Raw genomic sequence first — 72,089 nt, 5'->3', positions numbered from 1 at the left:
ACTTCGAACTTCATTGGATGTCATCTGAGTAAGAAACCCATCAAGAACTTTTGAACCCTTCAAAAGCTGTCCAACTCGACTGTTGGCGCTGTGACTGCGAAATGGAAACGCGAAGGAACAACCACAGCTAAACGAAACCAAGCCGACCGCATCTTCCAACAGACAGGGACCCTCGAGCATTGCAGAGGGCGGTTGTAGAACGCCCAGGAAATCAACGGAAGAAATCACTCGTCAGTTCCAAAGTGCTGCTAGCAGTCCAGAGAGCACGATGACTTTGTTTAGGGAGTTAAGACGGTTGGGGTAAAATGATCGAGCAGACCCTCATAACTCACATATTTCTGTACTCAATGCTAAGCGACACTTCAGGTGGTGCAAAGAGCGATACCACTAGACAGTAAGTCTCGCTATACTCTGCGGCAATGCGATGGAAAGGTGTGAGTTTTGTGAATGCCTGGGGAACATTATTTGCCATCATGTGTAGTGCCAACAGTGCCAGGCAGTGTTACAGTATGGGGGTATTTCTCGAAGTTTAGTGTGATCCCCTTATTGCGCTCAAGGGAACACTGAACGTGGGAAAATATGAAGACAATTCCGCAGCATTGAGTACTACGTACAACAGAGGAATATGTGGTATCGATCATCGCAGGTCGACCGCACTTTGACATACGAGCGGCACTGTACCCTGTTCATCATAAGAATATACCTGATGTAAACATTACGTCATGTATTCTTCCGCGTTTGCTTGAATCTCATTGGACTTCGTTTTATGTGGAACGGAAGCCATGCTGTGTCCAGTACAATCAAGAACGATCATAAAGATACGATTATAGACGGAACGTTGATGCGAGAAACTGCTTTGCCGGCGAATATAATTTGGATAGCACTGGGCACCCAGCTGGTATAGTTAACCTGAAGTGGTGTGAGCAGCTCCAGTTCAGACGCAAAAAAAGACGAGTAGAGAAACAATATAGCTTCTAATGTCATTTAATTTATCGAGAGAATGAAATAACATTCGGCAAAACTCCAGCGCTACCACACGCTTCTTAGATGACCAGACGGAAAGCATTAGATGCTCTCGTTCTCACCTAACGTAGTATTCCAGTCTCACATAAGAATGACCCACGGTAATTTTTTTAAATGAGCTATGTATGATGCAAAAGCGTGCTGGAGGGATTTCACCGTACTGTTGAATACTGAAGCCACTGAAGGCATTAATGACAGTCAGTCGTCTGTAATCTCTTAGCTCCTTCCTTCAAATGGTTCAAATGGCTCTGAGCACTATGGGATTTAACATCTGAGGTCATCAGTCCCCTAGAACTTAGAACTAATTAAACCTAACTAACCTAAGGACATCACACACATCCATGCACGAGGCAGGATTCGAACCTGCAACCGTAGCAGTCGCGTGGTTCCGGACTGAAGCGTCTACAACCGCACGGCCACCGCACCCGGCCTAGTCCCTTCCTTATTCGAATCCAAGAAATACATGCTATGCTGATAACGAGCCGGACGACAACAGAATCCACGAAGCTACCCAGGCGCCTCATTTTCTCCTCTTCTATTATGACGTGCCGTTCTATAAACCGCCAACGTTCGGCAGTGACATACGAAAAAGCTGTGTGCGTTAGTTCCAGTGCGTCTGGCAGCTTAACGATCTTCTTATTTCTCGGGCCAAATCCCTCAACTTGGCTCCAGATCAGTTCTGTTGGGTTCATATTGCAATGGCAAAGTGGCAAATGTAAAAATGCAGCATTTGTATGATGTGTTAGATGGTGTGAAAATGATTGTTTTCATGTTTCTACAACACTAATCACTCTGGTTCGTCTGAGACTACATTTGCGGTATAAAACAATGGACATAGCCAAATAAAGAGTATTTGGTTTTTCATTTTTGCCCCAAAAAATTAAACTGTTATGTTTCCTTAATTTATGCAATTTTCACAAATCATCGATGGTTAATAATTTATATTTAAAATGAAAACATGAATTTCGCGTGCACTATGTAATTAGAAACAAGAATACGTGCATTATTCATAAAAAAATGACGATGAATTTTACAATGACTTGATGTATTTCAAATTCAATGATAAAATGGCTTGGGCAGTAATTTATGAACTGGACTAGGTTATTGAGCTAGTAGGCTACCGATTCCGCTATTTTTTTAAAATGTTTATATAGATTTATTCATGGACAGGTATCTCAAAACTTTTACCCTGCTTTTAAGATGGATGTATGAATGGTACAAAATTTTCTCATTTCCATTTATTGTTCAGGAATTCTTGTTTTTCGTCTTCAAGGTGTTGCTTCAGTTCGTATATAGATTCTCCTCCTTCGTTGAAGATATAGTTTATAAAACAACATATAAACCATGTGAGTGTTCTTGTATTGGATGCTGGAAACGCTTTTCCATCCATATACATTATTTTCTGGGTGTTTATTTCGTTAACAGTGGTTGACAGCAAATTTACTGATTTGAACTTCATCCATTTCCATAAACCTGCCATTCTGGAGAAACCTACCGTTCGGTGCATACCAGCGTCAACTATTCCACAGTACGGATGACTAGCTAGGTTCATTCTTTGGCTGTCAGGAACAAATCATTTATAAACATGTGAGCTGCTGAATGCAAGCTTGAACTTAAGGATGTGTCTGCAAAATTTGACCAGACCGTCTTTCAGTTTAAGTTCTTGAGTTTCATTGGTTTGTGTGTACTTGCATCTCAACTGTATCAAATACAATCCCTCGGGAAACTACAAAGCCTTTTTTTTTTATTTATGGAAAAGATTAAGAACAACCTATTTCTCAGCACTTCTTAACAGTCTTCCACACGCGTGTCTCACTACAGAACAAGAAGCAGACTCAGCGATTTGCATACTGCGTATTAACGGCGCGACAATCAGAGCAAAATAATACACAGACTGTGAAAGTACACGATTTTTTATATAAAAACTACATAGCTAAATCGTGAATAAGTTAAACGTTGATGGTTGTAAATACATTAGAATACCTTAAAGTTTCATTTAACATAACATAGTAACAACATCAGTAAATACTGATGTTGACGAAGCTACGGCTTCTCTCCAGTCATCGTGTCTGTGTTTGTTTGCATCAGGTTTATTCTTTATGTTGAACAGAGTGAAGTCACTACCGCGCTGCTTCCCACAACCGCCGCCGCGGCCAAGTGGCGCTGCTTCAACGCTGTTAATGCCACCGCCAATAATCTGCTAGGGACCCCACGGCTTCTCTCGCCCTCATTTGTTACTTGTTCTTGTACTGGCTATTTAGTGTTCTCGTGTATTTGTTGGCCATGGCTTACGGACTTAGTAATGATCGTTCATAAGTTGCGCTCCGTACTTCCGACAATCGCACAGGACGAGATATAACAAAACCCTTTGGAGACAATGATGATATCGGCATGACAATGCATCATGTTATCTGTGCATCTGTGAGATAATGGTTTGTGGACAACAACATTCCTTAAATAGACTAGCCCGTCCAGAGCCCCAACATAAGCCCAATTAAACACGTTAGCGATGAGTTGGAATGTCGACTTCACTCCAGCCCCAACTGTCCAACATCATTGCCTTCTCTGCTTTCTCTTCTTGTGGAAGAATGGGCTGCCATTCGTCCACAGACATTCATACAACTTATTGAAAGTATGTCCAGCAGAATTCAACTCGACATAAAGGCGAAGGGTGGACATTAATACGTTTCTGGATACTTTTGATCATATAGCGTATTTTTAAAGTTACCCTTTTTCCCATTTTGTGACTGACATCTTCAATATAATATTGTCTTTTTTTTTAATCAATTTCAGTAGTCATTTGGTATCGCTACAGCAACATTTCGCGTCTTGGCTTTCAGAATCTGCTATTAGTGAACTTACCTGAAAAGGATGAGGTCAGCTCGATTTTGTTTAATTTTTTTAACAAGGCAGTTCGGTCAGAGCATGGCACAAACCCCATAACAGATCCTAGCAGGTTCTCTGATACTGCTCGCCAACCAACACTGTAGACAATGTAGTGGGTCAACGTTTACTCTCTAGAACAAATGTGTTACTGGTGCCAGAAAGACTGACTTCCTGTCAAATGACGATACTGGCTCCACTAGACACATGATCATCATGCGCAATGCCGACGCCGATCACGAGTTGTGATGAAGCATTCATACTTCGGCTGAGGCTGTTGTGAACATAATTTGCCAGAGATTTACCACTGTTCATGTGCCCTGACAGACTAGTGTACCATTAGTAGTACGATTGTCGGAGGCGATACTGCCACGTTCGAATTACTGGAACGTCGGTATTGCAGTCCAGGTGAGACTATTGAAAGTAGTGAACTCAAGAAGGCAATGGCTTCAGATCGAGGGAAACGACAAATTACTTCTGTGATCACAAGTTATTACTCGAAGTTAAGTTGAATATATAATAACAATGGTGTTAGAAACACAACCGCTTATAATGCTTCTTGTTTTCATACAATAAACTTCAGAAATCTGGCACCTGAAAAAAGGCAAACGAGGTTGGTAAAAAATTCACATAGCATCAAATTCGATGTAGTGCGATTAAAGGAATGCGGCAAAAGGTGAACAGCAAATTAAATTAAAATCCAGTTATGCGTTTTACTACAAAGGGACCTGGCGTGGATGATATTCAGGTGTAGGATTTTTCATAAATAAGAAAATTGGCAACAATGTTACAGATATTGAATAAATCTCGACATAAAAGATAATGTGTTGTATTTTATCTAAGTTAAATAACCTTACATCGCAATTTCACGTAAATAATTCGTTTCGTTTTAGTACTAAGTCAAACATTATCAACTGTCATCTTTGCAAACCGAGATACTAACAACCGAGATACTAACAACTGTAGTCTTTTGGAACCGAGATACTCTGTAAATGCCATGGAGATAAAAAGTAGAGAGGTGTCATTTCGCCACAAACCCAACCCGACATCCGCCACCTTATGTAGCCAAAAACGTTATTTTCCCTGCATTTATGCCTCCATGGTTTACCGCGGTGAAACTTCCCCGCGATGTCAATCTCATGCGCCCGTGCCCTGTTTTAACCGCATTTTAACCGCTAGCGATATCTATCGATTTTAGAGGTCGTATCCCAAATAGCATCTGGTGCTTTAGTTGTGTGAAGGCGTAGTTGTTTTATCAAAAATGCCAGCTTGCGTCGTTTACGGGTGCACTAATCGGTCCGATCGTAACTCAAGTTTAAAGGGACCACACTTCATTCGTAAGCAATATTTTCTTTTGTATACATGAATTATGGTTGCACTGTTTACTTTTATTCATTCCTGTGCTTTCGAGTGCCTTCCAAAACGCAAACACTCCGACATACGAGCCATAATGTATCAACGAACTCGTTCCCGCAAAACACACGCCGGTTCGGGCAGCACCTCATGCCCTAAATGCCTCCCACCAATATTTATTCATTGTTCACATTTCCCCACCCCATAAAAAAGATTCTGGCTAGAACAGCTGGAGACAGCGGTCATGTGTATGTGAGTTTTGTGTGTATGATTGTATGAATGTGTACATGTGCTTTCCTTCCTTTCTGAAGAAGACTTTGTCTAAAAACTTGTGAACACTCTTTCCATCGTGCTTGCCTGCTGCTCGGCATGTAAGTAGCAATCTATCCGCTTCACAGTGTAGTTATTCACCGGTGTCGTTTGTTGTAAATAACCCACTGCACTTCAACACGAACAATGATGTACATAATTACAGTAGCAGAAGAAAAAAATTACACTCATAACGTCACATTAAGGTCTTCCTTTGCGCAAACAGGGGTTCACAATGCTGGAATCAAAAGTTTTGGTCATTTAACCAACCAAAATTTCCACACTTACCCAGTCACATAAAATGCCTGACAGACTGCAAAGTAAAATTTGAAACTAAACTGAAAACATTCGTCTTTGACAATTCCTCCTATTTCGCAGAAGACTGTCTATTACTGTGATGTGTAAATGGTGATGGGTAAGAATTACTGATATCTATCTGCCTTTAATTAAAAACAAAAATCTAATAAATGATCAGAAAAGAGGTAAATTTACAGAAAAAATAATATAAAATGACTCATTCCACATTACTATGATTTATGATGAATCTGAAACATGGAATATGGAAGTAACTAAACATTGTTATAACACAAAGAAAGGTATAGGCTTATATTCGAAGACCTCAAAATGAAATTCATAAGTAAACTGAAGCACATGATCAAAGTAGACGTACATTCCAGTTGTTCCTGAAAAACTGAGAGAACTGCTGGCGAGAAATACTGCGGGAAAATAAGTAAATAGACTACCGTTGGAAAGGTAGGCCTACATGTTACACAAATTACGCTAACGTCACTAAAAAACTGACTTACATACGTGTTAAAGCTAAAATATATTTTATGGGGTCTAAGCGTTTGAGACCATTCCCTCAATCACATTTATAGTATTACAATGCTGGAACATGTTTCGCAAATTATATTGTTTTTTACCCTGTAAATTGCTATTAATGGTCACACACGGAATGACGCATTACAGGGAAAATTTTAAACCGAAAAGATGTGTAAACTATAGTGAAACTAATGCACCGACAATCTAATAAAACAAGAACCCTATTCTATATGAAGGTACACCTCTGTATTGTTCTGTTTCTTTGACATTTCAAAAATCTTTCACTTTGTAGACATGAAGAAGATACGATAGCATCTTCCGTCATTGCACACATTTATGGGCTAGAAATTAACACCTAGGTAAGTTTTTTTGCAAATGTAAATATTAAAAATGATGTGCATACGGGTTGAAAGCCGAAAATGTAACGAACAAGAAGCAGTACCAGTAGGCAAACAAGCATTGGCTTCTGAGTTCCAGCTTCATTTGCTATCGATACAAATGCAGTAAAAGTGAAATTGAAAGGATTGCGAAAGCATGCTTTGTACATCACTTCTTTCTCTTCTTGCTTATTAGAAATACATCAGTAGAAAATAAGTTACATTAATGAGGCCAAATGTGACGTATTAGTGCAGCAAATGCGCATTTAAGAAGGAAAAGCTTTTGAAATCGCCTTCCTGACACTATACTATTCATGTAATAACTATACTTTCTAGTATTTAAAACAACTGTCGCGTGCATACAACAGAAATAAAGAACAAGAAGCAAACGTAGACAGAAGTCTGCTAATGTCTCGCGTTTTTAAGATGGCGGAAGGCCCCACCCATTCTGGCTTCTAAACAACATACAGCATAAGCCTGTAGTGCCACATTCCTTCTTTTTTTTACCTCCATGATAGATGCACTAGTTTGAAATCTTTGATCCTACAAAAATTTCACAGTCACACATATTTGACTCAGTACATGACGATAGTGTAACAGACGAAAACTGGTTTGCAAAAAAAATAATAAATACTCTATAATATTGCACCAATTTCATGTGTGTTTTCGTTCATAAAATAAAACATGTTTTAAAAACATACAAAAGAAATTCCATGTCAAAGTTTCACATCTGTAAACCAATGTGAAGATGTTATGATGAGAAGCCATAAGATGTCGGTAAATGACATCAAATCGCTCTAGGAGATGATAATGAGATATGTTAACGTGAAGGTAGGAAAGTTGGAAAAAATTATTTACAGACAACAAAGATCGAATGACGTTTTAAAATGCTCATACGTTGATGTCTAATTGGCGAGTGCATATCAGGGATGCTAATTTAATTTCGAAACAGCCATTCCGTCACTATTCATATGCTCGACATGCACTCTCGTCACACTATGCCCGAAACGTTTTTTTTTTTTCACCACGATGATGGTGTCTGAACAAAATATCATTTAGGAAGAGCATGACAGACTTAAACAGAATCTACAGAGAATAATTATGGACTCCCCTCAATAATTTACAAGATTTGCCTAAAATTATCACCGTCTGCACAGAAAGAACACTAGCTATTGGTCAACAAAAGGCGCAAGAAGGCTTTCGAAGTGGATACGGCACAATGGATCATTTGGACGTGGTGAGCGAAGGCATGGAATAGAACAATGAGTGAGAATTGCCACTCTGTCTGTGGTTCATACAGTCTGAGAAAACATTCGAGTCAGTTTCAATAAAAGCTTTACTGACAACCCTTGAGAAACAAGGCAATGTTTCAACTTATGTTAGTATGCTGAAGAACACAATGATTAAACTTATGTTAGTATATTGAAGAACACGTACGTCAATGCTCTAGATTCCTTTAGACTTCATCAAGATGATGAGAAATTGGAAGAATCCATATCGGCAAAAGTATTCTCAGGAATCTTAGAGAAAGACGAATATCTGTTCATGGAACATATCTGTATCACCATCATTTGCTGGCAACATCGTCCTTTTTACCTCCACTGCACACAAACTTCAGAAACTAACGAAAGAATTTAATGGAGCAACTTTGAAAGTAGGCCTACACGTCATAAGACCAAAAGAATACACGACCAGTAGATCAAAAATAAAATAATTCGGATCTGCAGTGAAGTCATAGAACTAGTTGAGAAGATGTAGCGTGTCAGTCGAAAACAGAATTTTTAGATCTAAAAACATAACTTTTGTTACTACAGAAACTCGCAAACCAGAGAAAAACGAGTAACTTGAAGATTTTGAAAATTATTGCAGTGAAATAACCAGCAATGCCAAATCGAAAAAAAGGAAGTAGCAAACCTAGCCCCTTTTTTTAAGTATCTCCGAAGTACCTTGAAGCAGTTACAACAAAGCGACAAAATAAACAGTCAATTCATCAAAAATTAGGTTTCTTTACTACATCACAGTGTAGTTATCGTAGAGTGTGATCTTTGGCACAATACGTAAGATGTCTAGAATAAACAGTGAAAACAATGTATTTTTAACGCGATCTTTTATGTGAAAAACGTACATAGGATAAAACAAAATTGTTAACTTGTTTCTAACTTATATAAAATATGCATTTCCTTTGAATATCAGTAACTGCTTCATTCCAAGGTAAATAAGCTCGAACACTACAATACGTACTGTAAATTACAGAAAATCTCTTGGTGAAGATGAAGACATGCAAATCTTCCAACAAATTTTTTCCGTTATCTAACACACAGTAAATAGAACTGACAACATTGCTCCCCTCTTCTTCCCCCTTGCCTTTTTCCGCAATTCGCAATGCTGTTTGCTTCAAATTGGTTGTAAAATATATAAGGACCCTTATCTTATGAATACATTCAGCTCTTTACCAGTTTTAAACAGTCTTGATACAATATTGTTAAACGTTTGGCTTAAATAAGAGTTTACCACGTCTTGATGTAATTCAAAATGATAGTTTCTCTGTTTGTTGTGAAAGTCAATGTAGTGATTCAGGGCAACTTTTTATCATTTGCCCCTTTTGTTTCATATAGCTGTTGCTCCATCTACTTGAATTATTATGTACTAAAACTAAAAGTTTTATTACCTATGTGATTTCTAGTTAGTATTTCAGTTCTCTTTCCAACTTTCTACAAGTTCTTAGGCTTATAATTATCGTTTAATTGCCTTAGCTGTGAAGAGAACTTCCGCGAAATTGATTCAAGTTGCACAATGCCCTGTCGATACAATTATCCTGATATTTCAAAGTAAACCTGCAGAAATGAATTCAGAGTTTTTGTTTGTGCTTCTTATTAACAACTGATAGCATTAGATCGAGGAAAAACTCTTTGTCTTTTAAGACTAGTTTAAAGTTACCCTGAATGGCAGTGAAACTTTGTAATAGCATTAAACTTAAAATTTTGTCCTAATCGGACATAGTACACATTTTCACTTTTTCAAACATTCAGTAATTATAGGTGTAAAGTGTTACAATGTCTGTTGAGATGTGTAACTTATTGTGTGTCGAATATTTTCAAAAAATGGTAAAAAGTGGTACAAAATTACCACAGCTGACAGCTGTTCGAAGCACTTCTGCTAGGCGAAGGAGGAATTCACTAAGGAGCTTATTTACGAGTTCCTCGAGCGGTATAAGTGTGTTCAGAAAGATCGTCGCCTGCAGTGTTACGTGTTTCCACTCAAATTCTTTAAGGTTGTATGCTTTTACCTACTAGTAAGTTATCATATCAATTAACACTTTTCCCTCTTCATCTTCCTTCACCATGCGGCGAATGTGTAGGACACATTAGTTGTAACTTGATAGAATACCTTAGATTGGTGCAAACAGAGCGAATCGCAGTTTTAATTTACAAGTGCGTTAATCTGTTCTGAATGCCCTACTCTTTAGCATGTTGACGATAGTTGAATGAAAGTTTGTGAGTAGTTATACCATTTCTGAGTTCGGAAGATCTCTACCGATGCAAAATGCGTTCCATATTTATTACACTTGTCATTATAAATGACAAACACTAAAAGGAAAAAACGGGAAAATGTCGTAATATACGTAAGCAAAGTCACAGACAAGACTTTCTATGCATTTGACGTACGTATAATGTTCATCAAGTGGTTCAAATGGCTCTGAGCACTATGGGACTTAACTACTGAGGTCATCAGTCCCCTAGAACTTAGAACTACTTAAACCTAACTAACCTAAGGACATCACACACATCCATGCCCGAGGCAGGATTCGAACCTGCGACCGTAGCGGTCACGCGGTTCCAACTGAAGCGCTTAGAACCGCACGGCCACACCGGCCGGCTAATGTTCATCACTTGTTAATGAAGCAAGATAGAAGGGTGAGGGGTGCAATGTGTGACGTAATGCTATTTGAGGAAAAAAATCTTCCGAAATCTACGATTATTTTAATTCAGTACTTATAGATACTTTCTACATGCATGATGAATAATAACACAAGTAACATTTTATCATTCTTTATGCTAGGTCGATTTTCCGATAGGAGAAATAAATGCCCATTTTTCTAATTTTTTTTTCATTTAAACTCAAATGCGACTTGGCACGAACGAGACTACGACGTTAGTGCCAGCTAGTTATGAGTGGTAGAACTTATTTCAAAGACTTAAGTTACAGCTGAAGCAGTGTACGCAGGAACCAACCAGAGACGGTACTTACAACCCTAGTTTAATCTTGCGGCATATCAGAAACGATTAATATTTTATAACTATGATAATGTTGTGAGTAGTTTAATATATGGAAACGTTAAAAGTGTTGCATGCATTAAATTCGACCCAGTCTCTTTTGTAATCTAGGAAAAAGCCATTAATTAAATGGCTTTCTTGTAAATAATGTATTTTGACATACAGTGAAATATTAGGGAACTATAAAGTAAAGCAAAGATGTTTGTTGCTATCAAGAACGGAATTTTACCCAGACGTCTATTTTACAAAGCGTTGCAGTGTTATTACACCCAATTTGCGTTTTTCGTCCTCCCGATTGCGAGCTGACTATCTACACTACTGGCCATTAAAATTGCTACACCGAGAAGAAATGCAGATGATAAACGGATATTCATTGGACAAATATATTATACTACAACTGACAGGTGCTTACATTTTGGGTGCATAGATCCTGAGAAATCAGTACCCAGAACAAACACCTTGATACGCCTGGGCATTGAGTTAAACAGAGCTTGGATGGCGTGTACAGGTACAGCTGCCCATGCAGCTTCAACACGATACCACAGTTCATCAAGAGTAGTGACTGGCGTGTTGTGACGAGCCAGTTGCTCGGCCACCATCGACCAGACGTTTTCAGTTGGTGAGAGATCTGGAGAATGTGCTGGCCAGGGCAGCAGTCGAACATTTTCTTTATCCAGAAAGGCCCGTACAGGACCTGCAACATGCGGTCGTGCATTATCCTGCTGAAATGTAGGGTTTCGCAGGGATCGAATGAAGCGTAAGGCCACGGGTCGTAACACATCTGAAATGTAACGTCCACTGTTCAAAGTGCCGTCAATGCGAACAAGAGGTGACCGAGACGTGTAACCAGTGGCACCCCATACCATCACGCCGGGTGATACGCCAGTATGGTGATGACGAATACACGCTTCCAATGTGCGTTCACCGCGATGTCGCCAAACACGGATGCGACCATCATGATGCTGTAAACAGTACCTGGATTCATCCGCAAAAATGACGTTTTGCCATTCATGCACCCAGGTTCGTCGTTGAGTACACTATCGCAGGCGCTCCTGTCTGTGATGCAGCGTCAAGGGAACCGCAGCCGTGGTCTCCGAGCTGATAGTCCATGCTGCTGCAAACGTCGTCGAACTGTTCGTGCAGATGGTTGTTGTCTTGCAAACGTCCCCATCTGTTGACTCAGGGATCGAGACGTGACTGCACGATCCGTTACAGCCATGCGGATAAGATGCCTGTCATCTCGACTGCTAGTGATACGAGGCCGTTGGGATCCAGCACGGCGTTCCGTATTACCCTCCTGAACCCACCGATTCCATACTCCACTAACAGTCATTGGATGTCGACCAACGCGAGCAGCAATGTCGCGATACGATAAACCGCAATCGCGATAAGCTACAATCCGACCTTTATCATAGTCGGAAACGTGATGGTACGCATTTCTCCTCCTTACACGAGGCATCACAACAACGCTTCACCAGGCAACGCCGGTCAACTGCTGTTTGTGTATGAGAAATCGGTTGGAAACTTTCCTCATGTCAGCACGTTGTAGGTGTCGCCACCGGCGCCAATCTTGTGTGAATGCTCTGGAAAGCTAATCATTTGCATATCACAGCATCTTCTTCCTGTCGGTTAAAATTCGCGTCTGTAGCACATCATCTTCGTGGAGTAGCAATTTTAATGGCCAGTAGTGTATAATACTGAACAGCTGTTCCATTTCAGGGGTCACAATTCATGGTTCACGGTGCCAGTTGCAGGTTACATATCTAACGACTTCGAAGGACAACAAATATTTCATTTTCAATATTTCATTAGAAGCCTGGTGTAGCCGCGCCTGCGAACACGACGCTTCTGGAATTCGGACAGGCGCGCCGCCCCCCGGTAGAATCACCCCGGCGAATTACCGACGAGTCCACAGCCGACTACATGAATACCGTGCTGCACCTACTTCCCGCCTCCGTTACCCGATTCGAAAACATTTGGAAAATATTCCGGCACCTCACATGGAAAATACAACATACAGACGTTGGGAGTACACAAATGCAGTCCCAGGGCGTAAAGAGGTGATGATAGAAAGGGCATCGGGCCACCCTCTGTCAATAAAAATGCCAAATCCGGTAATAACCATACCGACTCGCTGTAAGTACGGGATAAATGCAACAGAAAAAGAAGAATATTTCATATAATTACGAACCGAATTTTAATATTTGAAACGCTGTCATAATCTGCTCATTAAGATATATAATCTTATGTTAATAAAGATTTAACGCAGTAAGAAGTATTGCAGTTAAGAACTGTATAAAGAGGGTGATCAGATAAAATCTGAAAATCTTGTACGGGTATCGCAGGGTGTTGTACTGAGAAATAAGTGTTACGAAAAAAAATTGTTGCGCCGTTTCCGAATTAACTATCTTTGAAGTTAGCCAATCAGGCTGCTGCGCCTGTAAATTCAAACGGCCAGCCAGATACGGTTGAAACTTCTTTATTTAAATGTGTGTGTCAGTACTTAAATTGCTGAATGACTGAGAAGATGAAACTTCTACGTTATTTGATTCCGAAACAGCTGAGTAGAACTGAACGTACTGAGCCTACTTTCTCTTTACTTTTTCTTATCATGTCAACACTGACCCACAATATTCTAGCGCAACGCAATCTGACTAATCTAAAAAAAATTACAACCTGACTTCACATAATTAATACAAAAGAATGGCCCTGAGTAAGAAGCAAACCTGACAATAACCTATACATTTCATTAAGCACTTACCTCACAAAAATCTTCATTCTGCGAACTACTGCAATACAGTGAGCGTCAATACTGCCAGCTAAATAAAAGATTCTAACTACTAAAGACACTAACTACTAACAGGCACGTGGTTAGCAAAGGAAAGATTTTGTTGCAAACCAAATAATGTATTTTTTTTACCTTAAAAATGTGACATCCAGTTCAAACACGAATATAAATCGTCACTGACATCCAGTACAAGTCTGGAGCCGAGCGACTGTTACGGTCGCAGGTCGAATCCTGCCTCGGGCATGGATGTGTGTGATGTCCTTAGGTTAGTTAGGTTTACTTAATTCTAAGTTCTAGGCGACTGATGACCTCAGAAGTTAAGTCGCATAGTGCTCAGAGCCATTTGAGCCATCCAGTACAAAGAATAATTTTCAATCTCCAAGTCGGATACTTCCAGATAGCTAGCCTGCGCTAACACTTCAGACCTCTACCTTCCATCAATGCTAACTTCCCACATTTAACATCCATCACTGCTGGCTGTTCATCTCCAACTGCTCAACAGTACTTCCGTCACTGCTGGCGACGAACTTCCAACTGCCCAACACTACTGGCGGTTAACTTCCAACAACGAGTCCAAAGAGTCACAGACTCTATTACAAAGAAAGCTCAGTCAGAGATCCAATGCAAAGCAGTACACAACGCTGCCAACACAGAACCAGCCCACTTACACGGTTAGTGTCTGTTATTCTCCCTGCTTAAGTATTAGCGCACGTGACTGTTCAGCCTTCGGCTCGGCTTCGGTACTTAACTGCCATCTCATGTCCAAGTTTTGTGTCGCTCGGTTTTAGGAAACCAAACGAAAAACTCCTAAGGCGATACCGGCTCTGGCGGGCTGCTTGAATTTGCACGCGCAACGGCCTGATTGGGTAACTTCAGTGGTTATTAACTCGCAAACGGCGTAACGTATCGAATTTCCTTAACAGCTGTTTCTCAGCACAATTTACCACACATGCTTTTCGGACTATTTCTGACCACCCTTCATATCCTGGAACAGCGTAGCTCACTACTAACTCTATTCGCAACACATTTTGCAGGCGGTATCCACATACAGCACCGACTATACGTGAATAATTATATCATTGTACGGCACCATAATACTGGAGATACGACGTAGCAAACATCGAAATGCGTGAAAAATTAGCCTTTGGTTAAACTGGACCACAGTAAAACTTTGGCATCAGGCATGACGTTTTGATTTATTACCTCTTTACTACTAAGTCTATTCGCAACACACTTTGCATATACTACTGAATGTGCTTGCAGAATGATATCATCGTACGCCATACATTTCTGGATATGACGTCATAAAAGTCGAGATGCGTGAGAAAGCAGCTTTTGGTTGAAATGGAGCTCGAAATACCCATGCTATGTTCATCCCGTGGTTCATGATAAGAGCACTTAGTGACTTCCCAGAAACTTTAAAGATAAATAAGCAAGCATTTTATAAATTTTCGTTATTGATTGCATTAGGCAACAAGAAGGTTTGCTATAGTGAGGAATACATCTGTGAATACAAATGTACCAGTGTTGGTATAAGATTCAATCACCGTTTTGGAAAGGAGGGTTTCTGTTTATTTCATTTCGTTTACTGATTTACAATAAGAGTTGCAGCTATAAAATAACGTGATTGACGCTGTCACAGAGCAAGTACGCATGCGCCAAGGACGGACGGCCAATAGTTGCGAAGCGAGAAACCTGCTCAGTCGAATGCGGCGTCTCTGGTGCCTGTAGACATTGGTGTGGCTGTGGCCTTCGTTCCTGAAAGAGCAACTATTTTGGTTTGCCGGAAAAATGATAAGCACAATTATCGAGCAACGAACTGCTGTGATGTTTAACATGAAACTTGGAAAAACTGCAACTGAGACCTATCTCTTACTAAATGAAGTGTATTGCGAAGACTGTTTATCACATATATGAGTTTTTGAGTGGTTCGAGCGTTTTGAAGATGGCCGAGAAGAAGTTGTGGAAGACAACTCACCCGGGGCACCGCTCAGCATGAAGAATGGATAAAATATGCATAACACAGGTAATCTGATTCGATTTTACCGTCGGTTGAGTATTCGATTGATTGCTGAAACTGTAGAAACTGACAAGGAATGTGTAAGACAAATTTTGCATAACCAGTTTAACATGAGAACAGAAAAGTGTGGGTGAAACTAGTGCTGAAAATTCCCACAATCTAGCAAAAAGAAGCTCGTGAAAGTGTTTGTACTGATAGTTTGAATACCACTGAAAATGATCCTAATTTCTTGGAAAGTGTGATAACATGTGACTCATCTTTGTTTTTCATTTATGATTCACAAATTAAGCGCCAGTTCATGCACTGGAAGGGACCAACTTCACCGAGAGTGAAAAAAGTTCGAATGAGCAAACCAAGGTTCAAAGCAATGATGACTATTTTTTCAGATATTCATGAAATTGTGTATCTTTACTGGGTTCCTGAAGGTCAGACTATTAATCAACGTTATTTCTTTGAGGTTATTGCTCAAATCCGAGAGGAAAGTGAGGAAAAAACGAGCGGAATTTTGAAAGAACAAGTGATGGGTTCTGCACCAGGAAAACGTAATGGCTCATACCGCGCTATCTCACCTGGCTGTTATTTGAAAGTTGTATACGCCAGTAGAAATTCAGGTCTCACATAGTCGGGATATGTTTTTGAAATAAAATGTTTTACAGCAATAGTTCCATTATTTTACAGCCACAGTTCGTACTTAACTTGGTAGCCCATCTCTTACATCTAAAAAGGCACTCTATATGTTTTACATTACACACATTACGATAAGCATGTTATAAGTTACGTCAGTTATAGAATACATCATTTAGAGATTACAGTAGAGCAGATAAATACACACTTTTTATATTCTTACAACAATAAACACAAGTTATGGAAAGGTAGGTTGAAACTATGAGCGCTAGTATCAATGGACATGAAAGATAAGGGGCGAAGAGTGAGAGAAAGAGAAAGGTGATGACACCCAACTAATGAAGATAAGGGAAAAAAACTGGCATGGCTCATTGAGAATGGATAAGAGAAAGAACCGTAACTAAGAGAAGATAGGAGCATTTTCTTTACTGTGTGACAAAGGGATAGTTGTTCATACACGCTAATTTTTAGAAGATATCATGAAGGCGACAGATGGAAATGCTTGAGTTTCTTCTGAAAAACATCAGGGCAATGAATCGCGCGCAGCCTGCGGGATACCATGTTCTAGTGGCGGACGGCAGCAACAGGAATAGTCAGCAACAGGGATGGAGTCTGTAGATATTTTTAATTTAGGCGTTCAAAACTTATTGACACTACACTTTTCGTATTCACAAGAACCATTTATTGTACAAACGAATACAGATTACAAAACAGGTAATCCCTGCCAGTGTCTGTACACTTTTGCCTCCATTCTAGTGGCTTCCGTATTTGTTTGGGGTATCCCGGCGCCGCTGGCGGACAGCTACATGAAGTTCGTCACTAATGGAGAAGGTCTTACCTCTTTCAGTGTGTCGAATTGGGCATAGTCCCTAGGAGAATATGGAAGGTGTAGCAGCACAATAAACCCTAGTTCATGCGCGGTGGCAATGACGTGGCGACTGGCATGTGGCCACGCTTTGTCGTGTTGGAGCAGAATGTCACGGCCCTGTTTTTCCGTGGTGGCGATGTTGAATAGGTCAGCGGATTTGGTGCAGTGAACTACTGTCCCGATCGCTCTTGGGGATCGTATTGGGAGGGAGCCAATCCTGCACCAGCATTCCTTCCTGTTCCCAGAACACAGTCGCCATTTGTTTCTGCACGAACAGTTCCGGTCGGGACGACGGCTCCCAGCATGTTTCCACTCCACAGACGGGCGTTTCTTTACTGGAGTCTCGTGGAAGAACCATAATGCGTCGATGGTGACCAAACGCTCAAAGAACTCCGATGGATCTGCGATATAGGGTTTGATATGCAGAACTTAGGGAAAGCAGGAAAAGGTGTGAATGGGGCCTAATCAGTTACCGCTGGTTGCACAGTAAACACACACACTTTATTTAAGAAAATAATCTTTTTAAGAAACAATCTTTTTTAAAAAAAAATTGACTGTAACACAACCTGCACTGACGGCTGAAGGCCTTATTAAGAAAGAACTGAGAATTATTTGTCGGCTGAAGGCCACAAGCAATACTTCAGAACAATTAGCGGCTGAAGGCCTGAACTACAAGTGAGGAAGACAACTACACGTTGAAAATACCAAGATAATTTTTAAAACAATCATTTTAAAAAAAAATTGACTGCAACACAAGCTACACTGACGGCTGAAGAGCTTATTAAGAAAGAATTCAAATTATTTGTCAGCTGAAGGCCACGAGCAATACTTCAGAACAATTAACGGCTGAACGCCTGAATTACAAATGAGGAAGACAATTACATGTTAAAAATAATTTTTACAACAATCATTTAAAAAATTGACTGTAATACAAGCTACACTTACGGCCGAAGGCCTTATTAAGAAGAATTGAAATTATTTGTCAGCTGAAGGCCACAAGCAATAGGAATAATTTAAACAAAATATTATTTTTAAACAACTGACACAATCAGACCAAATAAAGAAGGGAGTGATCCACAGACAATGCTCCAAGGATCGACCTGAGATAAGTCCCTACAGATGCGGAAGCAGTGAGACAGGTAGCCAAGAGTTGTGCTCCCCCAACAGGATGGCATCTCAAACTAGGGACAGTTTAAGCGCCGATCAATCCTCTTACCAAATCCACCTAATTTGTAATAACCAGTACAACGTTGGAATAATTAAAGTGAGGACGAAGTGGCAGACAGCACTGCATCTCCAGAATCCGGTGTTTAAAACATCGAAAGGCAGAAGGAATCACTACAACCAGGGTAGACAAACGAAACCACAATCCACACCGCAATCAAGGAGGCCGTCGATCTACACGTCATGCCGCACAGCATCGGCAAGACGAAGAAAAGTACACTGCCGCAAAAAATACGCTAAACTCCAGGTCAGGTAACTAGGCAGTAAAATACTGCTGGTTGCACTTCACCAATAATAACACAAAAGTCAAAAACTAATTACAGGCAGTAGAAGACGGCTAATAGATTCCACCAACTCGACATGCTCCACTTGTTGCTGTTCGTCTCACGGCGACCCTGAAAGCAGCAACGCACGAACAACAGCGTGATCACAAAACAATGGAGCTTTCACAACTGAATTAATGTTCACTCAACTCAACGTCCTGGGACCGTTGGACAATGAGGTTGTGGCCCTCTCAACTACAGGCCCTCGATCCAGCAATGCCTGCATGCCACCAGCGGTCCCGGCATGGCCTCGCACTGCCAGACCTCTCTGCTACTCTGTCCCAACCAAACTACCAACACACCCGACCCAGAAAACACTTCACGTCCTTCCAAAGGTAGTACAGGTACTAGATATCGATAAACGATGCTGCTGCAGACAGACAACTCTAGCAAACGTAGTGGCGCCAGTAAACAGAAGAAGAAAACGAGACGCCACTATCCCTATTACAGGATGCCAATCTACCAACGGCACCACGCAAGCCGCACACAGCTCAGTGTTATATCAACTGTTGGCATATCTTCACGCGCTTCTTTTTCTGAACAAACATGAGGGAATGCCCAATGAGACACTGATCTGCAACCTGGTGTCTTTTCCCCCACATATAGCTACTAACCTCTTGTGAAGGTCTGAAGCAGCCACTCCTTCTCTTAGAGAAACCACACTACCCACCGGTGCCCATACTTGTCTGCTTCCATGCTGTCTTATTGACGTCCATCGGCATCCTCGCAACCTGGAAAAGTGCTGCTGTAATGCTCTACCTGCCCAAACAGCGGCATCATTTGATGGTGGTAGACAGTCCTATCATCTGTCTTCAGGACTCCGTCGATAACAACAAGTTTAAATAGGTGTATAAAGCGCTGATATTGTCACAGAGACGAATGTTTGAGATGTGACACTCAGAAGTGTGTATTATTCTAACAGTCTAGTGTTTTCATTACTCGAGCCGCATTGGATTACATCGCAGTGGTAGAGGTTCGATAGAACAAATCATTGTATAAGTGTATGTTCTGCTTCTTGTGAAATTTTATTCCGAAACTTTCTCAGAGCTTGGGGGCAAGCGAAAGTTTTCCTGTATGTGGCGACAGTATTTTCTGCCCAGCTGAGGTGCTCTTTTCAAGTTACACCCAAATAGCTTATTGTTTTCTGATACGACATTCGAATACGTCGAGAAGAATTGGAGACAGTTTCTCACGGAATCTTGAATTAATTAATTACTACAGCTATACTAGGATTATGTGAGAGTTCCAGCTTTTGTGTCCATATGAACACTGCAGAGACATCATCACTCATCTGGATGATCGCAGTATTCATATTTTCAAACTTGGCACTTACAGTAAGTAAAGATGGAGCTCGTCGCCACAGAAATAATATTTACAGGAGCATAGAACCGGCGAGGTATTATTGACATACAAGGAAAATAAGAGTTGGCTTAGTAGTGACCCCTCCGGCACTCCTGAGAGAACTTGCTGTCTGTTTAACAACTAGCTTTTAAAGTCACTTGACCAAACTGTCTGAAAAATTTAGCTGTCATATTTTTTTGATCAGTATGTCGAAGTTGACAGCATCAAATGCTTTGCTAAAGTCTAGCAGCGTCAATAGCGTGGCCACACGGTTGCACACGACACGTTTCAGGTGATCAGTTAGTTACCTTCATTACTGCAGTATTTGTGCTGGACTGATATTTTGTATTTACATATGTGTTCAGTAATTTGATCGTGAACAATATATTCCACGGCTTTACATACGGGGGTAATACTCAATAGTGAACAATCACAACGTGAGTGTGGGTTTTCGATCTCAGGGAAAGACCAGACTATTGTTTTCCAAGGAGTAGGCTATGTTCCATTCACGAGAGAAAGATTAATTACGTCTGTTTAGCGACATACTGGGCTGTCGGCGACCTTCTTGATACCGTTGGTTTTGCTGATACCGTCGTTTCTTCTCGTTTCACAAGATGTTCATATAATTGATAGTCTTGTTATATTTATTGTTACGTGTTTTGGGTAGAAAGTGCCGTGGTTAGTTATGTAGTCTGGGGTTCTTGAGGGCGACAGACCTCAGCAGCATAGAGGTGATCTTGCAGGCCATGCAACAGGAAAATCTCTTGATTAACACGTCTGCGGAAGGTTGCATTAAGCAGATCTTTCACTGGACGAGGGATACGAGGTGTTGCCCCACCTTGTGCGAAAACAGTGGTTTCTTCACAGTTGCGCTCTTGCAGAGCAGGAATCACATGCATGGATATGGAGGTCTCAATAACGTGTAGACGTCACAGTACACCTGACAGACCCTTTGCATGTATTCTTTTGAAACGAGCATGGACAGAGAATAAAAGTGCTCGTGAAACCGCACCAAACACTCATCCACGGCGACTGCAGTGGCTCTTCGTGCACAACAGTAGTAGAGCAAGATTCGTACCGCCGCACTCTGCATTGCTGCCAGATTTATTCAAGATCTCGCGTTGAGAGCTAGATTTGCGCGCGAATTTGTCTATGGTGTATCGTATACTGATGTACTAACCTGTCTTACCGGGCTACATATGCAGAAAATCATGAAATTTTCGCCTGTACCTACCATCACTCAGTTTTCTTGTTTTATCTATAACGAGAAACCCATACTGTGAATGATTACAGCAATCAGCACATAACCTTACAAAATCATTGAGCCTCATGTCAGTTCCTACATGTGCCAGGTAAATGTGTTTTACATTCCGATTGTCTTGTTTGAAGGCTATAATGTGTTTGCATTATCTCTAACCAACTGTTTCGGGATTCTGGAATATGTTTGGCTTAGATAAAGAAATCAACAACCGTATAACGACCGAAACAGAAATATTTTCGAATTTGGTCTTGGTTTTCAACAGCAACATCATCAAATATGAAGACAGTGTTTGGCTTTGTTTTTTCAGGTGGGGGGATCTCACCACTTTCACTGAATGTCGTGTATGTAACACCATCTACACTGCGCAGTAGCTCCTGTAATAGCTGATACTTGGGCTGAAACAGTGTTTTTGAGAATACACAAACATGTTCAAATCGGACTGCATCTGCATGTGTTAGTCTTGCCACAATTGGATGGACCTACAATAATTGCTCGTATATTACCAGAAAGGAGAATCCCATTCTTCTTCTTCTGGTCTTCTTTTGCATCTTCACAGGACCAGTCACAGACAGCAAAGTCCTTGTGATGAGGATGTTTCACCCACCCTGCCATGATACTGACCACACCGGGTACTGACAAGTAGTTGGCATATGTACAAAGATACACTTGAAGGGACGGTAATGGCATGTGCAGCCACTATAGCTCCATCATATAACTGCTGAGCTGTATTGGCTACACGGAGGAATCAGTTAGATATATTTTACCCATGAAGAGTAACTTTATTATTCATTTTGTCAGTAACTGGTGAGGCAATGTTTGGGGTAATTGTATGCTGCATCATTATAGGTGTAGCATTTGAAAAATAGTGATATTAATAAGTGTATTTATTCGACTATAATGAGAGAGGTATAAAATAAAACACAAACACAGTTTGATATTATGTATACATAAATTATTTATTTAAATATAATACATAGGATGCAGAATTTCAAAAAGTTATCAGTGTCTTTCTTTATCTTCTTCTTCGCACCTCTACAGTTGGTTCCCAAACAAAGCTTTTTTATATGCAATAAAGTCCGCACGTATCTCCCTCTAGCCTACAGATACCTCACAGTACTCAGGTTTTTCACATGCAAATTTAATCTGTTTCTCTTTTGGTTCAGCGATCGTGTGCAGACAAAGGTACTGCTCCAAATGATCAGTACAGTATGCACACGTAGGAAGTTTACAACATAATTGTATGCAGAGTCTATGCTCGATAACCAACGATTCAATCTCTCGAATGCAAGACCTAGTGCAGTATCCAAATCGTTTAAGCTATAACTGAGGCATGCCTTAGATAAACACACTTGTCACCCAGTTTCACACATAGTGCACAGTCATCATACACGGTTGTAAGAGATAGTGTCACACCAGTAACGCGAATGTCTGGGGGAGAACGTGTTTTATAATACTCTGTGGTCATCTGCTGATTGATGTAGCGCTCTGCACGACATATTTAGTCCCAGTCGAACTCAGAAATTCGCACTTTAACACCCTTCGATGCATTTTCAATTTATATTCTCTCATGCAAGCCCCACACATGATTTGCATCTATACCAATGTTTACACGTTGCGTTCCACTGGGAGTTAAATTGTATGTAGAACCGAAAAGCATGGGTACACTCGATGCCTTCTTATCCACAGCATCTGCACTCTGCGCCTGCACTAGCACAGGGATATTCTGTTGGGATGGGTCGTATCTTGGTGACCAGTACTGTGCTCCATCTTGCTGTTGTTTAGGACCACCAGTAGCATTCGACGTGTTGGGAGCAGATCACGTGTCCTCATCACACAAATCGATGAGTGGGGCAGACAACAACAGCTCCTTGTCCTTTCCCAGCAAGTGGGCTATGTGCGCTACAGGATCCCACGTGGTCGCTACAGGTTCAGAAATACAGGAGGTTGTTGCTGCCACAGGTCCAGAGGTCGGTGCAGGTCTCAAGAAGATGCTACAGGTTCAGACGCGGTAGAGATCAGCATGTTGGCACTCGCCCCTGCGGGCTTGGACCACATTGAGGGCTACTGCTGTAAAAAGACAAGGAAGCATTACATATGGACCAAGATGAGAAAACAAACAATAATAATAATAATAATAATGCTAACCATGGATGAAGATGTGATATGGGGTACTTACTTTTCTGCTTCTTCCTGTTCTGCAGGACTGTGTTGGATTGCGACTGCTGTTAATGCTTTGTGGTTCTTCTTATGCTGCTGCTGTTGCTTCAGCTGCTGCTGCTGGCTGACTGGTCGAGACCGAGGTCCCAGAGCTGCTGAGCCTGTCCTATAACCCCCTCCAGTGACATTACCAGATACCGGCATTCTACTGGCTGAAGTCTAACATGTGACTGGATTATGGGTTCCTATTGGCTCCCACCATTTTTGCCCCAGACCGCAATCTTGGATTACATCATGGGAGGGATGATGGTGCCCTCTGGTGGCAGTACTGTGTACTAGGTCAGTTGAACTCCAGAGACCTCATGATGAACACAGTGGATAGAGCTACTGCTCCAAATTGTTTAAATAAACACTGCATGCTAAATAAAGACTTAAATCCATCCTATCCAGCAGCCCAGGATACACTGCCCCTTTTTCCACCAATTCCAAGGAGGAGGTGGCGGTCAGATGACTTAGGTTAGTGGAGGTAGCCCAAGTGGCCTTTTTTCCCGCCATTTTCTTAGATTAGTGGAGGTAGCCCAAGTGACCTTTTTTTCCACCAAAATTTGAAATTCTCGCCATTTACTGGGGGAGGGGAGGGGACGAGGTTATGTTAGTAGAGATAGCCCTACTGACCTATTTTCCTGCTAAAATTTAAACTTCCCACCATTATGTCATTGTGATGTTGCCATATCTATCACCGCCATCTTGGATCCGCCATCTTGAATAAACTTGGGAACAATGCAGAGTGGGGCCACCCGAAGGTTGCCCTACTACTCACAACACGCGATGTAATAGTACCTCAAACTTGGCAGTTCACTGTATACAATACACACTGTAGTGTAAAGTGTGCTTCGTCACTCTGTAGGATATTGCCCAGCCACATGTCATCAACTTCGATACATACCAGAAATCGAAGAGCAAATTCAGAATATTGCTGCATATCATGAGGTTTCATTTGCTGCACCTTCTGGATCTTTTAGGCTACCAACATAAAACAGATGCCAAAACTTTCCATACTGTTGACCCTAAGATGGACAATTCTCGTGACACTGCATGAGCACTAGCACTACCCGTGGCACGTCAGTATGGTCAGTTACAGCAACAGCAACCTCGTCAACGACTTTGACGCCTTCCCCTTCCAGGTGCCACACCTAGCTCACCCGTGTTTTCGAATTCCTTTACCACCTTCTTTGAGCCTCAGATCTTTCAGTTGGCGACGCTCTCTCAGTGCAACATAGTAATTGCTGCTGTTGACATAAAACGGTTTCACTAACAGCAGCCGGCCGCTGTGACCGAGCGGTTCTAGGCGCTTCAGTCTGGAACCGCGCGACCGATACGGTCGCAGGTTCGAATCCTGCCTCGGACATGGATGTGTGTGATGTCCTTAGGTTAGTTAGGTTTAAGTAGTTCTAAGTTCTAGGGGACTGATGACCTCAGATGTTAAGTCCCATAGTGCTCAGAGCCATTTGAACCACTAACAGTACACGGTCTCTCTTCTCAATAGCTGTACTGTTTATGCATGTTTTGGCTTGTCAAATGACAGCGTGGATGTCATATCGACATACAGACAGTGTACAGCGCCAGATTTGCAGCTGGTGACCACAGTTGGAACCAATTTTTTTTTCCGGCGTAAATCTGTTTCGCATAACGCTGTAGCATATATACCAAATTTTGTTGCCAAACGATAATTATAGCCCACAATGGTCCTCTGTGACTAGCTACACATTAGTTATAAACACCAGGTACGTGACGGGGCTGAGTGAACAATATGGCTGGACCCTTGCATGTGGACCCTTGCATGCTATTCTCTTGGGACCGTTGAGATCCTGCGTAACTTACAGTTTCCCCTGAAATCATCTATTCCTTATTCGCATGGTAGTGGTGAGATCCCAAATAACGAGAGTCGTAATATCACAGAACGATAAATCGCAGTGTCGAAGGGCCACAAGCTTGCCGCTTTCCACTTGCTGCTAGATGTATCTCTTTCTTACACAAGTCATAAATGATTCCAATGTGATTTCCGAATGATAAACGCCTTATGCGGGTCTCAGGAGGAATTAGCAATATTCAAGGAACGATCATTCATAGTAAAAGGTCTTAAGGGCTCTAAAATGCATGTCTTAAGAGCTGTGAGCACTTTTTCATCTTCGAAACTGTGAAACAAATCGCTTCTACTGAAAGCTCTTTGCTTTCAGTTTTTTGACAGGAGGTAGTATGGCGCAAACCAAACCAAAAATGTCCGGGAATCATGGGCTCTAAAGCGCATATCATTAAGAGCTATGAGCACTTTCAGTTTCGCTACTGTGAAACACATCCGCTGAGCAAGTGCTTATAGCCCTGAAGTTACACGTTTTAAAATCCAAATTTACCAACTCACATCCCTGAATACTGATAATTCCTCCTGAGACCACTGCATAAATGGATGGACGTAGGTTTACTCCTACCTACTCTGTGCGGCAGCGCTGAAATGCTAATCATCTGCATATGCAGACATGTTGTACGCTTCATGCCAATTTATCATTTGTTGCACCTTCATGGTGTTGCAGTTTTAATGGTCAGCACCGTATGATGCAGACGTGTAGGGGAACAAATCGCCTGTGACCTTTTTGTAGAATCCGTCGTATATACGCCTAAGTTGATTGATGCAAATCATGGCAAACTTAGACCAATATAATCGTTCTAGGATTGGAATTAACTCAATATTTTCTCCACTGAGCAACCTTGCTCGCTAATTACCTAGACTGTACCTGTCCTGACTCTGCACTTTTTCAAAATCATGACAAAACTTTCAATGACCTCGAGAGCAACACTGCTTATTTCAGACGGTGCCAAACGTACTCGAAAGCCATACTCCATTTTCTCGTAAGAAGTAAACCGCAGAGAAAGAACAACAAAAGGTCGCATTATTAATTTGTTCCAGAACCCAGAGCGGCGTAAGTTGATCCTTAAGAGTGCCCGCTTACATGCAGTTAATTCGAATTATGGAAGAAAAGCAACCCATAAGTACAATCATGTATGTATGAGGTTGCGAACTGGCGCAAAAACTGGCGGATCGCCAGCTGGCATCAGATCAAAGCAGATGTGGAATAAAGCATCTGTCAAAGAAGCGCTCCTCTATGACGTACGACTGTCGCATTAGCGGACGGGGTTTGAAAATCGCAGCATCGATTAATCATTCTGCCATCACGGGCAGCGGGCAGGAAATAGCGCAGCTTGCGCGACGACAGAATCGCGTCCTATTTACTTTTTCTGCGTTCGCTATTTTACTCCATCTGTGAATGTAAAGTAGTATTATTTCAAAATATAGACAGAAGACATAGGAAAACCTAACAGAGGAATTTAAGGTCTCTCTCTGCTTCTCTCTCTCTCTCTCTCTCTCTCTCTCTCTCTCTGTCTGTGTGGTATATATATATATATATATATATATATATATATATATATATATATATATATATATATATATATACGTGTGTGTGTGTGTGTGTGTGTGAGAGAGAGAGAGAGAGAGAGAGCGAGAGAGAGAGCATTTCACTAACTTTTGCACGCGGAAATCTGCTGAAAACAGGATTTTTAGATGGAACAGACCCATTCCTAAATATGGATATTCTCTTCCTCTCTACGGGCCAGTTAAGCTTTAGGTTCTATACTAATACTACAACTGCTACTACTGAAGCTATTACTATTACTGCTTTGCGGATTAATAGCGCAGGCGGACGATGAAACATGTTTTACTGAGAGTGGCCTATTCTTGTGGGTTTCAGTGAGCTAAATCCCAATATAAAAAAATCTTACCATCAATTTTTACGGTTAATACAACATTAAAAAACATTTGAGCGATTTTAAATATAAACACACCATATACTATTTCAATTAATAATAACATGTAGTGAGACACAGTTGACAGCAGTTTCGCTTGTTAGAGTATATGTAATTGTTGAGCCAAAGTCTTTCATTCTTCTGTTTAAGCGAAAACCTCATCATCCCAAAAAAAGAGTTCTATTACAACCTATAATCTTTAAGCTGTAGCTAATGAAACAGTTTGTGAAAGTCTTATCCAAAGAAGGAGAATGTTCCCACTACAGTATCTCTGCAATAGGTCTCTTCATCTACCAAAACCGAAATTGAAAGAGAAAGTGTTTGTTGGACCTGAAATTCGTAAAATGATGCTAGATTTCCATTTTGATTCATAATCGTCTGAGTGACAGCGAAGTCTGTATATCACTCAAGAAGGTTGTTACTACGACCTTTGCCAACAAAAAGGACCCACTTCATACTTCTTATATTCTCGAAAATTTCAAGAAATTGACTGTTTGTAAAGCCTTAAGATTCACTTATTGAACAGCCACATTGATTTTTTTTTCTCTGATAACTTGGGTGATATCATTAAGGAGAAAGATGTGCGCTTTTGTCAAGACAGAAAAGTGGTGGAAAAATCGCAAACAGGGGCGCTGGAAACTTTGCTGACATTGAAAAACTGAATTACTCTAACAAGCACATACATGTAGAGGTGTAGAATAGGGCAACTTCCACCCTTTAAAAATAAAACGGAATTAGGGAATAGGATTCACTTCCTGCCCAGCCACACAAACGGACACATCAGTTCAATATCAGTTTAAAGAAGGCCAGAACATGTCATGGACATTGACTAGTAGTAAGTGTGTCCAGAGCCTTTGTCATGAAATCTCAAAACTATTTCTTATTTCGTCGCTGTTCTGTTTGCAGTTCAAAATGTTGGTTCTGCGTTCCAGGAAACTCATTTGCGTCGTACCTTCGATTCGTGTTGCATTTTATCGTTTTTCCTGTCGATGCCAAACACTAATTACAATGTTAACCTCTCAGTTAACCGAATAACACTAATGCCTCTTCACCTACACTAAATACTAACGATACGTAAAATGTGCGAGTAGATCTGTAAATGGATTATATTTATGACATATTACAATTAAAGGCCTATTATTGATTTGAAGCCTTTCATACAGGAACGCTACTTACAAAAGCGATTTCAAACAATGCACAACAATAAGACGTATGTTTACATTGTTACATGAAAACGAGAAACGTATTGTCTGCAAATTGTCATTTAGATACAAAATGGTTTCGTAATGGAAAACACAGTAAAAGCTGAATTAGACGCGGCAGCATTATGGACAATCAACACACATCTTTTTGTGACGTACGCAGCATATTACTTTGTTACAAGCTGCACAATAAACTGCTCTGTTTTCATGCATTTCTTGGAGTAGAGTGAATAAGAACAGTACTTATTCGGGCCACGCTGCGGAAAAGGTTATTGCTGTTCTAGCACATTCGTTTGTAACAATCTTTTTGTCACAGTCTTTAGTTCGTTCCTCAGATCTGACATGGAGTCTCGTTGGATGAGCTAGAGACGTGTAAGTTGTTGATCCCACTGTAACATCTGAAACACCCAAGCAATGCATTTAATCTCTAATACCTGTTGACACTAATGATACGTATTGTTTATGTGGATAGATTTTCTACACACACTAACCATGCATAAATTTGGCATTGTGAACTTACGTTTGGACTCCGTTGTTGCCACCCCAATGATTAGCCACGTCCGTTCTCGCTGGATTCCACTTCATTACAGCAATACAGTACGGACGGTTATGGAACTATAACTTGTAACGTACCGTTGTAAGTACATTACGTATAGTTAGTGTTCTAGGATTAATAAGATTGTTATAAAGTAGTAGCATTCGCACATTTGCTGATTAATGAAAACAGTTTTTCAATTGGTTTGAATTTTAATTTGTAAGCAGTCGTGCTTTTTTTCGTCATTACCTGTCTCCTTCCACGATATTTGTATGAGTTGCGACCTTCCCCATCACTCCAACTAATATACTAAGTACAATTCACTCTTGGTCGCTAACATGAGCTGCTACATTAAAGTCTGAAGTTTTTCCTTGCTTTTCTGATTAATTCCTGCCGACTGTTCTAGTGTATGAAATGTCAGTTATGTCAACAGAAGACTCCATATGCCAGGTAGTAATTTAATCCGTGTATTTCTTATTTCTTCATTCTTTTTTTGAGAGAACCGTAGCGCTATCTTGGTATCAAACTGTGTCTCTGCCTGAACAGTGATCTTGCGGAAAACAGACGCCTTCTAGAAGCGAAGTGAGACTATCTCTCCCAGAGCTTAATTTGTTTCCCTGCGCGCCGGTGCAGTTAATGGCCGTTGAGAGAGCCCTAAACGCACCTGCAGCATTTTAATGCTGTTCCGCTCTTACGCATCAGCTTGGGAGTACATTTAACGCCAGTCCATCGTAACTATTCTCCGCAAATTCTGAAACAAGACCGAAAACAGACGATTACAGCAGTAAGAGTTGATTAAATATTGAGGGCATCTTTCTGACTCACCAGTGTCTGCAGTACAACAAAAACGTGATGGATGGTTACGGCTGTTTTGAAGACAAAATAACGTCAAAGAATCCCTATATTCGATATTCTTCTTGTATCACAAAATGTTTCAGTAGTTAAAACTACAACTTCAGTTAACGTAGGGAATGCTTGTATGAATGGGATCTCAGTTAAACTCTACATAATTTCAACAAACGCCCTTTCGGTGCTAGCGAAATGGCTAAAAAGTTCTTTCTTTGTTTTTTCTGAACCACTTAAGGTGAAAATTATTTCTTGCAGCCACCTACAAGTATTTTATCTTCGCGTTTGACACCAGTTAGAAGCTTAAAGCCCATTGTTATCCGTCGAAGGACTCCAGTGTTATCATTCGATTTTGTTCCTTGCGCTTTGCAACAATTTGTGTTTGTTTTATATTTATAAACAACTCTCCTATGTATTTCCATCTCTATTGCAGTGTATATATCGCTGTATAGTAGCAGGCCGTGATTCAATACCACCTGGAAATAGCCCGCTTCGCAGGGGTTTTAGTTTTCTGTCAGTAGCATTGTAATGTAAAAATGGACAAAATAAAAAAATAAGCAGTGTGAAATGACCTGCTTAACACGCAGGACAGGACAGATAGAATAAATTGTGGAAAGGGGCCAAAATAAGGAGCTGTCAGTTACACTCGAACATACAACTTTATTGTTTGATCAGACATTACAAGAACACAAAAAAAATTTTCAAACACACAACTTTAATCTTTGGGATTTAATTACCGGCTGAAAGCCACTTTAATTTAAAAACGGCTCAAGGAAAATATCTTAAAACGCAAGTATTATGAGAAATTTAAAAGACAAGTCTTATCTTCTTTAGTTAGGCTGAAGTAAAAAAGTTAAATTCAAATTGGCTGAAAGCCTAACACTTAAAATTCCAAAACATTGTTGTTGTTGTTATGGTCTTCAGTCCTGAGACTGGTTTGATGCAGCTCTCCATGCTACTCTAACCTGTGCAAGCTTCTTCATCTCCCAGTACCTACTGCAACTTACATCCTTCTGAATCTGCTTGGTGTATTCATCTCTTGGTCTCCCTCTACGATTTTTACCCTCCACGCTGCCCTACAATGCTAAATTTGTGATCCCTTGATGCCTCAGAACATGTCCTGCCAACCGGTCCCTTCTTCCTGTCAAGTTGTGCCACAACTCCTCTTCTCCCCAATTCTATTCAGTACCTCCTCAGTTATGTGATCTACCCATCTAATCTTCAGCATTCTTCTGTAACACCACATTTCGAAAGCTTCTATTCTCTTCTTGTCTAAACTATTTATCGTCCATGTTTCACTTCCATACATGACTACACTCCATACAAATACTTTCAGAAACGACTTCCTGACACTTAAATCTATACTCGATGTTAACAAATTTCTCTTCTTCAGAAACGCGCTTTCCTTCCCATTGCCAGTCTACATTTTATATCCTCTCTACTTCGACCATCATCAGTTATTTTGCTCCCTAAATAGCAAAACTCCTTTACTACTTTAAGTGTCTCATTTCCTAATCTAATTCCCTCAGTATCACCCGACTTAATTCTACTACATTCCATTATCCTCGTTTTGCTTTTGTTGATGTTCATCTTATATCCTCCTTTCAAGACACTATCCATTCCGTTCAACTACTCTTCCAAGTCCTTTGCTGTCTCCGACAGAATTACAATGTCATCGGCGAACCTCAAAGTTTTTATTTCTTCTCCATGGATTTTAATACCTACTCCGAATTTTTCTTTTGTTTCCTTCACTGCTTGCTCAATATACAGATTGAATAACATCGGGGATAGGCTACAACCCTGTCTCACTCCCTTCCCAACCACTGCTTCCCTTTCATGCCCCTCAACTCTTGTAACTGCCATTTGGTTTCTATACAAATTGTAAATAGCCTTTCGCTCCCTGTATTTTACCCCTGCCACCTTCAGAAATTGAAAGAGAGTATTCCAGCCAACATTGTCAAAATCTTTCTCTAAGTCTACAAATGCTGGAAACGTAGGTTTGCCTTTCCTTAATCTAGCTTCTAAAATAAGTCGTAGGGTCAGTATTGCCTCACGTGTTCCAATATTTCTACGGAATCCAAACTGATCTTCCCCTAGGTCGGCTTCTACTTGTTTTTCCATTCGTCTGTAAAGAATTCGAGTTAGCATTTACCAGCCGTGACTTATTAAACTGATAGTTCGGTAATTTTCACATCTGTCAACACCTGCTTCCTTTGGGATTGGAATTATTATATTCTTCTTGAAGTCTGAGGGTATTTCGCCTGTCTCATACATCTTGCTCACCAGATGGTAGAGTTTTGTTACGACTGGCTCTCCCAAGGCTGTCAGTAGTTCTAATGGAATGTTATCTACTCCCGGGGCCTTGTTTCGACTCAGGTCTTTCAGTGCTCTGTCAAATTCTTCACGCAGTATCATATCTCCCATTTCATCTTCATCTACATCCTCTTCCATTTCCATAATATTGTCCTCAAGTACATCGCCCTTGTATAGACCCTCTATATACTCCTTCCACCTTTCTGCTTTCCCTTCTTTGGTTAGAACTGGGTTTCTATCTGAGCTCTTAATATTCATACAAGTGGTTCTCTTTTCTCCAAAGGTCTCTTTAATTTTCCTGTAGGCAGTATCTATCTTACCCCTAGTGAGATAATCCTCTACATCCTTACATTTGTCCTCTAGCCATCCCTGCTTAGCCATTTTGCACTTCCTGTCGATCTCATTTTTGAGACGTTTGTATTCCTTTTTGCCTGCTTCATTTACTGCATTTTTATATTTTCTCCTTTCATCAATTAAATTCAATATATCTTCTGTTACCCAAGGATTTCTACTAGCCCTCGTCTTTTTACCTACTTGATCCTCTGCTGCCTTCACTACTTCATCCCTCAAAGCTACCCATTCTTCTTCTACTGTATTTCTTTCCCCCACTGCTGTCAATTGTTCCCTTATGCTCTCCCTGAAACTCTGTACAATCTCTGGATTAGTCAGTTTGTCCAGGTCCCATCTCCTTAAATTCCCACCTTTTTGCAGTTTCTTCAATTTTAATCTGCAGTTCATAACCAATACATTGTGGTCAGAGTCCACATCTGCCCCTGGAAATGTCTTACAATTTTAAACCTGGTTCCTAAATCTCTGTCTTACCATTATATAATCTATCTGATACCTTTTAGTATCTCTGGGATTCTTCCATGTATACAACCTTCCTTTATGATTCTTGAACCAAGTGTTAGCTATGATTAAGTTGTGCTCTGTGCTAAACTCTACCAGGCGGCTTCCTCTTTCATTTCTTAGCCCCAATCCATATTCACCTACTACGTTTCCTTCTCTCCCTTTTCCTACTACCGAATTCCAGTCACCCATGACTATTAAATTTTCGTCTCCCTTCACTATCTGAATAATTTCCTTTATTTCGTCATACATTTCTTCAATTTCTTTTCGTCATCTGCAGAGCTAGTTGGCATATAAACTTGTACTACTGTAGTAGGCGTGGGCTTCGTGTCTATCTTGGCCACAATAATGCGTTCTCTATGCTGTTTTTTAGTAGCTTACCCGCATTCCTATTTCTTTATTCATTATTAAACCTACTCCTGCATTACCCCTATTTGACTTTGTATTTATAACCCTGTATTCGCCTGACCAAAAGTCTTGTTCCTCCTGCCACCGAACTTCACTAATTCCCACTATATCTAACGTTAACCTATCTATTTCCCTTTTAAAATTTTCTAATCTACCTGCCCGATTAAGGGATCTGACATTCCACGCTCCGATCCGTAGAACACCAGTTTTCTTTCTCCTGATAACGACGTCCTCTTGAGTAGTCCCCGCCCGGAGATCCGAATGGGGGACTATTTTACCTCCGGAATATTTTACCCAAGATGACGCCATCATTATTAACCATACAGTAAAGCTGCATGCCCTCGGGAAAAATTACGGCTGTAGTTTCCCCTTGCTTTCAACCGTTCGCAATACCGGCACAGCAAGGCTGTTTTGGTTAGTGTCACAAGGCCAGATCAGTGAATCATCCAGACTGTTGCCCCTGCAACTACTGAAAAGGCTGCTGCCCCTCTTCAGGAACCACGCGTTTGTCTGGCCTCTCAACAGATACCCCTCCGTTGTGGTTGCACCTACGGTACGGCTATCTGTATCGCTGAGGCACGCAAGCCTCCCCACCAACGGCAAGGTCCATGGTTCATGAGGGGGGGGGGGGGGTCCAAAACATTATTTTTTTTAATGCCAAAGTCCTTACGTGAAACAGTTCTTTAATTTAGGCTGAAGGCCTTAAGAACAAACAACTGAAACTGAAACCAGCTGAAGGCCGAGGACTTAAAAATGCAAAAAAAAAAATTTTAAGTACCAAAGGGCTTAAGTGAAATGTGATACAGTATCTTCAACTAGTATGAAGGCCTTAAGTGTAAAACAACTCTAATTTAAAACACAAAACCGGCTAGAAGCCATAAAAGTACCAACAACAAGAACACATTTTAAAAAATAAGGCAGTACACACAATGGCACCCAGATGTTCGAGGGTTAGCCTGTAATTCAAACACTAACGCTCACTTAGGTGAGACAGGCAGGCGGACCAACCATTCACGACCCGACGACAACCCAACCGACCGACAGTCAGCGGACCCACCGACAAGATAACTTCCATTTCACCCGACCAGGGCACAACAGGAAGTTCAACGGAACAACGTAGAAGATATTGGCTTCCATAACCAATCATACACGGAGCTGTCAAACTATACACCATGCTGGTCAGCAACAACACGATGAGGAAACTACACTGCCTGAAATTTACATAAACGCCCAGGGCAGGTAACCGGAACGTTAACGGCCACAAGGCAGAACATTCCGCTGGTGCACTTCAATCCAAATAACCAAATACAGCGAAACTCCACCAGAGGGTGGCTAGAATTTTCCAAACTGAAAATCACATTTTTGCTCGCGGGAATATCCCAACGGCCGACAACGAACTATAAACGACGCAATGTGAACAGTCTTGACTTGCTGGTAGGTTAACTTTCTCTCTTTCGTGTCCAGGGCCGGTGAGCCACGGACCTCGTAGTAATGGGAACAGCGCCACACACTCCGACGCCGCGTAGAGACCGCCAGCGGGCCCCGGCCATACTACGTCCCGCCGAGAATTCCTCACTGCTCCACGCCAACCGACTGACTGCCACACATCAGCACGGAGACAGCACAAGCTACACACAGTTTCACGAATACTTGCACGACGGACTAGACAATACTAACGGCAGCGACCGTGCAATAACAAGGACGAATCACGAGTCGGCAACACGCAGGGAACCCATAAGCGATCGCCGGCCAACGTACACGTCGTCCGACAAGACGACCGACGGACGACCAACCAAGGTGGTCCGCACTAAATTGATATGTATCGGCAACCGTCGGGCGCGTCATGGCTGTCCGGACCTCACTGCAGCCGCGTCCCGACTGAATTTCTGCCGCGTCCTCACTCAAACACTGCCTGGTCCGAACCGCACTGCTAGCGCCTCCCAACTCACTGGCAGATCCGAACTAACTCCAAACACACGACAACCGGGAAATAATAGCAGTCAGCAAAGATAATACGCCAGGGCTTATATAAATGAGCGCCGCTGCTGCCTCTCAAGGGCAGGCAAGGCGGCAACTCAGTGACACCAGTAATTGAAATTAACATAACGAGGTTGTAGTACAGTAAAAACAGGATGTCAAATGAGATATGGCACGGCTCACAGTAATAGGCTTTTTCGTTTCGTTTTTTTTTTAAATTTTTATTTAGACAGATATCTCACATATAAATTCTTTACATTAAGTTACATTGTTATATACATTTTGATTTTTGGTATATATTGAAATGGTAACCATCTTCACCTTGCCAAAAATTATTGGGTAATGTAAGGCATCATAAGGGCGTTTTGATGCAGCGATACGCTCCACTATATTGCTCCTCCGCTGTATCACAATATCACGATAACTAATTTCATTGTCCACAATTACTATGGTCACTTCGTTTGATTGAGGTGCATTGAACCGCCTTTCATGCTCGCCTATTGGTCTCGAATTATTATTTTGTAATTATATGCGACCATTTTTCTTCGATTTGGTTTTTAAACATTCATTATTTTTAAGTTGGAAACGTTGTAGATCCAGGATTATATCTCGAAGCAATCCAGTGATGTCCAAAGAGCGCTGAACGACTTCACCATCTTCGTTTCCTACAAAGTAAACCTGTAAAAACTTTTGTGTTTCGTCTGAAAATGGTAACAATGACCCAGTTCTATGATACACTTGTCCTTGGATTCTAAACACCGGATTAAATCCTTCCTCCTGGGTTATTCAAATGTTCAAATGTGTCTTAATTTCCAAGGGATCAAATGGCTGAGGTCATCGTCTCCTAGACTTACACACTGCTTTAGCTTACGCTAAGAACACCACACCATCCATGCCCGATGGAGGACTCGAACCTCCAGCAATCCGTGAGATGGCGCCTTGAACCACGCGGCCACTCCGCGAGGCCCTCGGTTATTGTTGTTGCTCCAAATGATGCCATGTGGAATAATGCATTATAGCGTCTTATTTTTTTCTCGTGTCATTTTTCCAAAAAGTCCTTCGACATCAGTGTTTCGCCTTTCATACATTCAAAGAATTCAGGTAGAGGTAATCAAAGTGCTGGAATGTAATTTTACCATTTGAGCAGCATATTACTGGGTATTTTAGCTCGTTTTTTTATGGTTGGAGACATGGCTCATTGCACAACTCCCAACCTGAAGGATCAAGATTTGTCATCAGGGTTTTCTTCCCCTAGGGAGATTGGCTTCACCATGCGTCAGAGTGCTTTTACCTTTTGATGAAGAAGATGGGACATGGATAAATAAAGATAGCAGGTGAGAATGAGTACTTAGTCCACCCATGATGTGCATGGTAAAATGACGGTGGCTCGTTATCTGCACGTGCCCCTAGGAAAGCCCACAGTCTTTCCTGGCTACTCGCAAAGAAATATCTGTAGTTCGCATAGCTCTGAAAAGGTGCTTTGTGGTACCATGGCCTGGGAGCACTATCACCTATGGTGGTTTTCTCGCACTCCTCAATCGTCCTTGGAGGAATTCGGGAAACCTCCCAAAACGTCGCTCCTCGACCACCCAACATCTAAAACCTGCAGCTGGCCTCTCTCACTATATTCCATCAACGGGGAAATTCAGAAGCTCATACTGCAGAGTTCAAAGCACTGTTTCTCCATCCCGAAAATATAGGATAATACAATAGCAATGAATTTATTTACCAGCACTTAGCACCCTGTGACTAACCATTACGTCACATCACCCTCTCGTCTCCCCAAATTGAAAGAGTAAAGCTCCACTGACACTTACCCTCGATCGCCACTGCTTAGTAGCATGACAAGAGAAGAGAATTCCTCCTCAAATTTAACAGTGAAACTGAACAAAGTAGCAAAATAAACTGAACTCTTGGCCGTGTTCCAATAATAAAATTAATAAAATGTGTGGGATTCAGTCCCTGTATCAGAATAAAAATTAAAATAGATTCTGCGTCTGTCAGCACGTTTTCAAACATAGTATGACATTTTTAGCGGAGTTTCAGTAGCAAACTGGATGTGATTTCCTGTGATTTGTTGTAATTTGTACAAATAAGCCGACCGCGGTGGCCGAGCGGTTCTAGGCGCTGCAGGCCGGAACCGCGCAGCCGCTACGGTCGCAGGTTCGAATCCTGCCTAGGGCATGGATGTGTGTGAAGTCCTTGGGTTAGTTAGGTTTAAGTAGTCCTAAGTTCTAGGGGACTGATGACCTCAAATGTTAAGTCCCATAGTCCTCAGAGCCATTTTAACCATTTGTACAAATAAAAAAAATGGCTCTGAGCACTATGGGACTTAACTTCTGAGGTCATTAGTCCCCTAGAACTAAGAACTAGTTAAACCTAACTAACCTAAGGACATCACACACACCCATGCCCGAGGCAGGATTCGAACCTGCGACCGTAGCCAGCGCCGGCTTTAGGGTGGGGCGACTCGGGCGGTCGCCCAGGGCGCCGGGGCCCAAGGGGCGCCACGTACTAAACGCATGTAAAAAAAAAAATTACAATTTACAATCACCCATTTCGCGAAACTAAAATATTATTCAGTCTCATTCAACATCCGTCGCTAATCTCACGAATGCGCGATGAATTCGGGGTAGCAGAAGAGAAATCATGCTGAATGCAATCTTCGTATTGTCTGCAACCATCCATGTTTGACGCGGGTTAGCACGGGCTCTACCAAAGCGCCTCTCTTATTTGTTTCAAGAACTGCAACAAGGAAGAGCCCATGCAGCCGCAGCATCTCTCGTTTACAACAGAAACTACCGGTCGCTCCAAATAAAAGAAAATACAGACTATGAAATATACATTACATTATGATTTAATTAATACGAATGTATTTATATCGAATATTTGTGACTTAATAACTCATGTACATTAATTAATAGATCATGCAATGCGTGCACTGCATTCATAGAGAATTCTCCCCTAACTTACTGAAATAATACAGCGCCACACAATGTTTGTTAGACTGCATATGTTGGCAGCGCTACGATTTGCACCCGCATGTCAGTAATTGTCAGTAAGAGTCGGAGGCAGCGGTCATGTTTTCATGGCTGAATAATTGTGAGTGAAACGAGTGTCGTGACTGTGTCAACATTTTAATTTTCTGGTAGGTGCGAAAAACATTTTTATCTTTCAGCTCAGGTTTTTTTCTAGTTACGTCTACTGATAGGTGAATTTCTTTATTTGTTATAGATCGAATTTTGTGGTCGCGAAATAGAGCAGTGTCCAAGCAATAATTTGTCAAATTATTAAATCACGCCAGAAGAGAAGGAAATGATTAAAAAAAAGCTTTCTGGTTCAGAAAATCGGAAAAGAAAAGCTGAAAAAGAAAAAGTTCTTGAAGAAACTAAAAAGCACATGAATATTTATAAGTACCTTAAAGGAAATTCTAAGGCAAATACTTCAATACTTCAAATATTGAATCAAAAGTCCGTGTATCAGCAAATATTTCTTCAGACTGTGAACAATTATACACAAAAAATATACAATCACCTATTGAAGGTGATCAAATTGACCAGCGCAGTACATCTTTGCATGAATCCTCTGATATTTCTCCAAGTCAAAATCAACACATGACATCTGTGGTCGATGAAAGTATCAACGTTCTTGCAATAAAAGAATACAATGTTTCTGATGTAGGTACGTGGCCAAAAGTACTTAATGCTAGAGATATAGATCGCATTATAATATGTGGACCCTCACAAGTATGTCTAAATAACTTTCCAAAAGATGAAAATGGGCGTCATTTCTCTTCAACTCATTACACAAGAAAACTATCAAACGAAGAAACTATCAGACGACGGTGGCTAGTTTATTCTGTATCAAACGACAGTGTCTTTTGCTTTTGTTGTCGACTGTTTGATTTAAAGTCAACTACTAATTTGACTACCACTGTGGGTTCCAGAAATTGGAAACATTTAAGTGAAGCTCTGAAACTGCGTGAAAATAGTCCTAACCACAAAAAAGCATTTACTCAATGGACTGAAGCTGAAATCAGGTTTAAAGCTGGATTAACTATTGACAAGGAAGAACAAAAGCTAATTTCTAAAGAAAGTTTACGATGGAGCAATGTGCTTCAAAGATTGATGCACATTACTTTGTATTTGGCTCAAAATAATATGGCATTCAGAGGGTTATCAGATAAATTATTTACCCCAAATAATGGAAAATTCTTAGGTCTTGTACAGTTATTGGCAAAGTTTGATCCAATCATGGAAGAGCACGTCAGACTGGCATTGAATGGTGATTTGGCTGACCATTATTGCGGCAAAAATATACAAAATGAATTAATAGAACTCATGGCATCACACGTTATGTCTACAATCGTATCCCGCATAAAGGGTTCAAAGTATTATGCAATCATAGCTGACTGTACTCCAGATATAAGCCACAAAGAACAACTTTCGATAACTTTAAGATGCGCCGACATAACAGAGGATGGCGTAAGTGTAAAAGAACATTTCATCTCATTTCTGCAAATAGATGATACAACCGGTGAAGACCTCACAGAAAGCATTTTAAAAACATTGAGTGATCTTGACCTTAACATTAATGACTGCAGAGGACAGGGCTACGATAACGGCGCGAACATGAAGGGGGAAAAATAAAGGCGTCCAGAACAGAATTAAGAAGTTAAATCCACTAGCTTTTTTTGTGCCATGTGGATGCCATAGTTATAATTTGGTATTGTGTGATGCGGCAAAATCATCAATAAAATCCGTGGCACTGTTCGGAATGTTACAAAAAATGTTTAATCTATTTGCTGGATCGGTAAATAGATGGAAAATTTTGACCGACCATTTGAAGATATACACCCTGAAAAATGTAAGTGACACACGCTGGGAAGCTCGAATTGATAGCGTCAAAGCGGTTCGTTATCAATTATGCGAAATGCATGACGCTTTGGTTTCCTTGGCCGATGCTACTGAACAAAGCGATGCTGCGGTGTCACACGAAGCGACAACACTAGGACAATTAAAAGACTTCAGCTTCATTGTTTCTCTCGTGACATGGTATGATGTTCTGTTTCAAATTAAGGTTGTGAGTAAAGCAAGTCAGTCACCCACAATCAACTTTGTCGAGTTTATGGGAATCCTTGACAAATGTTGCTCTTATTTGGAAACATATAGACAAACAGGTTTCGAACAAGCTATTGTAACAGCAACTGAACTGGCTTCGGATCTTGATACACAGCCATTATTTAAACCACAAATGCGATTAAGACGTATTAAACGCAGGCCGGGTGAAGAGGCTGTTGATGATCAAATAACTGACCCAAAAAAGAAGTTTAAAGTAGAGTTTTTCAATGCACTGTTGGACACTGTGCACATAACCATGAAAGAAAGATTTGAACAGATGCAAGAATTTTCTGCGACGTGGAGTTTCTTGTTTGACATTTAAAAAAATCAAAATAAAGAAGAACTAATACAATGCTGTTCTAAATTACAAGAAAAGTTAACTGTCAACATGAAGTCAGATATTGATGGAAATTTGCTGTGTGACGAAATTTTAGGCCTGCAACACTATCTCGAAGACAGCCAGGCAACGCCTATTGAAGCCTTAAACTTCATAAAAAAGCATAATCTTCTAGAGTTATATCCCAACATCTGGATAACGTATTTTGCTAACAATAACAGTGACTGTCGCAAGCGGCGAACGCAGTTTTTCCAAACTGAAGTTGATAAAAACGTACTTGCGGTCTACAATGTCTCAAACAAGACTAACCAGTTTGGCCTCACTGTCCATTGAAAATGAAGTTGCAGAAAACCTGGACTTTGCTAATCTGATCAGTGACTTTGCCGACAGAAAAGCGAGAAAAGTAAAATTTTAGTCGTTTATAATTGTTTTTCATTAGGCGTAATATGTTTTGTGTTCAGATGACTGACAGAAAATATAGGTTTATGGCTTACAGTTATATTAAATTCAATAAAAATATGGTACCCAATTCAAAATTAGTGTTTTTTCGTTATACATATTACCTCCTATATAAAAAAATCAATTGTTGTGTGTTAGTCTCACCAAAACAAAGAAATGGCTTGACCAATTTGAGTAATTTTTGTTTTGTTTTGTTCGCTTTAGTACAGGGGTGCTTCAGAAAAGAAAAGAAATATTTGGGATATACGAGCCTGTTTCAACAACATTTTACGCATCTTTTCTTTGTTTGGAACACGCAAAAACAATTTTCTGGAGTTGTTGTAGATGTACAGTGCAGTACTACGCAATATTTTTAGACAATTTCCCAAAACGTGAATGCCCAAACAATATATCACTGCTATACTGACTGTTACGGCAGCGACAGCACCATGCTGGACTGACGTCACAGGCTACACAAGACTCACATGAAGCGTCTTAGCGAGCTTTCAGATTATTTGGATTTCATTTCCATTTTAAAAAATAAAATACTCAAATTTACGATGGAAAAAACCATGTTATGATCATAAGATGACGCCATTAACCACTTAAGACGATTTCTAGAAAACAGTCAAATACCGTGTTGCAAAGCACTGCCAGGTTCGCTATTTATACAATAAAGGACGCCAACTGGACGACTCGCCCGGGGCACCTGGATGGCTAAGGCCGGCCCTGACCGTAGCAGTCTCGCGGTTCCATATTGCAGCGCCTAGAACCGCACGGCCACTTCGGCCGGCTGTACAAATAAAATCATTTTGCATAACAAGGTTAGAATATGCATTTTAAATAGTAAATGTCTAATTTGACAAAAACATCTCGAAATACAATTTAAGAAAAGGAAATCTGCCAGCTATCCGTTTGACAGGAGCACCACTGGATCTACGAATAAAAATATCTTATAATAAAGTTCCTGTAGATGCAAGCGTCAATGCGAGCATTGTTGTTTATGTCAGGTTGATATGTGAAATTAACAAAATGTGTAAATCTGCATGAGTGTTTGTGAAAAATTACCGAAGTCCGTCTCCGCAAGATCTGGGCCACTGACTGACATCAAGACGCGAGTCCGTTCATCACACAGGCGGCCACTGAAGAAGACTGCTAGACGTTTAATACCGATTGTGGCGGCTGCCATTTACAATGCCAGCCAGCCCTTCGTCGCTGATTGCCAACCTCCACAGCGACTGTGTGGAGGTCTCGCTCTGTCTCCGGTTGTGTTCTTTGGACCCCCTGAAGCACATCGAAGACTCTGCATCAGTATTTATAACTCACAGACGAGAGACAGAATATTTCCGCAATTCGGAACTGTTGAGGGCAACAGTTATAATTCTTGCCCTTTGTGCAATCAATTACTTGAATTCCGCCGCAAAATGCTACGTGCATAAATCGCGCTGTAAACGAAAAATAGCCTCTTCCTCAGTGATCTAAAAAACTCTTTTCACGTTACCTGAGAAGGCCGTAACTAGGTGCACAACAATCCATATAAACTCTAAAGCAATCTCCATTTTACTAAAGTTTGAAGCTCCTCTTGATGTTCTTCCGTGTTTGCGATTTAAAACTGGGTTGTTTTGAAAATCAGCCACATGCAAACACAATTAGTTTATTTTTGTATTTACCCAGACATGTTTCGTCGCCTGTGTGTCGTCTTCTATGGGTCAAATTTTTATTTCTGTAAAGCACAATATCAGATTTTATAATTATTTAATTGTTGTAGGCCTAAGAACTAAAATATGTGCAATTTCCTTTGTGTTGTTTAGATACTCGTCTTAAAATCACATCGCTAGATGAACTGAAATCATTATATACCGGTTTTTATGCTCATTTTCGTCGTTTCGTTTTTTGACTGCATGTCATCTGTTAGAAGAAAATTAATGCGTATTTATCAAGAACTGATCCGTGGGTAGAGGTTATGTGCGTTTCTATAATTGCAGTTTTTTGTCCTGTTGCATGTCTTGGTCAACAGCTATTCAGTGCAATGTTTCCACACAGTTTTTCACACAACCTTCGATCACTAGTCCACCTCACATGCATTTACACACAATGTGGCGAAACGTGATCTGAGCAGACATTCTCACTGAGAGGTGTTATCTTATTGTCACTGCTCACTTGTTTATTGTTGGTCTTGTATTTGTTGTGGCGCTAATTTTTAATGTTTCATCAGAGCTGGTGTGGTGTGGCTGCTGGGAGAGGACCGAATGTATGTAACTAATGTGTGTGTGTGTGTGTGTGTGTGTGTGTGTGTGTGTGTGGAATAAGAGAGAGAGAGAGAGAGAGAGCTGGAATCAGGGGTGGGGATGGAACACAGAGAATAGAATTTTTTCTTCATGGCTAGTTTACAGAGGATATGCTGTCAAAGAAAAAACAACGAAAAAGAGTACAAATCAGTACCTGACAATCATATACACAAAGATAAAGTACCGTATTAAGAGTTCATAGGCATAGATATAAAAGAGGAATGGAATGATCCATGCCAGTAATTTAGATTTCGCTGTGGTTTCTAGTTGTGATATTCCTGGCTGTGGCCACCAGTATTTTATTTTGTTAGAAGCTCACCTTGATCCAGCTTGATACACGTGATGTAGCGTATGGTACAAAACTGGAGTGAGGTACAAGCGACAGATGGTACCAGTCCCGCGGGAGAGTCCGCCAGTTGTACTGAACTTGCTCCTGATTGGTCGGCACATTCGGGTGCTAGGCGCCAACGCGTCTAACTTCTCTTATTAATTATTTATAAACTTTTCATTGAATTTAAGCCAATTTTCAGTATGACAATTTCTCATGGTTACCCTATGAGTCTACCATTTTTGTTTATTAAATTTCACTAATTTTGAGAAACATAAGAGTAACGACATTGAACCGAAGTGTTTCGGACACCTTCGGGTCTCTTTGACACGTCTGGGAGACGAAATACTTCGTCTGAGCTTGTCAGTTTGTTTCGGGCGTTCTTCCAAGTCTGACACGTAACTCTGTTTTGGGTATTCTTCAGAGCCGGACATGTCGTACTCTATATCGGAAGCTGAACAGAAAAGTTACTGTACAATTAAGAAAGCTATGTCGAGTAGGAAGAAGAATATCAAAAATGATAGGGCACATAATGAGACACAACCAGTTCCTAAAGAATGTATGTGACGAAAAGTTTTAGGGAAAAAACCAAGAGGCAGGCCAAGAGCAACGTACTTGAATAACATCAAAGAAGATATGGGGATAAAATCGTATGAAGAATTGAAGAAGATGACAATGGAGAAAGGGAAGTGGCTAAATCGACAAGGCATAGCCATTAGTTTATGATGATGATGTCGAATGTTGTAATAGACAGTGTAAAATGTATCAATATATAAATAATAACCAAACAGGATACATTTAAAAAATTAAACAAACCCATGTACACACAATACAATCCCCTCCACCTCCTCCCAACACACACACACACACACACACACACACACACACACACACACACACATACACACAAAGACTAAAAACCATTGCCAAACTGGACAACAATGAACTAAAATAACAAGGTAAGACAATCCCCCCCCTCCGCCCAAAACAAACACACACACACACACACACAGAGAGAGAGTGAGATTAATAAATGCCAAACTGGACAACAATGAACTAAAATAACAATGTACAGATTATGAGTAAAGAACATTTTACTACAAAACTAAACACTATGTGGCCTTCTCTCTGGAGCAAGGTTGAGTATTTCAGTTATTTCATGGGTTTCTCGCTCGTTTGGCTGCACCAACGTCCCACTATTTTCGTTCGTCTTTTCCTCAAACGCCAGTTGGGTTCCGAATTGTGGCTCCTTTGCGTTCGGTGATTACCGTTGTGGTAATTTTTATTATGTCGCCTTTCATATTCAAAAAAAAAAAATGGTTCAAATGGCTCTGAGCACTATGGGACTAAACATCTGTGGTCATCAGTCCCCTAGAACTTAGAACTAATTAAACCTAACTAACCTAAGGACATCACACACATCCATGCCCGAGGCAGCATTCGAACCTGCGACCGTAGCAGTCGCGCGGTTCCGAACTGAGCGCCTAGAACCGCTAGACCACCGCGGCCGGCTTTCATATTCCACCTCTGTATTATGTTCATCGCTCATATTCGCAGAAGTCAGTCAGAATCAGCCTGAATGTTTGTAGATCTGCCTTTTCTACCTCGATCAATAACCGCTTGTGTGACCAATTGTATCAACTCGCCACTTGCCTATGTGTTATCGAAATGTTGGTTTCGCTTTAAAATCTCTTCGCGCACGACGTGAAACGTATCAGCGTCAGGGGTAGGGCTTCAGTTATGCTCAGATGCACCCTATATTCCGCAGCCACCGACCGGCACATCCCTATGGTTTCAGATTCAAAATCCTTGATGGACTCGGATCTCAGGGCAACTGTTCCGACCTTAGCAAATGCTTCACCGCTCAGATGACTTGTCTACGTCACAGTTCCGTTAGATCGAACAAAGTAAACAATGGCTGTTAGTATTGTTATGTTACCACTTGTCTTTGAGTACTGCCACTACCAAAGTATTGTAGTTTATTATAAAATTCGGTAACTTGTGTGTCATAGTTGGTGAATTACGTATGAAAATATGTTAATTTTGTTACAAAATTGTTTCTTTACAAAAATACTGTATTTGTATTTTTTACGTGCAGTGGCAGCAACATCCATATCTACATCATACTCTGCAAACCACCTAACGGGATGCGGTGGAGAGTACTTCTGGTACTACTAATCTTTCCACTCGTAAATTGCGCGTTTGGATAATGATTGTCAGAAGCCTCTGTATTATCTTTAATTTCTCGAATTTTCTCGTTGCGGTCATTTCGTGAGATGTATGTAGGAAGAATTTATATGTTGTCTGAGTGTTCGCGGAATGTGCTCTTCCGGAAAGTCAATACTAAAGCTCTCTTTGATGCACAATGCTAATCTTCTAACGTCTGCCATTGGAGTGCGTTGAGCATCTCCGTGACACTAACGAAAGTGCCGCTCTTCGTTGGATCACCTCTGTCTCACCTATCAGTCTACCTGGCAAAGGTTCGCAGACTGGTGAATAACACTCAAGAATCGGTCTAATAAGCTCTTTGTCAGCCAATTCCTTATGGAATGAGTTGCATTTTCTTAAGGTTCTTCCTACGAATTTCTGCTTTTTCTGCTAAATGTTTTGTTGGGTCCTGCCTACTCGTTGCATATGGGGTGTCTAGGAAACCTGCTTTCTCGGACCGCTAGACAACAACTCAAAGCAAATCGTATTAATGCATTTTATTTACAGAAAATAAATGACTAAATTTAACTTTCAGAAATTTACATTGATGTGTCGCAAGCAAATGGCGACAGACAAATCAGATCTCATCGGTATTGACAATTCCTAATACAAGCGAAATTATACAGTTCCTAAGTAGCTGCTATAGAGTTTATAGGACAACTAGTCCTCAACTGGGTGATGGCCAGAGGCCGTATTCTGTATCGTTCATACCGATCGGTGCAGTATGTTAGCCTCGGTAGTGACGTCATTTTCGGTTCTTTATCTGAAGTTCCTAATCAGTAAGCTTCTGAGACCTGTTATCGATTGGTCCTTCTGCCGATTATTCGAGAACTGTACAGAGATGTTTTGGATTTCTGTATGGCCCACTATTTCGGTTTGGTGTGGGTTATTTACACCTAGAATTTGTTATTTTAAACATAATGAGTCGTTTTAGCTTGGGATTTAGTGATTGTTTTACTCAAGAATCACCAGGATGCGTCCAGGTGGGAAGTGAGTTCGTAATAGGCTGTTTTCCTTTGTTAGAAATGTGGTTTGTATTGTTGTTACTGTGAATGATTATAACATAAAAAACAGTTTTGGACAATATTCTCACAAAATACCTGTTATTTTTATGTAATTAAGAGTTTAAAAATCATTAACTTTCAAAAGGTTGGTTCTGCTTATGTATGTCACATGAGTGTTAGCTGAAATTACTAGTGAAGTACTTTTTTCCGCAGCTGGTTTACTAATTAATCATTGAAACTTGTTTAAAACTTTTAGGTAACAATGCAAAGGAATTTTGTGAAACCTAAAATTTCGTGCATTTACAGCTTACGCCCGCATCATTCGGCAACGAAGCCAGCCTGCATCTCTCTCGAATAGAATTATGTGGAATAAAGCTATAATTGCATGCAAGTTGTAATAACCAAGTTGGTAAGGTAATGAACTGCCGGCACAGTAGCTCAGCCTGTTCAGTCAGAGGGTTACCTACCATCTGAAATAAAAAAAAAAAAAAAAAAAACTGAGTGAACAGATCAACGAAGAACCTGACGGGGTGTCATGGGACGTCCATCCCAAACAAGTACAATGAACAATATAGAACAAAACGAGATCAACCAAAAAAAAAAAAAGACTGCCATGTCGTAGGACGAGGACGTACGTTCGCATACCGCTGGATACAAAAATATTTTTTTTTTCCTCTTCGTGTTTGTACCCCACTCTGAGACTTCGTTAACCGTCAAAGTCAAGCATTTTTCTGAAATATTCGTTATTTACACGTAAGAGCACGCTTTCTCAGTAACGAATATCTTCGATTTCGTGATGTCCATATACTCGAATTTAAGAAATGAAAGATGACAGTGACATTTATACTTTTTCTTGTCACAAATAATTCACCATTTTTTATGAATACGTGGTAATTTCCCAGAGAGTGGTCAGACGGGAATCTAAGAGCACAACTTAAATTACTGTGAATTAAACTAGCAGCAGTCGTCTTTATACTCTAGCTTGTCACAAGCATTAACTGCGATCGAATCGTTAACAGTAGACAGAGATGAAAGACTCCCACCACAATATTTTCAAACTGTACCACTATATATGAAACATTTTGATTCATCAGATGCATGTTATAAATTACAACGAACTTCTATACCTACACTCGCCACACGCTCTCGAAATAGCGTTTTTTAAATTCCGTTTTAGTGAACCAAATCGTTGATGTACCATATAGGCAAGTAGGCTGCGTCATCATTTGGATCTCTAGGAGCGAGTTACAACCACTTTCTACGCATCATCTTATTCTTTAACACACTCTTAAGAAATTTTTCGGGTTCGTGGAGATGTGTTCCTTCAACGCAACTAACTGAAGGCAATTTGTTTATTGCCATATATGCGTTTCTCTTCTTTTATTTGTGAAGCATGTTCACGAATAAAAGAAGCAAAACGCGTATGGCAATCTTCATGAATAAAAGAAGCGAAACGTGTATGTCAATAAACAAACTTCTTAAATTAGTTGCACAGATAAAACGTACCTCCATGAATAATTCATGGATTTCAGAACTATTCTGAAACAACAAAGGAATGACGGAAAAAAGAAAAAATAACGAATTTTTGGGGTGTTTCTATAGATGTATTTGTACAATATGGTTGGTTGGTTGGTTCAGGATATAAAGGAACCAAGCTAGATGGTCATCAATTCCTTACACTGTAGTACTACATTCTACTCCTAACTCATATTCCGAAACGTAAAATCCGGAACAAGATGTAAATGAGAATAAAATGACATAATGCGACATTTATGGCAGTGTCTAGAACGCAATCAATATTATTCATTATCATGCATTCATGGAAGCACATGGTCAGCATTACATACTCTAACCACACTTTTCGGTACTGTGAAGAACGACATGCCTGTGTCAGCTACTAGCCGCTTAGAGTTCTTGCCACTGTGGCGCTGCAGTGCGCATGCGCGGATCTGAAGCAGATGGCTTTTGCTGGCTGATGTGGCCGAGCGGTTCTAGGCGCTTCAGTCCGGAACCGCGCGACCGCTAGGGTCGCAGGTTCGAATCCTGCCTCGGGCATGGATGTGTGTGTGATGTCCTTAAGTTAGTTAGGTTTAAGTAGTTCTAAGTTCTAGGGGACTGATGACCTCAGCTGTTAAGTCCCATAGTGCTCAGAGCCATTTGAACCATTTGAGGCAGATTGCTTTTGATTGGTTGGCGCGAAGAGAACTGACAACAGAGTTTCGGTTCGCCAGGACCGTTCGGCATCGCTTCCGAAATGCTTACAGAATAATGTTGGGTCTCTCCTTCGAAAACAAGACCGTTCGGTCTGCTCGCATAGCGACCGATCGGCAAAATGGCAGCGGTGCGACGCTTACGTTCTCTTCGCCTAGAGGCCGCTGTTGTCTCGATATCGTCCTAGAGAGGGGTAGGTCAGTGTACTATTGGCTGATGTCGTCTCACAGCCCAACATGTTTTATGCAATCGTTCCACTTAATGTTTTTCTGGACAGTTACTACCAGATGTATTAGAGCACACAACGTTTCCAGCTGTTTGTTATCAGTAGTGTTGTTAATCGAGCCAGAAACGAACCGATATTTCTATTGCAGAGAAGATCGGAAACGGAAATTCTACACTGTCAGTAATAAAAACAGACATTAGTTTGCAACTATACCTAAGCGCAGTATGTTAGAGCCAGAGAGAAAATATGAGAATGGCTTAAGACCCACCCGTAGACACTTTGTGGCTTGTTTGGTTCAATCCAGCTAAGTCTCAGAATGTTGCCACATTATAGTCTTTATTGCTGGAAAGAGCTGATGAAGTTTCAAAAGAAGTGGATATTGAATTTTGGAAGGTTTCAAGAAAGCTAAGAGCATAATTTTTAAGAAAGGTGAAGCTAACTTTTACCAACTAATTCTACAGACTGGTTTCATATCATGTAGCTTTCAAAACTGACGTTATGAAGTGAAAGAGGTCTTCAACACAGACTAAACTGGATATTCTACCGTTGCTCATCCCAAAAAAATCTAATTTTTATGTGAAACCTGTGTTCTGTGGGAAAATATGAATGGTGTGATCACGGTTTTTGTAGGGTAGAATACATACGGACTTGAAACACTGTTGTGAAGCTACTGGTAAAAGTGTTTCCAAAATGCGTGTTGAATAGAAGATGAACGAAATAGCGTGGATGCTAGCCACAATTTCCAACGACTAAAGTCTTTAATTAGATAAGTGATTTTTACGAGAAAAGCATAAATCCGCAATTACAATCGATAATTGAATTGTCTTGTACTCCGGCCTAACAGAAACTCATGTTCCGACTTACACATCAGTATCGATGCAGCACAGCCGCTAACAGGTGCTGCAGACAGCTCTAGGAATTACTCGCAACACAAGTGGATCCTCAACTGTGGCGCATGGTCCTTACATACAAACCCGCATCAGCTGTGCGACAGCACTTCAGATCATCAAGCAGTTATCATCTGAACTGATCGTGGAAACCTGCCATTCCCTATGGAATCCTGTAATACATACAGGATTATCATATTGGATGACTTTAATATTGCGTATGACGACTTGGGTTTGGATCCATGGACATTCTATCTCTTACTTTTTTAGGTTCTAGTGGGCTGCATGCAGCAGGGACAAGTTACGAACTAGTTCACTTGTTGGACTGTGATTGGTATTTCAGTGTGGTGAATACGTTAGAAAATTCGTCAAGTTTAGGGTCGAATACTTACGACCAGCACACTCTGATATTGAATTACAGGCTTTTTCATATGGACTGATTCGATTCCACTAGACTATATGTTCTATCTGAAAGAAAACAGAAACTTAGAGGCAATAACTGTGGAAGTAAGACATTCCTAGTACCACTACTTGAGCTGTTGGGTATCACTAAGTAATGGCATGCTCTAGAACGCCACAAACAAGTTCCACCAAACTTGATACTGGGTGGGGGAAATAAAAGGGGCCCAGATGAGTTGATATGATTGGACATGAATGTAGTGTACAGCACGTGTACGCCGCCATGCATTCCCCACAGAACCCTGGAGCACATTTACACAATCTTCATACCTGAGAGAGTTTTCAGCAGAGTCGCGGTCCTAACTAGCCACACAGGTCACCTGATCAGTCAGTGTGCAGTTAATTTTTGTGGTGAGCCCACAAATCTGACGTGTTCTGCAACAACTCTCACGGTCTTCAAGAAATGTAGCAGAACATTTCGGATGAGACTGCAGCAATTCCAGCAGTCCAGCTTCGATCCACCTTCAGCAACTTCATTCCAGCTCCAGAGTAGACTCTTGCGAGAATATTGAGCAAATGAATTAATAGCACTCACGACTGTAATAATGTTAACTGCAGTAATCGAAAAGTGAAGGACGTACAACATGTAGTGGTGAGAGGAGTGCATCTCACATGCTCACACAGCAAATTCGCAGCCTTCGTGCAAATAAGCACGAGAGAATGCCATCCGCGTGGACATGATCAGCGCTCAACTCGACTGCGACATTAGACGAGGCAGCGTTGATCATTTTCGGCAACTTCATCCAAGCTGTGTGAAATTTATTCGCACTCTCTCCTGCACACCAAAGCCGTGTGCAGACAACTCGGGTGAACCACGTGCCTTTAAGTCTCGTAACAGGTGCATGGTCACAGTGGGTAACCACCCCTTGTTTACCTGCTCATGAGTTCCGCTCTCTCCTCTCCCCCCTCCCCCTCTTGACAGTTTGCTTGTAATTGATGATGCCTTTGAAATACAGGACGAATGAGTGTGAAAGCTCACAGCATGCGTATTATTTTATTGTAACCAAGTGAGTCATTAGTTTTCGAGGATATGGCAATTATTCAGTCTCCATCTCGTTTACTAACTTCTATAAGAAATAGGATGGTGTGGGCCGGTGTGGCCGTGCGGTTCTAAGCGCTTTAGTCTGGAACCGCGTGACCGCTACGGTCGCAGGTTCGAATCCTGCCTCGGGCATGGATGTGCGTGATGTCCTTAGGTTAGTCAGGTTTAAGTAGTTCTAAGGTAGTTCTAAGTTCTAGGGGACTGATGACCACAGCTGTTAAGTCCCATAGTGCTCAGAGCCACTTGAACCAAATAGGATGGTAGAAAAAGAATTAGATCACTAAATTAAGGAAAAACGTGGGAACATAACCTGCTGTGGAATTATTATTGGTGTAAAAAAATCTATGAGCATAAAAAACTTCGTTTTAATTGAAGTTAAGTATTGATAGGAAGAAATAGCCACTGTAGTGCTAAATTCTGGATTTCCTGTGCGTCTTACTTATTTAAGGGGATTCTGGTGTCACAGTTATCTTCTGTATACGTTCCGTTATTGCCACGCGGGTGTTAGCTGGTTGCTGGTCGCCACGTGCATTCTGCCCCATCCTGCAACACGGGCTCGTATCTTTGGCACAAGTACATTAAATTTTATGCAGCGTTCCCCAGCTGCGGAAAGCAGATGGCGCTACAATGCGATCGCTGTTCGGACCGCTGCCCTGCGGCCGTTGCTTGTGATGAGCAGGTAGCAATGTCTTCCTGGCAATACTGCCATTGCAACAGCCATAAAACGCACTGTGGCTCACTTCCGGCAACGGCCTCCCTTCAGTGAAGGAAACTGTGCTACTGTTGCTAACGACTTGCGACGCGTGTACCCTGGCACAGATCGAAAGGAGATGTGAGGCCTCGACACCTCAAAGTTGGCAAAACTACGCACAGTAAACACACGAAACCAAAACATGGTGAATAGTGGAAGTGAGGTGTTCACTTGAAATATGACCGAAGAACGCCGAAAATCGGGCATTCTGCTGTACATCTACATCTATACTCCGCAAGCCACCCAAAGGTGTGTGGCGGAGGGCACTTTACGTGCCACTGTCATTACCTCCCTTTCCTGTTCCAGTCGCGTATGGTTCGCGGGAAGAACGACTGCCGCAAAGCCTCCGTGCGCGCTCGAATCTCTCTAATTTTACATTCGTGATCTCCTCGGGAGGTATAAGTAGGGGGAAGCAATATATTCGTTACCTCATCCAGAAACGCACCCTCTCGAAACCTGGACAGCAAGCTACACTGCGATGCAGAGCGCCTCTCTTGCAGAGTCTGCCATTTGAGTTTGCTAAACATCTCCGTAACACTATCACGGTTACCAAATAACCCTGTGACGAAACGCGCCGCGGTTCTTTGGATCTTCTCTATCTCCTCCGTCAACCCGATCTGGTACGGATCCCACACTGATGAGCAATACTCAAGTATTGGTCGAACGAATGTTTTGTAAGCTACCTCCTTTGTTGATGGACTACATTTTCTACGGACTCTCCCAATCAATCTCAACCTGGGACCCGCCTTACCAACAATTAATTTTATTTGATCATTCCACTTCAAATCGTTCCGCACGCATACTCCCAGATATTTTACAGAAGTAACTGCTACCAGTGTTTGTTCCGCTATCATATAATCATACAATAAAGGATCCTTCTTTCTATGTATTCGCAATAGATTACATTTATCTATGTTAAGGGTCAGTTGCCACTCCCTGCACCAAGTGCCTATCCGCTGTAGATCTTCCTGCATTTCGCTGCAATTTTCTAATGCTGCAACTTCTCTGTATACTACAGCATCATCCGCGAAAAGCCGCATGGAACTTCCGACACTATCTGCTAGGTCATTTATATATATTGTGAGAAGCAATGGTCCCATAACACTCCCCTGTGGCACGCCTAGGTTACTTTAAAGTCTGTACAGTCATAAATTTTCTAATTTCTTTGTAGACTTTCAGAGAATAAAGCAGTATGAAAAATAAGTGTCTCGAAATGGTGAGAAATTCTAGAAATCACAAGCTCCAATTATGAAAACGATACTTTTCAGTTGCTCGCATGAGGGCTTGTCAATGTGCCCGGTCTTGTGGCCTGACGTTTTGCAGACAACATTACAACGAAGACCAACTGAATAAAACTCGAGGGCGGTGCATAATTATGGACTAAAGTGCGCGTCATTTATGTTGGCGGCCGAGTTTAGGTTCGTTCTGCGCATCTGACGTCACAAAACACAGTCAGCCAATGAACAGAGAATGACGTTGCCAGATCTCGACTGCAGTGCATAGCATGGACGAGTGTCCTCAATATTTGAAACGTTCAGTCATAAATAAAGTAATAGAACAAAAGCAATGTCTTGATAGCAGACTTTCTTTTATAGAAAGTTTGGAAAAAGCGTTCTTTATACCAATTGCTTCATATTCTATTAATTAATTAAACCAAACAAGCAATAAGGCTCCTAATTTAGGCGATAGGAAGGAAAGGTGTTTGTATCAATCTCACGAACCGCTTTTTCGCACTAAAGAAGAGCGGTAATTGTTTATTTCCTATTGTACTTCGACGAAGCGTGAGTAAATTCATAGTCATACCAAAAGTGTTAGCAGTATTTTGCGTAACGTGTTAGACTCCTCACTGTGCTCTGTAGGCAGACGATCTGCGTTAGTGTAATGGTTAAGGTGTTGCCGGCCGAAGTGGCCGTGCGGTTAAAGGCGCTGCAGTCTGGAACCGCAAGACCGCTACGGTCGCAGGTTCGAATCCTGCCTCGGGCATGGATGTTTGTGATGTCCTTAGGTTAGTTAGGTTTAAAAAAGAGAGTTGGCCTTTGGCTGTGCTGCGGTGAGGACGCGCTGTTTGTGTTCCTGCCGCGGAGCGAGCGCTTGTGTTGTTTACATCGTACTCGGCCGTTTCGCGCGTGCCGTACTCAGCATATACATCACCATGGCGCACCAATACAGAAAATCGACGCTCAAATTTACGTTCCGCAACGAATTTGCACGGCCCAAAGCACTCGAAGTCGAACGATTTCTACGAGAAGAAGTTAAAATCCCGGCGACTGACATTTTCGGCATTCACTTGTCCATTGTGAGTAGTATCGTATATGTCAAGATCATCAACGACGCAACATGTGAACGGATCCTTCAGGACACGAAACGGGGCTTCCGTTTCTGCCATGCTGATGGCAATGTGGGGACTGTACACGTCCATTATTCTGGCATGGGACTTCGCACGATCAGAATTTTCGAACTTCCTTTCGAATTACCGGCGGAGGACGTCGTGACAGCGCTGCGCCCCTACGGCACGGTCCATGATCATATTGCGGAAAAATGGACGCAATTCCAGACATATCCTGTGCTGAATGGAGTCCGCCAGGTCCGAATAGAACTTAAAAGACATGTACCTTCATATCTGACTATCGGTGGCTGCCGTGCCATCGTCTTCTACGATGGGCAACCAAAGACCTGCTCTGGTTGTGGGAAGGATGGACACCTTAGATCAGAATGTCTCCAACGTCGAATCACGCAACTGCCGCCGGCTGACGCAGACCCGCCATCGCAGCCGACGCTGCTTCCCGTGACTTATGCAGCAGCCCTCACGACAGCTACCACTTCACCACGACAGCCGACATCCACTGTTGGGTCGCGGCTCCATCCTCCAATACAGGGCGATGACAACACACCCGTTCCACAAGCTACGGATTCAATTCCGATGCCGCCGCCCCCGTCGACGGATAACAACATACATGACGATAGCATGGCCGTAGACTCGCTTATTGTGCCTACAGCTGCCTTTGTGCCGGAACGTCGGGAATCTTTGCCGTCGTCTGACACAGAAGGACACACCAGGAAGCAACGCTCCCCGAAGCGACGGAAGCGGAGGCGTAGAGCAACTTCCGAACAGGATGCGACGCAGCCTCCAGAGGACGAAGACTCCACCTTCAATGACGACGCTACCACAGAGGCAGCCGCCATTTGCTGCAGTGTGGCACCACGGAACGGAACTGAGGACAAACCACATATACCTACAGTGGCAACATCGGATGCCGATGTGTAGGACAGATGCTGCCCACCACCTTCTGGAGTGCAAGCACCCATGCCGAGTCCTGAGGATGCTAGGGAAGCCGATCTTGCTTTGAGTTCCCCGACGTGGGCGGATGACCACGACGACGACGGAACCATGCAAGTTACGCCAACAGGGCCCACGCCATTGGCGCCGGCTCTCTAGAAAGTCCGGCAGATGAGGTTTGTGGGGATGCGGAGGTGTCAATAGAGTCAGAAGCGCCATAGGCAATTCCAGTCTTAATGGATAACTTACCACCTGCGGTTCGGCAACAAACTTATCGTATCGCCGCGCTTAACCTCAACACGATACGAACGGCAGTGAAGATCCAGTTGCTGCGTGAGATGCTTCGTTCTTCGGATGTTGACATTGCCCTGTTGCAAGAAGTGTATATAGCGGCTCTCCCCGTTTTCTACGGTTATGTGACACATATGTCACCGGTGGACCGGAATGGCAGCGGTACGGCAATACTAGTGCGCGACGGAATTGCGATCGAAGAAGTGACTTACCTTCCGTCAGGAAGGGGGCTGGCGATCACAGCACTGAGCACACGCATCATTAACATTTACGCTCCATCAGGAACTGACCAACGCCGCGAACGATCGCTGTTCTACTCGGAGGATATCGCCCCCCTCTTTATCAGCCGCTACGATCAATATATCTTCGGCGGCGACTTTAACTGTGTGCTCCACCCCAAAGACCAAGTCCCACACTTCTCGACTGTCAAGAACTTCGGCTCCTGGTTCGTGATCTGCTTCTCACTGACACGTGGGAGACAGTGCATGGTGACCGTCCCGGGCCGACATACCTTACTAGTCACTCAGCCAGTCGCCTAGACCGCATTTATGTCTCACGAGCTCTAGCACCGGGAGTATTGGACGCCGAACGTTGGCCGCTTGCCTTCTCCGATCATAGCGCTTTCATACGCACACTCACTCTACAACAGCAGCGGATATGGCGCAGCCGAGGACCCTGGAAGCTGAATGTGGCACATCTTCAAGACCTGGAATGCCGTCGGATTATCGCCAACACATGGCCGGATTACGAACGTCATCTTCCCCGATATCCTTCGACTCTAGCATGGTGGGTGGACTGTGCAAAACCAGCGTTTCGGCGTGTGCTAACTCAATTCGGTAAAGATATCGCAGCTTGGCATCGTCACACATTGGACTTTTATTACACGATGCTTCGCGAACTCGACAGCCAAGCACCATCTCCAAACCGACAAATGGAAAGCCGCCGAATTAAAGGTCAAATATTGTCTCTTACGAGGAAACGTTTGGAGGGGGTCGTCGTGCGATCGCGACGTCAAGACCGAGCGGAAGGAGAAAACCCGTCTATGCATCACATCGTGCTCGACAGCCGCCGACGCCGACAGCAGCTGATCACGGACCTCGTATTGCCAGGTGGTAGGGTCGTACTGACTCAGGCCGCGGTTACAGAAGCCTTTGCAGATCACTATCGCCGATTTTACGACGAGGTGAATACAGAGGAAGAGGAAGCGGACGATCACGACATACTGCAGCACGTGTCGCACACCCTCGACAATGCAGCAGCGGCGACGCTGTTAGGTGGAATTACACGGGACGACATCGAGGACGCGCTTAACAAGGGATCACTCAACAAATCTCCCGGGCCAGACGGACTGCCGCTCGCGTTTTATAGGACTTTCCGCGTTCTAATGCTGCCCCGATGGATCAGCATGTACCAAGAACTGATGACTCCCGGTTCCCACGTGCCACCTGCATTCGTGGAAGGTCTCCTTATACCGATACACAAGCCTTCCAGAGGTCGGACGGTCGAGGATTACAGGCCCATTACAATGCTCAACTCGGACTATAAAATCTTCGCCCGACTACTCGCCAGCCGCATAAAGAAGGTTGAAACACGTATGTAACGTAGCAGCGATAGTGAGGCACGCTAAAATCTTTGACCAGAGAGCCTATTATCGTAGTTAGTCTGCGCTTGACCGCGCGAGTGTTGCGAGCAGTACGCGAGTTGCAGTAGGCCAGTGCAGTCTGTCGATAGCAGTAGCTCAGTTCAGTTGCGTCCAGCAGTTCGCTACTAGTCGTCATGCAGAGTAGTTCGCTAGTTGTCGTTATGCAGAGCAGTTCGCTTGTAGTCGTCATGCAGAGCAATACGCGAGTTGCAGTAGGCGACTGCAGTCGGTCAGTAGTAGCAGCCCAGTGCGGTTGTGTGATGTAGTCTGTCGGCAACACTGGTCAAGATGCTGAATGAGGTATATTGTTAATTAAGGTAATCATGAGATAATGTAAAGTTTATTTATTGTAATTAATTTCCAACAAGTGCCCCAATAATAATTTTGATTTCAAAAGCAATTTTACAAAAAAAATTTATTTAATTGAACTAACGATTTCGTTCCGCTTCCCTTAAAGAAAAGTTTCAGTTAAATTACAAAAAAAAAAGAATATTATTATTTGCAATGCATTTCCTCCAAGCCGTGCGCAAGAATAAGAGCAGAAATTTGACTAGCAGTTACAATGAGGTAAGAATTTAATTCTGATTTTTTGCACAGGGCCAAAGACCGATATTTCGGTTTAATTGAATTATCATTATCACTGAGATTTTCTTATCACTGAATTGTCTTTCATTATTTTCGTGAGGAACTTATACTTGGGTCAGATTGCGGTTCTCACTTTTATTGTCATTAAATTTAATTGCTAGGGAGGTTACGTTTGGCTCCCATTCATTTATTATTTCTGTCTTTAAAATTTCAGTGGAGAGGTTACACTTAGCGCAATGTCCATTACCATTCTTAAATAATATTGTCATTTCTTTTAAATTTCGGTGGGGAGGTTACAAGGTTCTGCCCCTACTCCTCTCAATGGAGCAAACGACACAGGGCGGAGTGACCAACATGCAAACGGCAACCAGCGAATGCAGGGATTTAATAGCCATCGCCACATGCTGTCGCCTTCGAGCTGCTCTGATCTCCATTGATTTCGACCACACCTTTGACAGAGTTCACCACAAGTTCCTTCTGTCCGTTATGGCCCGCATGGGCTTCCTGCCTGACTTTCTGGACATCTTTCAGCACCTTTTCCATGGGGCTGCATCCAGTGTACTGGTGAATGGACGGATTGCGGGTCCCTTTCCGATCCGACGGTCAGTTCGCCAAGGATGCCCACTCTCCATGATCCTTTACGCGATCACACTCGAACCACTTGTCGGAGGGTTGAAAAACAGGCTCTCGGGAATGTCATTGAGGGATCACACCTTTCACTGCAGGATATATGCTGATGACCTTCTATTACTTGTTCGATCTGGTGACGAGGTACGATCAGTGATACAATGGATCAATCGCTATGGATTGGCAGCGGGCAGCGTCATGAATGTGGCCAAGTCGGCAGTGATGCCGATTGGGAGAGGTCTACAGGAGGACGCTTTAGCCCCACTCCGACTAGTTAACAAGATCTGGTTCTTGGGCATAACATTTACACAGGATGTGCGCCGCACGGCTGCCATGAACTATGCACGATTACTACAGACCATACGCACATAAGTTCGCCGGAACTTACTTCGACGGACGGACCTTCTACAGCGTGTGGAATTCCTCAACCTTCACGTGGCGGCTAAGATGATCCACATGGCCCAGGTCCTACCGATATCGACAGCGATGGCACACAGATTGCAAGCAGCGTTTGGATATTACCTTACCGCCGGACACCTATTCAAAGTCCGCTACGAAACACTCACCCTCCCTCCGCGTGATGGCGGACTGGGACTTATAAATGTACGAGCAAGCGCTACAGCGTTATACTTGTGCACAATGATGAAATTGTGGACCCACAAAGATGCTTCCCTTACGGGACGTCTGTTAGAGGAATTGCTGCCGGCGTCTCTTCTGCCACCTGTCACGGTTGCGCACATTACACCTTCACTCTCGCACCTCTCGGCATTTATTCTTGAGTATAGTTATGTGCACCCAGACCTTCCCAACACTCGCACTCCCAAGGCGAGAGACGTTTACAGACTGCTGCTAAAGTCCATACCTTGGAATGTGATTGAGAGGAAGAGCCCTACGGCCCTATGGCCGGCAGTGTGGAGAGCGGTCCAGAAGCCGTTCCTCCCCACGCGGGTGCGAGCCGCGTGGTACCAGGTGGTGAACGGGAAGGTTGTAACACGACAAAGGCTGCACGCTATTGGTATGACGGATTCCCCCCTTTGCCCACGTTGCCACCTCGTGGATACTGACGAACACCGCTTAACATGTGGATCGGCGTTAGATGTATGGCTGCTAGTGCAGAAGATCCTCGCCTGCTACCTACGTATCGCGCCTCGCACAATTGAGCCACGGCTCCTCCTTTGTCCAGAGGATACTTATTTCCCACCTGCGAAGACTCACGCTCTCACATGGTTTAAAGGCATGTCCATATACTACCTCTTTCGAGGTAATGAGAAGATGGTGCTTGATTACTGGCAATTTCTCCAGGACAGTCATAGCACACTTGAGTGTACACCCCGATACCGACAACTATTTGCGAACTATTTGCGCAGTGTCTTCGACAACCCCCCTCACAGTTGGGGAGTACCGGGCAGAGGATGACCGCCGACATGGGGCTCCACACGCCGCGAAATGTTGTACCAATTTGGAACATGGAATCTGTACGCAGAGGGGCCATGCACACTGAATGGCGTGCGGGATTTGGTTACATTTTTCTTTCTTTATTATCTATCATCACACTATTAGTTTCAAATTCTTTTTCATAGTTTAGAAGGAACTCTTGTTCGTTTGTTGCTACGGCTGTAATTTCCTAATTTTGTTTGTCGTAACTGAAAGACGCCTTTTGTCCATGTATGTATATATATATATATAAAGGTTGGCAGCGAAAATAATTTCCAATTTAAAAAAAAAATTTAAAAAAAAGAACAAAAAAAAGAAAAAAAAGGGGTTGGTGGTCTCTTAGAATGATGATAGTTTCACGTGGTGATGGTCTCGGTTCGATTCCAACTTCTGCCGATTTTTTTTTGATAGGGAGAGGCAGACTCTATTCCCTTCTGGCTACGCCAAGTGAAGAAGGTATAATGGCATTGTGGAAAAAAAAATGGTGTTGGACTTCTCTGTGAAAGGTTATGAGTTCAAACCTTGTGCGGAGCTTAACATTTTAATTATTTAAAAACAATATCGAAGTGCCTTACTTCATGAATTATTTTTGTTTGAATGCAATTTTTTGAAATTTCTAGTGCTTTGTCTCTTCATTAACCCTTTCGCTGCTGCAGACACGTGCTCCCCGCATTCCGCTCTGTGCGCAATTTTGTCATCGCTGCACTGCTCGCCTGTGCAGACACATGGTGTTCCCACTGCTTTGACACACTTATCATTGGATTTCACAAAAACTATTTGGCCCAAAAATTTGATTTTTACACGTCTTCTTGACTGATACCTTCCCCCCCCTAAATGACTTAATTTTGTTTCGATGTTCAACGCAGTTATTATGCAGCATTAACTGTAGTAAACCATTGCACGAAATTTTGAAGAGTTTGCAGAGGTAGAAGTCCATAGCATAGACTTTCCGTATGGTCGATTTTAGTTGCCACAAAGTTGAGAATGAAATGTGGACAAGATACCTAAATTTCATATAAAATTTACTGTATAACAATATCTCATTTAATTTAAGTACCACATAGGTGTCGTATGTAATATTGAGAAATATTCCGTCTTTCGCGACTGTAATAAAAGTTTTATTTACACCGGACGCGTTTGGCTTTATTTTAAAGCACTTCAATCAATGAAAGGTATGGCACATACACAGTGGTACTCATGTTCTCTTTCTTGTTTTTGTTCCACAGTCGCAGTTTCACCTATGGTACTGAAATATATTCCTCTTCTGCAATTGTAATAAGCGACTTATTTAGACCAGACGCGATTCTCTCTTTTGAAGCATCTTCAGTGGACAGTATTTTGTCTCCTCCATTGTCAAGTCACCTTTCGTAGTTTTGTGCTGCGGTAACACAATATTCAACATTTGTGTTGGCTGATCAGTGTTTTAGCAAATAAATGATGTTTGTGTATGCCACACACAAAAATTATATTTGACATAGCTCAGAGCACTTCACTGATAGACGGTATATTCAAGTCCTAATGTTTTTGTAAGTCCACAGTTTTGTTTAATGTATTTTGTCTACTTCCTTTTGATTCATTGAAGTGCTTTAAAATAAAGCCAAACGTGCTCAGTGTAAATAAAACTTTTGTTACAGTCGCGAAAGACGGAACATTTCTCAATATTACGTACGACACCTATGTGGTACTTAAATGAGATATTGTTATACAGTAAATTTTATATGAAATTTAGGTATCTTGTCCACATTTCATTCTCAACATCGTGGCAACATGTGTCTGCACAGGCGAGCAGTGCAGTGACAAAATCGCGCACAGCGCGGAATGCAGGGAGCACGTCTTTGTAACAGCGAAAGGGTTAATGCGGCCGTGGTGGCTTTACTTCATGAACTGCGCGCTCCCCCTAAACGTAAGCTTGTAAACTAGCTATACTATGGCGCTGCTTCTATTGGCGCGTGCGTCGTGTGCAACTGGCAACGCAGCACTCACCCGCGTCTGGGCGGGCATGCGCGAGCCGCTAAGATAAAAGAATTCAACTATAATAAAACCACAAATTACGAGAAGAACCAAATGGTAATTTAAATTCGCAAAACTTGGGCTAAAAATAGTTGTTTCTTGCCTAACTACAAGAGAATAGCAAAAGACTGTGAAGAGGCCCTCACACCCTCAATAAGTATTGCGCATTACTGAGCACTGCTCAGTTATATTGATCGCTTGAGAGCGTGATTGACGGTTAGCGCAATGACTGCTGAGCTTTAGACATGATACACTCTCAGTATATTGCGCAATACGTTGTACCGTTTAAGGGCAGTATTGCGCAATAAATGGCACGATACGGAGAGAAATTCAATCTGCTCTGAACGAATTTCCGCAAAAACTGAAAAAACGTAAATGCCCAAAATCACGGAATGTGCTGGAGGATTAAAGCACCGTGCGGTAGCTTGAGAAATGAAACTCCTGACTGTTTAGGAAACATCACATTGTCCACAATTGCAGAGGAAATTTAAGATTGTGGTCTCATGACGGTAAGCAGAAATGTTTTACTTACAGCACTTTTCTGAAATATTAAATAAGAGTAGTTCAGCTGTACAGTCAGCACACAAGTTTTTTTTCCGCCTTGCAACAGCTGTCACGTCACGGACAGAAGGTATTGTAAGCTTTCAATCAGTAATGAGAAAGTAACTGATTTATTTCGTTTGCAACAGTTGTTACAGTAGAGATACGTAGAAAACAGCACATATAAACGATAAATTACACAGGTCACTCGTTTAATTTTGTACCGTAATTAGTTGTCGATGTGGTTTACTAATCTATGCTGCAGTGAAAGAGTCCCTGGTCCACTGACTTCATACTTATTTCGTCCATTCTGCATAACTTCTGCCTGTGTTTTACAAGGCAAGCAAATCCGTCCCAAAACATACGAATTCCACATTGTCGATCGCCGACATGTTCGCTACAAAGCAAGTTCTGACACGTCAAGGGTATAAATTTGCGCAATGATATTGTGCCGTTCTTCGGCCTTGCGCTTCCGCACAATATATTAACACAATATCATTGCACAATAAATATTGAGCGTATAGACCCACCTATGGTAGTAACATTTCTGTAATTTGTATATAATGCAGTTAATGTATGCATAAAACAGTCATGTATTACAAGCCATTAAAGATGCTTTAGTATAAACAGCCTTTCATTTAGCTGCATTAGACGAACCGCATATTCAAGAAAATAAGTACAAGAACTAACTTTTTTTTTTCAGTCATAAATTTTCTGATTTATTTGCAGACTTTCGGAGAATAAAGCAGTATGAAAAACAAGTGTCTCGGAAATGGCCAGGAATTCTAGAAATCAAAAGCTCCGTTTATGAAAACGCTTCTTTTCAGTTGCTCGCATTAGGGCTTGTCAACGTGCCTGGTCTTGTGGCCTGACGTTGTGCAGAGAACATTCCAACGAAGATAAGACGCTTATTCACATCCCACCTGTACCAACTGTCAACAAATCTGGCACGGTTCGTGAGTGCTCAGGTAGGAACGGCAAACGGCACGGAAGTTAAAATGTTTGGGCACAAAGAGAAACACACTCCTCGAAGAAGAAAAAATTAAGAAGTAGATTAATTTCTCAAACGGAAACGACTTACGGAAACAACATGCCTCTCAATTCCTCGCATTTACACGATCGCATAGCATTCACAATCGAAGTGCTAAGTGAAACACGTTATCGGTCGATGCACACTACGATTTTATACTGTCTACATTGTGACTTCGTCGAAGTTGTTGGAATTTATTGCTCTTCCATTCTTAAATCTTCAGTTCTTAAATCAGTTCGGCGGCATAATTACTTCTCAAATTTTCAGATGAATGTTTTTCAGATGCTTTATTTCCTGAAAGTTATTCCGAAGCATAACATTTACAGGTCTGCAAATTCTGTACTACAGACATCCTAACTAAATTCAAGTTTTTGTATTCTTGGTTGCATTTCGTTAATTATACAGACAACTCACACATATTTTTGTTAGTATAGGTATGTAACATTGTTTTAGAATTCATCAATTCTTTGTCTAACATCTCAATTCTCCGCGCTAATTTGCCATTTTCTGCTTGGATAGTATGTCCATACTCTAAGGTACCATATTGTTTAGTTTCCACAACTTCTAAGCGCGTATCTGTTCCTGGAACATGATCGAAACCCATGTCCAATCTTGTTTCCAATGTATTTATCCTACCGTTAATTTCGGCAGTGAAAACATAAAATCGTGTTTCTGAATCCGTTAGCCTGTTGTCAATTCGCGTCAATCTGTTTTCTACTTGTGTGGAACTTGTCATCCATGTTCATAAAAGTAGTATTTAAATGAGCCAACTGTTGTAAAACCGATTGCATTAGCTCTGCCATACTAATGCTGTTATCTACGTGTGCCATAGTATTGTTTCCAAAACTAAAACAAATTTATAACTCACATATTAACGTAGCTATACTGAACTACACTGAAGCGCCAAAGAAACTGATGTAGGCATGAGCACTCAAATACAGAGATATGTAAACAGGCAGAATACGGCGCTGCGGTCGACAACGCCTATAAAAGACAAGTGGCTGGCGCAGTTGTGGCCGATTCAGACCCAGAGGTACCAACAATTCGACCAGTCAGGAATAAAGAAGTAACAGCTTCCAACAGCTTAAACTCCTATGACTCGGGCCAAGGCTAACACCCGTCATTTAGTGTCAGTGTCAGCACAGTTGTTAGATTGGTTGCTGTTGCTACAATGGCAGGTTATCAAGATTTAAATGAGTTTGAACGTGGTGTTATAGTCGGCGCACGAGCGTTGGACACAGCATCTTCGAGGTAGCGATGAAGTGGGGATTTTCCCATCCAATGATTTCACTAGAGTACCGTGAATATCAGGAATCTGGGAAAACATCAAATCTCCCACATCGCTGCGGCCGGAAAAAGATCCTGCAAGAACGGGACCAACAACAACTGAAAAGAATCTTTCAACGTGACAGATGTGCAATCCTTCCGCAAAATGCTGCAGATTTCAATGCTGGTCCATCATCAAGTGTCAGCGTGTGAAACATTCAACGAAACATCATCGATGTGGACTTTTGAAGCCGAAGGTCCACCCATGTGCCCTTGACGACTGCACGACATAAAGCTTTACGCCTCACCCAGGGCGAAACATGTTGCCTTGTCGGACGAGTCTCGTTTCAAATTGTATCGAGCGAATGGACATGTACGGGTATAGAGACAACCTCTAGAGTCCATGGGTCCTGCATATCAGCAGGATACTGTTCAAGCTGGTGGTGGCTCTGTAATGGTGTGGGGCGTGTGCAGTTGGAGAGATATGGGACCCCTGATGCGTCTAAATAGACTCTGACAGATGGCACATACATAAGCATCATGTCTGATCACCTGAATTCATGTCAACTGTGCATTCCAACGGACTTGGGCAATTCCAGCAGGACTATGCGACACCCCACGCGTCTAGAATTACTACAAAGTGTCTCCAGGAACACTTTTCTGAGTTTAAACACTTCCGTTGACCACCAGACCCCCCAGACATGAACATTATTGAGCATATATGGGATGCCTTGCAGCGTGCAGTTCGAAAGATATCTCTACCTCTCGAACTCTTTATGGGCTTATGGATATCCCTGCAGGATTCATGGTGTCATTTCCCTCCAGCACTACTGCAAACATTAGTCGAGCCCATTCCATATCTTCAGTGTATATACGTTCACCCACAGTAGCTGAGTGGTCGCCAGCAAGGTAGCTCAGCGTGTTTGGTCAGAGAGCTGGTTGGCCTCTGTAATAAAAAAACTGAGTGGAAGGGTCAACAAAACGATCTTGAACGGATGTCATGTGACGTCCGCAACGACCAAACACAACGATCAACAACGAACAAAATGCAATAAAAAAAAAAGTGGTCAGCGTGACAGACTGTCAATCGTAAGGGCGCGGGTTCGATTCCCGGCTGAGTTGGCGATTTTCTCCGCTCAGGGACCGGGTGTTGTGTTGTCCTAATCATCATCATTTCATCCCCATCGATGCGCAAGTCGCCGAAGTGACGTCAAATCGAAAGACTTGCACTAGGCGAGCGGTCTACCTGACGGGAGGCCCTCATCACACGACATTAATATTATTATTATTAGTGTATATACAACCTAAGACATCTTCATCGTGGAATGGGTGTAGGTATATTCTCTGTAACAGTCTGATTTTCTATTTACAATATAATATAGTATGGTACTCGTAATAATAAAACATTTGACTATCACAATGACCTGACTGGAAACAACTGTATTCACGGAAGTTGTAGCAACCAAATTACTGTACTAGTTCTTCACTTTAATCTTTATATTCACGTCGTCACCGCACTGCACTTTAGGAAGAAGAAAATCAGAACTCACCGACTTATGGCGTTTTGCGACTCGTGGACAGCTGCAAAGATGGTTGCTGTTTGAGGTCGTCTGCTGCAGTCGATATCAGCGCTCTGTCTCGCAGCGGTTAGTCGAACTGCGACTTGACAGACCGCTGCTAACTCTCTAATGTCTATGCTCTGAACTACACGTAGGGCCGTTTTCGTGGGTGCTCTAGTTATCGGGATTACTGAAGAATGGGATACAACCCGTAGGCTTTGACCCGCGACGCAGAAGTTACCACAGATGATGCATTGCACAGATTTACAGCAAAGACGAATGTTGAGAAACAAAGGAATGCAGGACAGAGAAAACAGATGGTAGACAAGTACCACATACATTCGTGTTTCGAACATAATGTTAAGTATATCGCTTCTTTGATTCCTAGTATCCTATTCTTCAGTTGACATATATAGCTCAACTGAAGAATGGGAAACGACTGCAAAAAAAGGAAGAAAGAAAAAAAGGACCGAAGTTAGCATGGAATACTTCAGTCGACAGATTTAATTGTATCTTGAACTTCAGCTGATCTGTATAGGTTAACTGCAACACAGGATACAAATTTAATGTATGTCTAGTCTTCAGATGACCTATGTAGGTCATCTGAAGTACGTGATACAAATTTCACACGTGTTGCTTTTTTCACCTACGCTACTAGGAGCATCATTTTCTTCTAGTACTAGCAAAGGTGAAAAGATCGACATACGTAAAATTTGTATCCCACACTTTAGTTGGCCTATGAAGGTCGACACTAGCATCCTGTACTTGAGTTGAACTACGAGGTAGTATCCTATTCTTCAGTTGGGCAATATAAATCAACTGAAGACCAGCGTATTAGTGCTAGAGAAGTCGAAAACAGCGACGTACGAAAAATTTGTATCTTAATCTTCAGTTGACCAACAGGACATTACCTTCGCAGTTCAACTGAGGTACAGGATGCCAATGTTATGTATGCTGTTTTTTCCGCCTTCGCTAGCACCAGTATCTCAATCTTACACAGATTTTTCGTTTGTTTGCCTTCGATAGCACAAGTACCGACTGAAAAATGTCGTAGTAATACTAATACTAGCGAAGGTGAAAAAATTCGACATCTGTAAAATTTGTATGCCTTAATGCAGTTGAAATAGATAAATCCATACCTACAAATGAAAATCAAAAAGTAAAACTTGCCCAGAGTGAGAAACAATCCTTCCAAAAAATCTCAAACTCACAAAGAATTAAATTAAGTACCGAATGAATCGTAACGAACAAATGATTTAAATTAATACAAACAACATAAGTAGTACACGTTCAGCCCGTTTACATTGGGCTCCCAAAAACGGATTTCGTAAACCGATTCCCAATACCGCTTCTGGGTGGGCAACGTAAACACTTAAAAATCGATTCTTGAAATCCGCTTCTAGCTGCCGGATTTATAATTCCGCAATTTATTTTCGCTCCCATACAAACGCAACCGGTTTAGAAACGTGCTTGGGCTGTCAGGTTTTGTCTTGTTTTTTATAATTTTCGGCAGATATGGACGGAGCGGCGTTTTGTACAGTAAAGGATAAGAAGAAATATCAGACTGAAGCGTTTTCGTCTCGTCTAACTGAAGAAAAATAGTGATAGTGCTGACTAAATGAAAACTGTGACAGCGGCTGTCCAGGCCCCATATTTAACTGGGCTAGCAAATCCGTTTCAGACCTATATGTAAACACGACAGTGGAAAACGATTTTCGAAAATCGGTTTTCGTCATTCGGAGGATGTGTCGGATATAATCGTAGTGAATGTCTATCCCTGTCGTTTAAATACACATTCATTTATTTCATGATGACGCCTCGCCACGGAAGATAAGCGATTTATTATCTATGACTCGAAAATAAAGACATTAATATCTCTGAGTTAGCTGTGACGCCATCAGTCAAACCCGACGGGTTGTATCCCATTCTTTAGTTGACCCCGATTGTCTGTATATTGGTAGATGTAGTCTCAATTCCGTGGTTGTTTAGTTGCTTAGGTACCGAATTCCCGTCTTGGTGTAATGCATATAGCCATTCATGAACCAAAATTGCAATGTATGCAAAAATCAGTTATAGTTTTCAGTTTTGTTGGATTCCATTTTCTGTGCATTTTGCTTTACTGATTCCTGATGTTTCAGCGCCGCACAGTTGCCTGTATTGGCCCTTTAATGGTAACATTGGTTAGTATTGGTACAAACAATCGCTTATCTTCCGTGGCGAGGCGTCGTCATGAAACAAATTAATGTGTATTTAAACGACAGGGCTAGACATTCACTAAGTTTATATCCGACACATCCTCCGAATGACGAAAACCGATTTTCGAAAATCGTTTTCCACTGTCGTGTTTACGTATAGGTCTGAAGCGGTATTGTATTAGTAGTATTGCCTAGAACCAACACCTATTACTTTGTTAAGATCGTTACTTCTTGAAATAAGAATGTACTTTTCGACTATTTCCGTATTGCCTGGATAATAGTGGCTTCTTGTATTAGCACTTTAAATTTAGATCCCAGATCTTCCTTACTGACGTTAAATCTTGGTACCCAGTTATCTGTTTGGTGTACTGATATTACTAAATTCTTTTCCAGCTCGTTTCACACCAGGGTCACTACGTACGAGGGTTCATTTATATTAAGTCACCTCGTTGTGATCTTCAGCTCTGAATAGTCTGTAAAACCCCACCTTGTTAAATATTCTTATCTGTGGAACTAAAAACCAGGACTTGTCAGCTCCGATAGTTTAAGTCTTTTATTGTGTCTTTAAATGTAACACATATTAGATAGTAAATATCTTGTTACAAGAGACCTGGGTAAGGTAAGACAAGTGTATTTTTTCCAGTGCACACATATATATACATCATTGATAAAAACTTCTGGTCATTGGTATTCCTTCACAGCGTGGCATGCGCAGAAGACACTTTGCCCATCAAAACTAATTATGTCTTCAACTCTCTTGTGTAGCTTGGAGACCAGGCGTAATACCTCATGCAAATAATAAAATACACAAAGCAGGACTTGTCCCCTAATAAATCTTCTTACATAACAATTAAAACTTTCTATTCTGAACGATTATTCTAAATACAAAAATGCGTATGATTCTACTAATAAGGATTGCTAGTTTTTCTACGATAGTTCACTGTATGCTTCCCCTAATTTTCTAGTTACTATGTCCAGTAGTTAGGCTTCATTATCAGCATTTGATTACTGCCCCTTTTATCAAATGGTAGCATTGCAATCTGTGTCTTTACAGTATTAGAATCAATGCCTTTACCTGACCTCCATAATTGTTTTACTTGCTTTTTGCGAGCTTAATATTTCCCCATACTATTTCTCAGTCAGGCCTATCATCAGGTGCCATTGTCTGAAGAGTCAAAGCCTCGGCCCCTAACTGCATTCTGCTTACGTTGTAGATTCTTTGAATGTAATTGTATTCCTTCTGGGTTAGTCACTAGACCAGTGGTATTGTCGCATTTGTTGGCTTCAGCGCTGGGGAACTCAAATTAGATGTTGTAATATACAATAAGACGTCTTTATCATTTACGCCAGGTCTTGCGTCGTTTGCGCAAAGCTAGGTTGGCTGTCAATAGCCTCCAAAGTAAATTTAGCCCGCAGAGAGATTTTTTTCCTGGGGCGCGTCTTATCAGCTGATGGAATAAGGATCAACTAAGATCATAGTGAAACTACCAGTTGCCTCCAGCTAACGACAAGATGGATACAGGGATGGTAAATTTATTTCGAAAATTTATCGCTAATTTTGCCCAGTTCGCTGCCCCACCGAATCAATTGCATAGAAAAGGTGAAAAATTTCAATAGACAACACCCTTTTGTCAGTGTTCAATGCACTGAAGATAGCCATGGCTACTGCAACTGTCTTACTCGTAGCTATTCCACATTTCGACCGCGCACAAATTTGCAAACCGACGCTTCTAATTCCGGGATAACAGTTGTGTTACTCAAAAAGTATTGGGGTGAGCATAAGGCAGTAACCTATGCGTCGAGGTCGCAGTCTGCTGTCGAAGTCAAGTGCTCTGTAGGAGCTGGAGAACTGAGCTGTCCTCTTTGGACTTCAGAAATTTAAATTCTACCTTGAACACAAATAGTTCCAATTGGAAAAAGGTAACCAAGCTTTGACCCAGGAATCGGCCGGGCCCTATACAGGGTGGTCCATTGATAGTGACCGGACCAAATGTCTCACGAAATAAGCATCAAACGAAAAAACTACGAAGAATGAAACTCGTCTAGCTTGAAGGGGTAAACCAGATGGCGCTATTGTTAGCCCGCTATATGGCGCTGCCATAGGTCAAACGGATATCAACTGCGTTATTTTAAATAGGAACCCCCTTTTGTATTACACATTCGTGTAGTACGTAAAGAAATATGAATCCTTTAGTTGGACCATTTTTTTCGCTTTGTGATAGATGGCGCTGTAATAGTCACAAACGTGGTATCACGTAACATTCCGCCAGTGCGGACGGTATTTGCTTCGTGATACATTACCTGTGTTAAAATAGATCGTTTACCAATTGCGGAAAAGGTTACATCGTGTTGATGTATGGCTACTGTGCTCAAAATCCCCAATGGACGTGTGCTATGTATGCTGCTCGGTATCCTGGACGACATCATCCAAGTGTCCGGACCGTTCGCCGGATAGTCACGTTATTTAAGGAAACAGGAAGTGTTCAGCCACATGTGAAACGTCAAGCACGACCTGCAACAAATGATGACGCCCAAGTAGGTGTTTTAGCTGCTGTCGCGGCTAATCCGCACATCAGTAGCAGACAAATTGCGCGAGAATCGGGAATCTCAAAAACGTCGGTGTTGATTATACTACATCAACATCGATTGCACCCGTACCATATTTCTATGCACCAGGAATTGCAGGGCGACGACTTTGA

The sequence above is a fragment of the Schistocerca serialis genome, chromosome 1 (genome assembly GCF_023864345.2).
Source record: "Schistocerca serialis cubense isolate TAMUIC-IGC-003099 chromosome 1, iqSchSeri2.2, whole genome shotgun sequence".
Classification (NCBI taxonomy): domain Eukaryota; kingdom Metazoa; phylum Arthropoda; class Insecta; order Orthoptera; family Acrididae; genus Schistocerca; species Schistocerca serialis.
This window is presented reverse-complemented; position numbering follows the sequence as displayed.